The sequence below is a fragment of the Myotis daubentonii genome, chromosome 2 (assembly GCF_963259705.1).
Source record: "Myotis daubentonii chromosome 2, mMyoDau2.1, whole genome shotgun sequence".
In the NCBI taxonomy this organism is placed as follows: domain Eukaryota; kingdom Metazoa; phylum Chordata; class Mammalia; order Chiroptera; family Vespertilionidae; genus Myotis; species Myotis daubentonii.
In genome coordinates, this window is record NC_081841.1 from 68095160 (window position 1) to 68167248 (window position 72089).

Below are 72089 nucleotides of genomic sequence, written 5' to 3' on the forward strand. Positions count from 1 at the left end.
GGGACACCCCTCCCAATTTCCTTTCCTCTTTTCCTCCTACTCCACCCACACTTCCTTCTTCTACTTCCCCCTTTATCATCTTAGACCCAGGATGTCAGACCCAGGCCCCCAGCAAGCCTTGCTCCCATCCTGCAGGCCCCTCCATTCTTGGAACACCATCCTCTAAAGTTTCACATATTCAAGTCCCTCTCTGGTGCTGGGACTGGTGGAGGCTGGCAATGACCTCCTGGCTGTTGATTTGTCGTTGACCCACAGAGTACAGTGACTGCTGCCTGCTGGAAAACACGACAGAAGGGTGCGTCCTGGTCCCCAGCTCATCGTGCAGTAGCATGGTGCCTGCATGACCCCCACTTGCTCTTTTTGATTCCGGGAGGGATGGGACTGTGTGTATCAGTAGTTTCAAGTTCTAGAGGTCGACACCCACTCTGGACAGCTCCGGATCTTAGGAGCTGTGTTTATATCCAAATTTTACTCTGTGTTGGATGGGGTAACAACAGAGTGGTGTTTGCAAAAGCCGTGGGTGGAGGTGGCATTGATCCCCTTGGCCTCAGGTAAAAGAGGCGAGGCAGCTGCAGAGAGCTGCCCTGGTGGCCGGAGGCCAGACCCCACCGATGCTGATGGGACAGCTGAGGAAGAGTGTCATTTCTTTCCTTTAAAAAAAGATTTAGTTTTTAATTCTTTGTTTGTTTATTTGTTTGTTTGTTTTTAGAGAAAGGAAGGGAGAGGGAGAGAAACATTGATCATTGATTGGCTGCCTCTTGCACAACCCCTACCAGGGATCGAGCCTGCAACCAGGGCATGTGCTCTCGCTGGGACTTGAACTGGCGACCCTTCAGTGCACAGGAGGATGCCCAGCCAACTGAGCCACCCTGGCCACGGTGAGTGTCATTTTGGGTCTGATGTTGGGCTCCCTGCTGCTGGTGCTCCCACTCCTCGGGGCTTCTCCCGCAGGCTCTCTGAGTAGCCCTTGAAGCGTAGTCTGAGGAAAGCGACTCGACAGGAGTGTGCTTGCCTCTTGCATTTGGTGTTTCACCTCAGATCGGTCTTTTATCAACTTCTGATCCTTTATGGCTTTCAGAGATTTTGTTTCCCAAGCACTGAACGAGTCTGATGTTCTTCCCAGCCGTCTCTTCCTCACACCAACAGGGTTCACCAACTTAGCTGTTTCTTCTTCCTTTACTTACTGACTTGTCCTTTCGTTAGGAGAATGAAACTAACTTTAAAAATTTATATATTTTGCCCTGGCCAGTGTGGCTCAGTTGGTTGTAGCATTGTCCTGTGTACTGAAAGGTCACAGGTTCGGTCCCTGGTTGGGGCACATGTGGGAGGCAACCAATCGATGTTTCTCTCTCACATCAATGTTTCTCTCTCTCTCTTTCCCTCTCCCTCTAAAATCAATTTAAAAATTACAAATTTATTCATCTCCCCGCTCTGTGCAGCCTCCCTGCTATTCAGTGCTCCATGCCATTTGCTCCAGAGCTGACCTCGGAGTGACTGATGGATCCCGAGGTCGATGCCTGGAAATAGCAGGCTGCGGGCCGCCTGTACTCTTGGCAAGAGACAATCAGCCTCCAGCTACCATGACCAGCGGTGGGGAGGCTCGGGTTACTCCAGTGGGAGTGACACAGACACAAATGCTGTTCCTGGGTCCTCTGGGATCCGACATCCCTGCAAGGCCTGCTGCCAATGGGGCCTGGTCAAGCGCGGTTGATTAGTGCTGGGCGTCCCCTCTCGAGTGAGTTGCCCTGTCATCGAGCCAGGGAGACTACGAAGACTGTACAGTTCCCCCGGAGAGGCAGCTCAGGAGGAGACAGAATCCAGGTTTAGCCTGTCTGAGAGGGGCTCCGACATGCTTACCATATGACTGGCAATGCGCTATGAATTTTGTATGAATGAACTCATTAAATATTCACAATAACAGGTATTACTATTATCTCCATTTCATCTGTGAGGAAACCAAGTCACGGAAAGTCACTTTGCATAGTTTAGGGAACAGAGAGTGGCTGAGGTCTCCATGGAGCTGGTGATGCTTTAGTAAAAGAATTGAGCCCTAGCCGGTTTGGCTCAGCGGATAGAGCGTCGGCTCTAGATCTAATTTGGTTAATTAATTAATTCTTTCTTTCTTTCAAGCATTCCTTCATCTAATTTTTAAAAAAATCCTCACCCAAATATATTTTTCCATTGATTTATAGAGCGTGAAAGTGAGGGAGGAGGGAGAGAGAGAGAGAGAGATAGAAACATCGATGTGAGAGAGACACATCGATTGGTTGACTCCCTCAGGCACCTCAATAGGGGTTGGGAAACCCACAACTGAGGTATGTGCCCTTGACCGAGAATCGAACCATTGAGTAGCCCAGCCAGAGCTCATCTAATGTTTTTTAGACGTGTCAGGCACTGTCCGAAGCACGGAGATACCATGATTGAGCAGGACAGTGAACACAGCTTACATCCCAGCAGAGGGGCATGGCTGCCTCCTGGGACAGGAGAGCACATGCCCACCTCCACTGTTACCTGTGAGAACTGCATTACCTTGCCTGGCCCTCCTCAGCTAGACCTGGACCTTCTTCCTTGACAGAGCAGCAGGGCACACAGCCTCTGAACTGGGGCCAAGAGGAGCAAACTTGCAGAGAGGTGACCCAGTCCTTCAGGAGCTTGCTGTATTCTCACTCTTTCTAGTAACAAAATTAATCAAACCCCATTTTTACTGGGGAAAAATCTGCTTGGTCCTTTGGTTGAAAGTGTTTTCTAATCTCAAAAAGTGTGTTTCCCTTTGGGACTTGGAGGGTCCAAGGATCATGTGGATAAATAATGAATTTATTATTAATGTCAAGGATGCTGCCAATTTCAGAAAGCTTCATTTCTTGAGGAATAAAGAGCAGATGAGATTAAGTTCTCTTCTGAAACCATCTGCAAGTATCCCAGGTGTGGCAGTAAACACCCAACATCCACCCATCTTTGAGCACAGCCTGTTCCAGGAGCGCAAAGACGGAGACAATGGGAAAGTCCCAGAGACACAGGGCAGGTCTCAGCCAGCAAGAACAAGAGATGCTGGCCTCCTGGTGTGCCGCCCCCACCTCTGCTGATCCCGGGCCCTAAATATAGTTCAGTGGTGGGCTCCAGCTGTCTGGATTCCATCCTGCCCTCTTCTGAGTGTTGAAGGGTCCTGCAACATCATCACTGTTCTTTAGCAAGAGCTCCGTATGTACCAGACTTTACTCCTGCAGTTTAGGTTCAGCCTGATCACAGACAGGCCTGTTTTTAGTAGGTTTTTGCATAGAGGAAGGTAACAAGTTTACACACTCCAGGCACCGAAAGGAGGAAAAGCACCAGTTGGAAGACAAGAGAGGAGATGCATTTGGAGAAAGTTTGTATTCAGTGGGGAGGAGGTAGAATTTTATGTGATTAAGTTCAGCTTTCTTTTATTCATTCATTAGAGGCCTGTGCCCGCTCATAATCCAGGACCCCTCAGGGGATGTCGGACTGCTGGTTTCAGCCCAATCTCCGCAGGCAGGCCGAGGGACCCCACGGGTGCACGAATCTGCATACTAGGCCTTTAGTATGCATATAAGATCTTTGGTTAATCTCTTCCTGACCTCCCCTGTCTCTCCTTCTCTCTGAGATTCATCAGTCTGTTCTGTGTTTCCATGCCTGTGCATTGAGCATCTGCCCCCTGGTGGTCAGTGTGCATCATAGCACCAGTCGGTCGAATGGTTGCTTAGGCTTTTATATATATACCACCCTATCTTTTAGTTCTATCAGATGCTCTTTTGTTTCATACCAGCGCATCTGATTTGCAAGAAATACATGGAACTTATAACTGGTCTTTTAATTGGAGGGGTTGTAGGGAAACTAGCTCATTCTATGGAGAAAAAGAAAACTGTTTCTCTACCTAATGTTATAAAGATAATAGAAAAAATTGTAGGAGAATAATCATGACACGGGTGGGGAAAGACTTTCTCCCCCAAAACTTCAAAAGAATAAAACAAACAAAAAAAATTGATGAACTTGATTATACCAAAATTAAGGCTTTCTATTCAACAGTGAACACCAGTGACACTTTTAACAGACACACAAAGGATTGGAAAAAACTGTTGTGATGTCCAAAACCAACAGGGGCCTATTATCACTCTAAAATATAGAAGGAACTCCTGGAAACCAACAGGAGAAATATAGATAAAAGAACTTGAAAAGGCAATTTTTAAAATAGGAGTCCCATGAGGACTAAGGAGTATATGAAGGGATGCTAAATGTCCTTAGTAAATCAGATAACTATCATACTACACAGCAACTAGTGATGTGTAATTGGCAAGTAAGTGCCAATTAAACAGTAGTTACATGTCACTTTACATTTGTTTAACTGAAAACCAGCAGTCTAGGTGATAGGCTTGTTGAACTAATCATTGTTCATTTTTTGGTGCATGGAGGAAAGGGGAGGCCATCACAGATTTTGATGAAATATCAAGGACATTAATTCCCTGCACAAAGGTGCATGAGGGATGGATGGAAGCAGAGATAAACGAACACAAAATGCATGATTCTATTTGTGTGTAATTTATCATTTGCATTTAGGGACAAAAATTAATTATATTTCAAAAGCAGCAAAGTACAAACATTTGCATTTGAGCAATAGATAAAGCCAAAGAGAAGAAAGTAGAGGGACTTCAGTTGAAACATTAAAGAGAAGAGTATTAAGAGAAGGTTAAGGTTCCTGCCTTTAAATTTTTAGTTTATTTTATTTTGTTGGTTAATCCTCACTGGAGGATATTTTCCACATTGATTTTTAGAGAGAGTGGAAAGGAGGGGGAGAGATACAGAGAGAGAAACATCGATGTGAGAGAGACACATCAGTTGGTTGCCTCCTGCATGCACCTACAGCCAAGGTACGTGCCCTTGACTGGAATAGGTCCCAGGACCCTTTAGTCTGGGACCTAATGCTCCAGTCACTGAGCCAAACCAGCTAGGGCAAGGTTTCTACATTTTAAAAGTGTTATATTGGGGCTTGATCCTGTAGTCTGTGTAATGCTTTGGATATCAGTGCCTTCCCAGGTAGTAACACTATCAACCAACATAGAAAACCATCCATGTATAGCATTTCTTCCAATAGCATTTGCTTTTAGTCCTTGAGAAAGGCCAGGTAAGGTAAATGCCATTGCTGTCGTGCAGCTGGGGTGGTCATTGGGATGCTGCAATGCCTTGTGAAAATGTGCTAATGATAGCATTGCATATCAGGAGGAGTTGGGAAGGGGACGGGGGCGGGGGGGGGGGTTGCCAACTTTCTTCTTTCAGGAAAATGAAGAGGACCATGCCTGGGCCTCCAACATGGAGCAATGCCCTCTTGTATGCATGTATTAAAGATGCAGGTAGCCTGGCTGGCTTGGCTCAGTGGTTGAGAGTCGACCTATGAACCAGGAGGTCACGGTTCGATTCTCGGTCAGGGTTTCAGTCTTCAGTGTGGGGAGTGCAGGAGGCAGCCGATCAATGATTCTCTCTCATCACTGATGTTTCTATTTCTCTCTCCCTCCCTCTCTGAAATCAATTAAAAAATATATTAAAAAAAAAAAGATGCAGGTAGACTTCAGCAGGGAGGACCGAAGGAGGCCTCCAAGGCTGGAGAAACACAGGCATGGTTCTCTCAGGGCACCCTCCCTCTGGCATTCTGGGCAAATTGCTGGCAGATTCAGGGCCTTGCAGATGGCACAGCACAGGGAGGGAGCTCACCGGCTAAGGGTATGGGCTCCTGAGTCAGAAACCTGGGTTTGAATCTGAGCCCTGCACTTCCTGGCTGTGTGGTTTTAGTCAAATTATTTTACCTCTCCAAAGCCTCTGGGATCTTCATCTTGAAAATGGAGACGACAGTATATCAGCTCATAAGATTCCTGTGAGGATTAGTGAGGTCATCAGTGAACTTTCCGTGCTGCTGCCTGGAACACTGTGAGCACTCAGTACATGGTGGCTATTAGGGTTATTTTATTTCTTAAACCTTATGTAGTCAAGCTTTATCACATGACAGAAATAGTGAGAGCAGCACTCATAAGACATGGCTTTCCAGACAAAATTGGGAGCCCCCCACTGGCAGCCACCCCAAGAGCTCCTTGGAGTGAGTGAGTCCCAGTCCCATCCCCATGGTGCAGTCCTGGACCCCCTAAACCTCCCAGCTCCAACGTCCTACCTCATCCCAAACAACCTGGCAGACACAGTAACTGGTCCCACGCTGTGACAAGGTTGGGATTTTGGCTTTAAGAGTTCGAGTTAAACACGTTCAAGCTTTGGTATTCTTTGGTTCCATAGCCTGTGGTTATTTAAGTCTCATGCCCATCTTGACTTCAGTTTTGTCCAGTGTTCCAGGCCTCAGAGTGGAGGCCGAGAGAAACGGCCATGGCTGCCCAGGGTGCGGGGTTCCATGGACTCCCACCCTCTCCGCCGAGGGGCTGGAAGTGTGTCAAGTGGATTTGTTGGCATCTTCGGTTATTCTGTGGGAGGCGTTGCCAGTGCCTCACATTTGGAAAATCACGGCAAAAAGTAAGCAACCGAGTTGGCAGGAGCAAATACTATAACCTGCAAGGTGGGTCAGAGTGGAGTGTTAGGGAAGGAGCAAGACTAGGAAGAAGGGGACTAGAGGAAGATGGGAGAATAAAGTGGGAACAGAGAAAAATGAAGCGGTGAAAGGAGAAGAGGAAATGGGAGACGAAGCTGAAGCTTAAGAACATGGAAGCGATGATAATAACAGGTTAGAAGGTGGGAGTGAAGTGTAGGAAAGCCTCAAACAAAAGCTCGTCATTAGAAGGCAGCATTTGAGGCATTTTATGAGCCATCTCCCTGTCTTTATAATTGAAGAAAAGAAGAAGAAAAGGAAACAAATAGGCAGTTCTTTGTCTTCCTATTTGGCAAAGCCAGGGGATTGTGTTATGATCTCTAAGGTGCTTCCCAAAACTGACAATCTATGGGTTTATAAATCATGTATGTATTCAAGGCTCCTTATTTGGTTAAGATACATCACTGCCGTCAGGGTAGCGTCCACGGAAGCCCCGCGGTGGTGGATGATGCAGATGTGCTGGGTTTTCTTAGTTGAAAACGTCCGGATCATAATGCCCTCCAGAGTTTTAAGTAGCTTATACAGTGTGATTGCTGTTTAGAAACTGACCAGTCCTTGACATGTCCTGCAACTCATGCTGAACCTCCGGGAAGGGAAGGATGGAGACGAGCACTAGGTCCTGGCGCTCGCTGGCTTTCCTCCGGGCGACCCGTCCGTGCGCTCGTTGTTAAATTCTACGATGTCCGTTTCCTTGGTGTCCAGAGTTTCCATCAAATACAGCAGGTCGGAGGAGGCTCGCGGGCCAGCCACGAAGTTGATGCCACTGGTCTCGGAGGACGTTTCCGGGTCGAGCAACGGAGGCGGCTCGGGGTTGGCGGGCTCCGGCCCTCGGCCCTCCAGGGAGGTGTGGCTGGACTCCAGGAACCCCGGGAGGCTCCACCTTTTGGGGAACGCGTCGTTCGCAAAAGGGTCTTCCCCGGGGGCGAAGGGGAACAGGTCCTGCTCAGCTGGGGCTAAGACAGTCTGGGGACTGGGGCCTCGGGGAGGCGTCCCCTCCCCTGAGGGGAACACCATCAGCCTCAGGGGGTCCCCGGGCAGCCCGGGGCCCATGGGCGGCACCCCGGTGAACTCGAAGCTCTGGAAGGAGGCGGTGGAGTCCCCCAGGTCCTCGGCCACGGGCCCCGGGGCGGTGATCCGCACCTCGGGGACCTGCGGCATTTTGACGGGGGAGGCCCTCAGGCTGGGCTGCGGGGTCAGGCTCTGCAAGGTGCTGGTGCGGCTGGTCTCCCTGATGGTGGACAGCTCCCCCAGGCTGGAGTGCAGCGCGGGGCTCCCCTCGGGGGCCAGGTGCTGCCGGGCGCGGCGGGCGCCCCGGGAGGGCACGTCCAGCAGGTCCCTGGGGGGGCTGAGGTCGCCGGGCGGGAGGAAGGCGGAGCTCTCGCTGGCCTGGCGGGCATAGCGCCGGCCGCGCGTGCTGCCCGGGTGCTCGTGGGCGCTCAGGAACCGTTTGACCCTCCTGATCATGGAGTGGCGATGGCCGTGCTTCTCGTAGTCCAGCCACTCCTCGCCGGGCAAGTCGGACCCCGACAGCCTGAAAGACAGGAGGGCAGAGGTGGGCAGAGTGCCTCTGGGGCTTGTCCGGGCGCAGAGTCTCAAAGCAGAGGACACGTTGGCATTTTTGCGTGACGGATTTGGAGGTGGTCGGGAGGGTGACTTTGACTTGATATAGTCTAGCGGAGGGTCTCAGTTTTTGGCCACGGGATCTTTTTTAAACTCTTATAAACTGGCCCAGCCCGCGTGGCTCAGTGGTTGAGCGGGGACCTATGAACCAGGAGGTCACGGTTCCATTCCAGGTCAGGGCATGCCCGGCTCGATCTCCAGTGTGGGGCGTGCAGGAGGCAGCCGATCAATGATTCTCTCTCATCACTGATGTTTCTCTCTCCCCCTTTCCCTTCCTTTCTGAAATAAAAAAATAAAAACAAAACAAATGATTGAGCACCCCAAAGGGATTTGTTTATGTGGGTTATAGCTATTGCTATTTACTCCATTAGAAAGAGTTGAGGGATAAAAACAAAACAACAACAACAAAACACACGCAAGAATATACAAGCACACATTCCATTACCTATTAAGTGATTACATCATCACCTAGCATGTAGACTCTGGAAAATTCCACTCCACACTCATGAGAGTGAAAAAGGCAAATAACATTTCAGTATTACAAAGGTGGTTTTGCAACAGCTGGCAGTGCTGTATGATATATAGGGAAGTTGTTAAGAGAGTAAATCCTAAGAGTTCTCATCACAAGGAGAAAAATTTGTCCCTTTTTTTCTTATTTTTTTTCTCTTTATTGTATCTGTATAAATCAAACCATCATACTGTGTGTTTTTTTAGCTTATACAGTGATCTATATCAATTTAAGGACTGGGGTGCTGGGGATCTGCAGGAGTCCCCAGACCACACTTTGAGAATCACTGATGTAGAGATTTGAACATTAAACAAAAAGATACAGTATGTGTTCTTTCTCCCTTATCACAGATGAACAAAGGTCATATTTTCCCAGGACCCATAAAACTCCCCAAACAATGGATTAGCTAAATTCAAGACAGTGCAAATAAGGGCTAACATTTACTGACCTCCCATGAGGTAATTAATTACCACAGGAATCATGTGGGTTGGTGTTGTTATTGCCACTCACACTTTACAGATGAGGGAGCGGGCCCAGAGAGAACCGTTAAGGCGATGTAGTAGTGAGGGTCAGACCCAGAAGTCTGACTCCAAAATCCTTGTCTTTACTCCCCTTGACACAAAGCCTGAGGAGGCAGTGTGGGCCTTGTGGAAGGACTCACACTGAGGTTGGGCTCCTCGTGTGATTAGTTTGACAGATTTGCTATTGTTGAGAATTTTTAACATTGAAGACACAAAAAACCTTACCCTCTTTAATCTTCTCCTCCAAGGCTGCAATAAATTGGATAATTGAGACAACAGTAAGGGCTATAGGGTTGTCAGGCCTCTCCTGCCTCAGATTACATGGCTGTTGGTCTCACGTCTCTGTGGATTTACAGTCTTAATGAGGTTTGAAGAACTACTGAAAGCCGTGCCCTTAAACTGCCAGCGCTTGTGTTGGACCGTCCCAGGCCAGTGTTCACAGTGCCATCCATGGTGACAAGATGTTTTTCTATGCCAGGTGCATTTTATGCGACACAAGGAAAAGGTAAGGACGGCGCAATATTGGTGTAACCTGAAAGGGCAAAAGGGCAGCCAAAAGAAAACTTGGTTTCTCGTGTTGATGAATAACGAATGGGTGATTGAGATGATTAACTGGCTAAATGTCCTGGGATGGCATCCGATTACAGCCTCGCGCTGTTATTCTAAAGCCCCAGCAGTGCCCTTGGCTACCAGATAGCCTCTGGCCCGCTCTCCACTCTGCATGGCTCAGGTTCTGTTACATTGACTTGAGAAATGCAGACTCATGCTTCAGCAGCCCCGGTGACTCTGCTGGTTGGGTTTCATTGGGTCATATCTCCAGTCACACTTCAGGAGCCCATGTCATCAGGGAGTTCTCCAGAGGAGCGACAAGCGCAGTTGTTCACTAAGATTGCCTCGCTGGATGGAGGGGCTCTGGGAATCGAGGTGGACAGGCCTCTATCCTCCATTTGGGACCTGAACTTGTTGTTCAGGATCTGTTTGCCTTAGCGCCTTCTAAACCACACAGCCTTGTAAGAATGACAAAATCTTCTAGGAGGAAAATGTATTATTATTACTTCAAAACTTCAGGAATCCTAAAAACAACAACACCCACACTTTCTTACTCTGCATTGATGTGGTGGATATGTACATTCAACGGAGGCCAAACGATTAAGGCCCTGGGTCACAAAGTGGAGAAAAATACACCGGATGGAAAAAGCAAGCTGCAAAAAGGCCACTGCTCTTGCTAATGATCTACTGATTTACCAGCCGACATTGAGACCCTATTGCACCTTCCTGCCTCGTGAAACAGTGGTGTGGACACGTGAGAGCTAGCCACTTACCCAGCCAAATTTATTGAGCACCTACCAGGAACCAATTTATTGCATTAAGTCCTGTATAACACTATTTAAAAGGAGGGCGAAGACATGTGCAGCTGACCCTTGAACAGCGTGGGGGTTAAGGGCACTGAAAATCTACTTATAACTTTGGACTCTCCAAAAACTTAACTGCTAATGGCCCACTGCTGACCAGAAGCCTTATTGGTAACAAACACCCAATTAACACATGTTTTGTATGTTACATGAATTACATATTATCTTCTAACAATACAGTAAGCTAGAAGAAAGAAAATGTTATTAAGAAAATTATAAAGAACCGAAGGACTTACATGCATGCATATAAGCATAACCAATGGATATAAGAAACTGGGGGCTAGGGGAGGCCAGGGGATTGTCAAGGGCGGGGGGAAAAAAGAAGACATATGTAATACCCTTTGTAATACTTTAAGCAATAAACTAAAAAAAAGAAGAAAGAAAATTATAAGGAAAATAATGTTTACTGAATAAAAGTCCCTATATAAGTGGGCCCATGCAGTTCAAACCTGTGTTGTTCCAGAGCCAATTGCATATAAATAACTGAATTTGGAGCAAAGAAAGTGTTTGAGCTGGACTTTTGATTCTGAGTAGGAATCAGATAGGCAGAGAAAGGACGGAGTACTCCAGGTGAAAGAAGCGACTGGGCAAACAGGGTAGCAGGACAGTTTAGGGCAGTGATGGCGAACCTTTTGAGCTCAGCGTGTCAGCATTTTGAAAAACCCTAACTTAACTCTGGTGCCGTGTCACATATAGAATTTTTTTGATATTTGCAACCATAGTAAAGATTTATATTTTTGACATTTATTTTATATATTTAAATGCCATTTAACAAAGAAAAATCAACCAAAAAATGAGTTCGCGTGTCACCTCTGACACGCGTGTCATAGGTTCGCCATCACTGGCTTGGGGTGTTTGTGAAGAACAGGAAATACTTGAGTTTGTGTGAAGCACACAGGATAGTGTCTGCATAGAGGTAGAAAGGTCGCCTCGGGCTGTGATATGAAGAGTCTTAGATGACAGGGAGAGGGATTTGGAGGAGGCAGTGGAGAGCTTGGATCGTCTTTGAGAATGGACAGCAGAGCTAGAGCTAGAGTGTGCCATTTGGTAGCAGTGTCCAAACGGGAACAGCTACGTGGAAAGCAGCATGAATGAATGTTGTCAAACAGACATGGTTTGAATAAGAAACATGACTTGGGAAATTTCCAAACTGTTAGTCAGAAAATGGGTCTCCAGAAGGACACTTAGTGGTCTGTGATCTGGGGGGCAGTTTTATGAATCTCACGCTGAAGTGATGAGGGCAGCCCTCCAGGCTCTCTGCTACCAAAGAGCAGTGTGACCCCCTCCCCATGATGAATCTAATGAACCTTCTTCTACATGACACCTTCCATGAAGGGTTCACTGCCCACACACTATGCCGCTCTCCTGTGTCTATAGCCAAGGTTCCCAACAGGACAGCAGAAACTGTGGTTTAAGAGCAAAAGAGTTTAAGGCTTAGAGCATAGAGAATAGCATGTAACTTAACACCATCAATAGGTTCTATTACTTTAAGTGAAATGATAAATAAGGAAACCAATTTTACTATAGGCTAATTGATAGAAACAAGAGTTAAGTTCCCACGGGATCTCATAAACTTTATAATAAAATGATGTTGAACGAGATGACATTCTTCAAGGACCTGATGTACTTGAAAATATTTTTATATTTTTTATTTCCCAGTTGGGAGGCTTGGGTGTATTTTTTTTTAGGTCCATTTAGACTTTCTACTTCCCCGTATTTGATTTTTAATGTGTACCCATAGTATACGGTTAGTACAATTCTGAGGCCCAAATACAGTACCACTTAAAATACCCCCAAACAATTATAGCAGAAATATTATATGATAGAATGTCAGAACCCTCATTATATTGCTATATATTAGAGAAGGTCAGCTGAAAAAGCTGGGTCTTAGATTCTGAATTCACTTGGACTGAGGTAGGCAGGTAATTAGAGATAGGGGGACATTCATGGAAAGTACCATGCAGCCATTAGTGCCCAGAGGTGGAATTTGAGAACTGCCTCTGTGGTAAGAAAAATGATTTATTTTGGGACCTTGCAGATCCAGGATTGCTGTTGTCCAGGCTGTGTGACCTTGGGAGGCCCACTGAACCTCTCTGTGACTTTGGTAATCTGATGACAGGTTTACCTTACTCTACCTGCCTTGCAGGTTGTTTGGGAGTCATCTGTATGTGGAAAAGCTTTGAAGAGTAGCACGGGTATAAAAAGAGTTCTTTCAATGACTGGCAAACTTTCAGAGGTGTTTTTTGAATCATCATTGCATCTTGCACGTGATTGGAGGAAATGATAGCGTCTGTTTCAAGGTCACTTCCTTTTCTCCTTCAAGCGTATTCTTTAAAAAATGTTACTACACCTTGGAGCTGCCACCTAACAGTGAACACATTAGAAGGGATGACCATAACAGTCATTTAATAGTAAGACTAAGGCACTGGGTAAATGAAGAGGAAATACAGGATGAGAGGAAGCTGGACCATTTGAGGGAAGGGAGATAGAACCAGTCAGGTGGGACTGCCCTAACTTTGCCACTCAATGTTGTGTTTTGTGCCATTTGCAGCCATTGCCAAACCCTGCAGCACACATTTATTGCACAATATTAATCATCCACACTGAAATATAGAAAAAGTGAGCATGGGAAAAGTTGTGCCATGTATGGTGCTATTTTTAAAAATACGTTTTTATTGATTTTTAGAGAGAGAGGAATGGAGAGGGATAGAGAGATAAAACATCGATGAGAGAGGAACATCATTGATCAGCTGCCTCATCATCGATGAGCTGCCTCCTGCACTGTCCCTATTGGGGATTGAATCCACAACCTGAGCATGTGCCCTGACCGGGAATCGAACCGGCAACCTCTTGGTTCTTGGGTTAATGCTCAACCATTGAGCCACATGGGCCAGCCTGGGCTATTTTTGAAAGGGACAAGAAGGCTAGGTGCAGGAGAAAGAAGAGGTGATGTGAAGCTTGTCAGGCTAGAAGGAAGGAAAGCGTCACATTTCTATAGGTCAGATCATTGTCTGGATTGGTGTCTGCATTCTTTAATTTCAAGTGTCAATAAAACAGCCACCCAATTTAAAAAAAAAATCTCTATTGAGCACCTACAACACCATAAGCCCCACAGTCTTCTTTGCCAATGACAGATCTCTGAGAGCAGCAGCAGCAGCAGTTTAACGAAGGCCTCTCCCAAAGGTGCTTGGGCTGGTGCGGGGTGCAGAACGCTGTGTGCCTCCTGTGGCCACAGCAAAGAGGCAGGAGACAGGCAGCCCCTTTTCAGACTGCCGGGGTGTCTCACATGGGAAGACCAAAAACAGCGCGGATGACACTCACAGAGCGAAGGCATTTTTTTCAAAGCAAGCTTCCTTATAAAGAAATATAAGCTTCAAAAGACGGAGGGATAAAACTGGATGACGCTTAATTTTTCTTCTCTGTGCCACTGTGAAAGTGGTGTTTTGACAATTTAAATTCTAATAATAGGACGTCATTTTAAACGAATCAAAATGAGAAATTTAGGAAAATGATACTTCTCACTTCGGATTTATTATTTGCCAATTGCTAGTGTCCCCAAAGTCAGGCGACTGCGTTGGAGGGAGCCGATCATTTGTCTGAAAACCTGTCCGGACAAAAAGGCACAGCTGCGGAGGAGCGTTTATTCACCGGCAAGGCGAAATGTCCTCTTCAAACCCATTAGAGGCCAATGCTGTTATTTTTAACCTTCTGCACCGCAGAGTCACCTCAAAGCTGTAGTCAAGGATTTGTAAGACGGGCAAGGTAACCCTCACACGGAGCTGGGAGGGGTGGGGCTAAGCATTGTGGGGACAGTCCAGTGGACCGAAGGGTATATCTTCCCAGCCCCCCTCTCCACTCCCCTGCTGGGGACACTTTCAAGCCAGTGTAGCATCGTGAGAGGAGCGCTTAGCTCAGAAAGCTGCCAACAGGGCTCGCAACCCTACCGCTGCCTCTCCGTTACCTCTGCTTCAAGGTCACTTTCTTTTCTCCTTCAAGCGTGTTCTTTAAAAAATGTTATTGCACCTTGGAGCTCGCAAAATGAGGAATTTCGGAAAATGATACTTAATATGAGTTATTCTCACTTCAGATTTATTATTTGCCAATTGCTAGTGTCCCCAGAGTCAGGGGACCAAGCATTATGGCAAATCTGGTTAAAGAATAAACATATCATGCCTGCCCTCCATTACAACTCTGACCTCCACTGGCTGATGCAAAGAGAAATATTGGCCCCAAATTGAGGTTCACCTAATGGCCCCCACCTTTCAATACCATTGTGCTCTATAGTTTTGTTAGAGAAGAAAATTAAGCCATCTGTACCTCTCGTATCATTTAGGAAGTTAGAGCGCCAATGGTGGCCCCCATGTCGGCATATGAGAGAGCCCCCAAGTTATTTATAAAATTATAAGCTTAATGCATGTTCATGTCCTTGGGAGGTTCTGTCTCTCCTTTCTCTCTGGTGCATTAAGTGCAAATCAATGTTCCAAGAATACATTTCTGTTCAAGTTAGTGATTCAGAATTCAAGATATTCTTGGTTGTTTGTGATACACTGATGCAATATTATGTTTTTCCTTGTAAAGTGAAAAATTTTAAAACAGTTGGCTAAGAAAAGATTACCCAATAAAGCATCCATCTGGAAATATACTCAACCATCCTATATAATAAAAGTGTAGTATGCAAATTGTCCCCTCTGACTGGGAGTTGCCCGGGAGTTCGACTAGGGCGTGGGGCCAGCCGGGGGAAGAGAGGGAGGACCCGTCTGGTGGCAGCCACTAGGGACCCTGCCAGTGCAGGAATTTTGTGCACTGGGCCTCTAGTACTTCAATAAAGTGTTTCTTTGCTAAAATACATATTTTGGTATATTTGAACTAATATCATTAAGAATACTTCTGCTCTACTATATAATTCTAAATGCTCTGTACATATTTGTACAATTGCAAAAAAGTAATGTATTATTGCTACATATTCTTAGAACTTTGGAACGAAGATAGAGAAGTAAAAGTCATTATTTCTGGGTAAGTGGTTACAGTTTCACAGTAACACATAAATCTTAAATTCCTCAACTCCCAAATAGGAATAAATTTCTACAAAAATTTGAATATTTTTCCTCTTTACTAAGTGGATCCTTAATTGGCTTCATGGACACATTGCTTAAGATCACTGTAAGTGTGAGATGTTGACATGTTTGAATCATGGCAGAAAGCCGAATAGAACAGACTTCTTTAAACAGGATTGCAATCAGTAATCCAAGGTTCACAGGCAGAGCGAGTGCTTTTAGATTCAGACAGAGTGAGCACAGCCCCTGGTGTACACCTCATACCCTCACGACACCCATGAGCGATCCATTTCATAATCAGCGACCGCCTTCTCCAGGATTTTGAATCCTTTAGTTGCTATGGTTGGGCATTTTATTAGGGTTTACCAATGCCTTTAAGAAATTATTGCTTCTACACTGTTGGTCATTTTGATTTTCAAGACAGGATTAAACGGAGTTATGAGACTTCAGGTTTTTAATTTCCATATATTCCATTCCTCAGAGACTTAACAAGTTGTGCGAATGGATAATCCCAAGCATTTAAAAAATGATAAGAATTTTGGAGCAACTCGTGGCTGTATAATTGAAGACAAGCATTCTACCCCAAGCCAGCTGTGTGGTAGGCTAGGCCTGCACCTTATTTTTTGTTGTTCGTTTTAAACAAATTTATTTTCAGCAATGCTGGCTTGAGTTTAAGCATTCTAAGTTTGTTTTGGTGAAGGGAGGTTTATGAAACAGAGTGTTTGCTTCTGGTATATTTGAACTAATATCATTAAAAATACTTCTGATCTACTATGTACTTTTTTTGTTGTAAAAGAAGAACCATTTTCATTTTAGAACTTGGGCATATTTTATGAACAACTCTTCTTTTGATTGTTTTCAGGCATTTTAAAAATCTTGGTTAATAGTGTCTCCATGGCTGAACTAATGAAAAGATGCCTTAATTAAAACAGCAGATCAGAAAGTGTTTTACATTATGACAAAAGATTATATTAATCAGATTCAAATGATAGCATCGCAGCTGTATAATGGAAAAGAGATCAACCAGAAAGATTTCTTTTCATTGCTCAGTTAAGTTATAACATGGTTTATTAAGTGGACAGTACTGGACAGAGAATAATCAACACTGTTTATTAGATGCTCAAGACAGGTATATTTATGAAAATTAATATTTTTGTAATTATAATTTCTATTTTGGGTGCTCTGTTCAGATTTTCAACTGGCCTTTTTTTCACTGAAAGTGGTCATTCTGAAGTTGACTTTTAATATGCCCCATACCAAGATTGGGAGATAGAAGTTCAGCATTCATATTGTGTTAGAAATTATAAAATATAGTTTTAAAACAAGCTTTTTGGCCTCAGATTAGACAGAGAAAGATGGGCCTTGTTAACACTTCCTTTGGATTAAGACATGATGGAGATCGGCTGTGGTGAGCACACAGGTTCCTGCTTCACTAGCTACACAGGCACCATCTCCCAGCCCCCTCACCACATCCGGCTCCAGCTCCTTCCCTCCCGCTCAGGTGCCCAGGGCCCCCCCGGGACCAGCCCACCCCTGCCTTCCTGTGTTTTCTCTAGGACCTTGCTCTGTCAACCTCTGGCTCCTGTGTCTTCCTTATTCTCCAGTGGACTCCTTTTGCTCAGCCTTTTTTCCTTCTTTTTCCAGAGCAAGAATATTTATCATTTTGTTTCTTTATTACATCTTGCTTCATCTTATAAAGGACTTGAGGTGGCTTATAAAAACACATACAATGCAATAATGTATGAAGTTAGGCTACGATAGGAGACCTAGAATAAGGAACAATGGCAAGATGAGACACAGCACCTAGGAAAGCAGCCCCCAAGCATCACAGACTTTCTAAAGGTGGGCTACAAATTTGACTTTCAGCTGTCAGCAGCCAAACGAAAAGGAGACCATCATCAACGATAAAACTCGTAGTCTGAACAAACAGTGGAAGGTTGCCCAGAAGAGGCAAAGGTCTCTTCTTGCCCCTGATGTCTGAGATACTTTTTCCCCGATGGAAGGTCTGCTAAGTTATAAAGTGGACAGTCCTACAGTAAATAGCATAAGGAGTCTTTATGGATCTGTTCAAACAAGGCATAAGGCAATTGTAAGGAACAATGGCAGCGTGGGGGAGGCAGCTTCCCCTTTCCCACCCTGAAGTGTTATAAAACCACTAAAAACACACCACCGCCCCTGACTTCATGAGACCAAAAAAAATCTTTTTAACTGTCAGGCAAAAACAACTAAGTAGACACTCGAACTGGAGCACTGGTAGCACCTGCAGGCTAACTAGAGGCCCCCCAATAGCCCCCTGCCCGCCAGTGGGGCTGGGTTCTCTTCTTTTACACGTTAGCTCTTCAAATACTTTGCGTTAATCAATGATGGGAGTGGAGGGGAAGGTTAAAGCATATTTAATGACCTAAAAACAAACTCACAGAAGAGCATCTATTAATTTTCAAAATTGCAAAGGTTGCCAGACATCCATGAAACTGCCACTGCAGAATGCATTAAAAATGCTGAGTAGTGCAAAGAACAGGACATTTCTATCCCAGGAGACTGAGCAACTGGCTGGGGTGGGGACGAGCTCTCTGGCCTGGAAGGAGCTCTGGACAGCAGAGTCCAGGCTCAGCAGTCTCTCTGGAGGCAGGAGCTAGTCTAGCGTAGGCATCTTTCTCTAAGGTGTTCTTGAGGAAAGGGCAAATCTCCTGGCTCCTGAAGGGTCTTATTATACATATACCACAGCGCCTGGCTTTCCGCTTCGTCATCCTTTCCTCTGGGTCTCGAAGGGCTTTCAGCCTCAGAGGCTCCTTGGGAGGAGCATACAAGTCACAGCTTATGGGGTCAGGAGACACTCGGCTAAGAGGAAAGCCTTACAGAAAGAGGACTGAAGCTAGGTATCCTGATACAGTGTTAAAAACAAGACAAAGGGGTGGTGGTGGAGGAGGTAGAAGAGAGTATGGGGGATCAATGGTGATGGCAGGAGACTTGAGTTGGGGTAGTAAACCCGCAATACAGTATACAGATGATATATTATAGACTTGTGCATCAGAAACCTATATAATTTTATCAACCAATGTCACCTCAATAAATTTAATAAAAAAGAAATAAAAGAAATAAAAACAAGACAACAAGCTTCAAGTTACTTATGCTAAGCCCCACATCACCAAATGGAGCCTTAATATAGTTCTAGCTCTCGCAGAGATGGGATCTTCAACCAGCCCATCTGGACTCACCAGGAGAGCACTCGTTAGATAATCTGCCTGCTAGGCCCCTGCTACCCCCTGAAGGAAACGTCACAATAACCAACCTGCTCAGCTGCCTAGAGCAAGGACTTCCTTGGTCCTGCTCCCTCTGTTTATAAAGTCAGCTCCTCAGGGCTCCTTTCTACCTGTTAGATTGACTGCTCAGCTGCCTAGAGCAAGGACTTCCTTGGTCCTGCTCCCTCTGTTTATAAAGTCAGCTCCTCAGGGCTCCTTTCTACCTGTTAGATTGAACGTTGCCTAATTCACGAATCACTGAGTAAAGCCAATAGGATCTTCAAAATGTGCTCAGTTGAATTTTGCTTTTTAAATGATAGGGAAAGAGGAGGGCTGAAAACTGCGGGGAGGGGAATGAAGGTCACAAGTGGCAACTACAAAATGCAAACCCAAGTCTGTTCCCTCGGGGAACAACCAGCCACTCTTTGTCCAAAAGTTACAAGAAAAATTCCACAAGTTTTTTTCCTTTTTCTGTAATGTTTGGGAAGGCTCCTTACTTTTCTAAATTTGTCCATATTCTTTTTAAGTTACTTGGAAACTGTGGCATCTGCCTTCAGCAAAAATACTTAAACTTCCCCCCTATTCACACATTTCTTAAAAATCAAATACATTATCAGATTTAATAAAATTATTCAAGAACTGTGCATGATTTACTTCAGGCCTCAGCCCATTTATTTAAAGCTTGTATATACGGACAGATTGTTATGTTAAAACCAGGGAACAGAGATTGATTTACTATATACTAAACACAGTTGGGTTGAATTATAATCTTTTTAAAAAAATCCTTACCCAAGGATATGTTTATAGATTTTAGAGAGAGGAAGAGAAAAAGAGAGAGGGAGAAACATGGATGTGAGAAAGAAACATCCATTGGTTACCTACTGCATGTGCCCCCACCAGGGATCAAACCCAAAACCTAGGTATGTGCCCTGACCGGGAATCGAACTGGAAACCTTTTGGTGTACGGGATGATGCTCCAAACAACTAAGCTAGCTGACCAGGGTAGTTGAATTATAATCTTAGGGAAAACTTCTGATAAAACTCATTTAATTCTTTAAGATTTACTTGTCTCCAAGTAGTCTAACACAGTGCCTGCACATGGTACATGCTCAATAAACATTTATTAAAAAATGCATTTAATTATGATAGAGTTAAGTAATAAAAGACTACATAATTAAACTATCTTCAAATTGCATGGGGGAAAAAAAAGGATAGTTTCACAACTATTGGAAAAGTTTGCTGTGGTACAAAAGCAATGTAAAAATGCAAATTGCCCCAAAACACACACACACACACACACACACACACACACACACACACACACACACCATATTTAAACCAGAAACTACATCTCTTTACTGTTTAACTCCCTTGGGTATATTAATTATATATAAAAATTATAAGATACTGTTAACTGAAAGTTGTAATGAAAGTAACGTCAAGAACATGGCAAAAAAATTATCACTTATTTTCTAAACAATGATGATTTTTTTAAAAATGCACTTACGCCATTTGGACTGTTGACCCCAGAAATGAGGGTATGCAGTAGTCAGCAGCTGCCAGTGTATATGGGGGGCGAGCAGCAGAGTCGTCCCAGTAGATGTCTTTCTTCATCTTGGGTAAGCTCATGTGCATTTCATCCACAGCTAAAAGAGAGACCTGAAAGCATTGTTGCAGTGTTAGAATCATCCAGATGTGAACCGTAGAAAGAAAGAGAAGACGTTTCGGAGGGTGGATGGGAGTTGGAGTGGGATGGAGAACAGCCCGAAGAGTGAAAATACAAATGTCTGTGGTTCGTATTTGCTGCAACCAGGGCCGCTGCATAGAGTGGGGCTGTGAAACTGCCCAGACGGGGCTCATCAAGACACATGCCTCCGAGTGGAGCTGCTTCTAACCTAGAGGAATGAGAGGCACCGTCTTCTTTGCTCAGAGTTACCACACTGCCCATCCTGACAGCACCCACCAATCCCAGATATCGCAGGAAGCCGAAGATCCTCAATATCCCACTCTGGGGATTTCATAAACACCTTTATACTTGACTAGAGGCCCGGTGCATGAAATTCGTGCACTTGGGGGAGGGAGGGGTTCCCCAGCCTGGCCTGTGCCCTCTCACAGTGCGGGAGCCCCACGATCCATCCCCCCAAAGAGGTAGGCCCCACCCACCCATCCGGGGCTCCTTGATGGATGGCCCCAAAGAGGTCGGCCGGAGCCGGGGGTCTTGCCTCTGCACTGCGCGAAGCTGCCGGGACCCGCACGCAGCCTCCTGGTGATGGACTGTTACGGCATGGGGGCATCACAGCGTGAGGGTGTGATGACCACATAGGCTTTTATTAGTATAGATATCATTTCTTATATGCCTTGAACTTTTGTTTGTTTGTTTGGAAAAGTGTATCAATACCTTATCCTGCTTGGGGCTATAGTGGTCTCTCCTCTTTGACAATCTGATGCATGAGTGACTTATTAACCCTCTGGGAATCCAAGTTTTACAGAGTGAGTGGCTTAGGCTTCCTTCCTAGCAGACTGACAGTGTGATATTTGAGGGAGGCGAGGGAGGCGATGTGACCGCCAGGTGACCCAGGAGCTGGACCTGGGCAGTTGGAGGCTCCTCACCCAACTGTCCTGTCCTTGGAATGAATGTCCTGGTCACAGTGGAGCTGCTCTTAGGGATGCAGGCTGGAGAGAGCAATGTGTTGTTGAGACCATCAGAACAATATACCTGACGGCACCCAGCCAGTTACGGCCTCTGGATAAACTTTGAAGCTTCTGCCAGGTGGGTGAGGACATATGCTGATCTGGTGATCACCCAAGGCAAGCCTCGTATGTATGTAAGTGTCCCATTGCTTATTAAACCTGCTGCCTGCCAATCTGGAGTGGCCTGCCTCTTCCTCCAGTCTCTCCTTGCCCTCCCTGTACGGGGGTCAGTTTGTGAGCCAACAGTGACCGATGGTGAAATGTTTGAACCTGGTTCAGAGCTGAGTAAGGGCTCAAAACAAATAGATGAGCTGAAGGCCTTCCACAGGCTGTGGTTCTCAGGGGAGAGAATGGTCTGAGGAGACCATTCTCCTTATCTTATGCTGGCTCCTCATGGAAAACCTCTGTGGGATAATGCTTCAGGGAAGGGGCCGAGGTCCCCTTGGTGCGATACAGGCGGATCTGAGATACGGGCCAGTGTGGTCCAGGCTCCCAGTGTCCAGCTGATGGACATCCAATGGCAGGGACCTACGTGATGTGAGTTTGGGAACTCACATCAGATTGCATCTGGCTGCCATTATGTCACTGTTAACTTCTCTGGGTGGCAATGGAAAACAGATTAAAGAATGCATTAATATATTGTTTTGTTCTGAGGTGGAAGAGGCTGTATAACATCTATATATATAAAAGCCTAATATGCAAAGTGTCCCCTTAGGAGTTAACTGACCGGGGAGTTCAATTGCTTGCTATGATATGTGCTGACCACCAGGGGGCAGTGCAGAATGAAGGAAGGCTCCAGCAGGCGGCCAGCAGCCGGCAGCCGCTAGGGACCCTACCCATGCACGAATTTTGTGCACTGGGCCTCTAGTTAATAATAAAACTTAAAAAAGAAAACTGGCTTGAAATTCTACTTAAAAGGGACTACATTTCTCTGGAACTGATATTCAGGAGCTGTGAGGTTTCAGAAGGTCCTCGGCAACATACCAAAGGGCCAAACCCCTTTTATTTGTGGCTAATGGTTGGGCCAAAGTTCAAGGGCCTACATTCAGGATCTGTTTGGATTTAAAATGGTACAAGTAATTTATTATTAACTAAAGGCCAGGTGCATGGATTCGTGCACTGGTGGGGGTTCCCTCAGCCTGGCCTGTGCCTTCTTGCAATCCAGGACCCCTCAGGGGATGTTGGACTGCCGGTTTCAGCCCGATCCCTGCAGGCTGGGCCGAAACTGGCAGTCTGACATCCCCCAAGGGATGTAGCAGTGCGTGAAGCAACAGGCAACCAGGGAAGAGCCCGAGCCAGGGCTGGGTGCTACTCCCGCTCATCCCGGCCCCTGCTACACCTGCCGCTGCCGCTACTCGGTAGTGTGCCACAGAGGTGGGAGAGGCTTGCGCCACTGCAGCAGCAGCGCTCTGCAGTGAGCCTGGTGTCTGGTGCCTGTAGGTCAGCTGAACATCACTCCTGCTGTGGAGCACACTGACCACCAGAGGGCAGTTCCTGCATTGAGTATCTGCCTTCTGGTGGTCAGTGCTTGTCATAGCTACTGGTCGGATGGTCACTTAGCCTTTTATATATAGAGATGATTATCCTATATAATAAAAGCCTAGGTGGCATCACATGTGAGGTCATCACAAGATGGCTGTCACAAGTTGGCCTCCACAAGATGGCTGGCAGGGGAGGGCAGTTGGGGGTGACCAGGCCGGCAGGGGAGGGCAGTTGGGGGTGAATAGGCCAGTAGGTGAGGGCAGTTGGGGGGCGATCAGGCCAGCAGGGGAGGGCAGTTGGGGGTGAACAGGCTGGCAGGGGAGGGCAGTTGGGGGCGAGATCAGGTCAGCAGGGGAGGGCAGTTAGGGGTCATCGGGCCGTCAGGGGAACATTTAGGTGTCAATCAGGTTGGCAGGGGAGTGGTTAGGGGACAATCAGGCAGGCAGGCAGGTGAGCAGTTAGGAGCTAGCAGTCCCGGATTGTGAGAGGGATGTCTGGCAGTCGAACATCTGCCGAGGGGTCCCAGATTGGAGAGGGTGCAGGCTGGGCTGAGGGACAACCCCCATGCACAAATTTTGTGCACCGGGCCTCTAATATATATATATATATATGGTAAGGAAAGGAAAGGACAGGAAAGCTCATCTCACCTGCAAATTTCTGTCAATGCACCAGTTCGTTTCAAAGTCATCATCATCTTCTCCAAAAGGGTTGATGAGCTGCTCAGCCACCTGCAGTAAGAACACAGACCAAGTCAGCCACGATGCTGTGAGGACTCAGAGTGAAGTTGAAGAGGATGCCTGTTTTACACTCTGCTTTCTGTTGTCCCTTCCATCAGATGAAGCCTAGAGGGGACTGGGTTGCTGTATAGATGCAGATATTTACCAACAAACGAGACCGACTCTCAGACCCGGAATGACGCACCTGCATGGGCAGGTCCTCAGCGGATCTATTTACCCGGTGGCACTGCAGGCCTGTGCAGAGAAGCCACGGGCTGTTAGAAGGCCGATAATCGATTTTCAGGTACAAATCAAACCACTGACTACAGAAGGAGCCCTGACAGTGTGCGAGGCACTGCACCAGGCACTTTGAGGGGTGCACAGCCTGTGCTCTTAAGGAATTTATGAAGGACCAGGTGTCGAGACAAAATGTAAACATGGGGAAGGTTCAAACAGCAGAGAAAGACAAATCACAATGAATGAAAATAGTACAAGGAGCTTTATAATTATTGGACATAACTGTTAAATGAATGAGTCCAAGAGCTAGTAAGTCATAAAGCTGGAATTTGTCTTACTTAGTTTTACCCTAAAGGATTTAGTGAGTTAGTTTTCCCACTGGGAACAGTTTAGGAGCTTCTTATATATCTTACAATAGTTGGTCAATATTATACGTTCTTACCATGCTCCTGAATTGAATAGCCTTCTTGATGAGAGATTTAGATGGCAAAAATGATTCACCTGTTAGTCTCATTTTTGAGTAATTCCCTTTGATTTTTATTATCTGGGTGTGTGAGTGATTTTTCATTGGGCCTAAATGGGAAAAATTTACAAGTGTATAAAATAAAGGCACCATTGATTAGTAGTTTCTAGATTCTGAGACTATTTGGTAGAAAATCTACCTACTTATTTTTTTAGGATTTAAGTCTAACCACTTAGAGCAGTTGTTGTCAGCCTTGGCTGAACATCAAAATCACCTGGGGAGCTTTTAAATGAGTGATGCCTGGGTCCCCTCCCCCCAAAATTCTCATTTAATGGGTGAGAGGTTGAACCCAGGCCTCAGTGTTGGGTAAAGCCCCCAAGGCTCCATTTCCAGCAAATAACTGAATAATATCTGTTCATAAGGTTAGATGAATTTTCTACACTGTGAAAACAGTGATAAGTATTAGAATGGTGTAGATAAAACAGCTGTTTAGAAATTGAGATAAAATCTGTGGTGAGAAAACTCACTTCTCTTAGGGCTGCCTCTCTCTTAATGGAGCTAAGATTGGCTTTTCATATGTATATATATTTTAAAATAAAGAATCAATCCTTTATTTAAAAATATATTTTCATTGATTTCAGAGAGGAGGGGAGAGGGAGAGAGAGATAGAAACATCAGTGATGAGAGAGAATCATTGATCGACTGCTTCATGCACACCCCACACTAGGGATCAAGCCTACAACCCAGGCATGTGCTCTGACTGGGAATTGAACTGTCACCTCCTGGTTCCTAGGTTGATGCTCAACCACTGAGCCATGCCGGCCTGGCTCATATTTTTCTTTAAAAATATTTTATAAAAGAGCCCAGCTGGTGTGGCTCAGTGGTTGAGCATTGACTTATTAACCCAGGAGGTCACAGTTTGATCCCTGGTCAGGGCACATGCCCGGGTTGCAGGGTTGATTCCCAGTAGGGGGCGTGCAGGAGGCAGTTGATCAATGATTCTCTCTCATCATTGATGTTTCTTTTTCTCTCTCCTCATTTCCTCTCTGAAATCAATAAAAATATATTGAAAAAAATTGTAAAAGAAAAAAACATTAATATTTTAGAGAGACTGTCAGAAGGCAGGAACTAACTGTTTCTTGTAGGCTGGCCAAACACCTCGCATGGACACAAAGCAAGACTACAAATCTCAGCACTACTCAGGGGAAAGAACAGAATGATTAAACATTTGGGCCAATTTTGGTGATTTTTCTGTTTATAAAAATAGAGTCTAGCCCTGGCCGGATAGCTCAGTTGGTTGGAGCATCATCTGTACACCAAAAGGTTGGGGGTTCAATTCCCAGTCAGGGCACATACCTAGATCCTGGGTTCATTCCCCAGTTGGGGCCAGTATAAGAGGCAACTGACAGATGTTTCTCTCTCACATCTCTATCTATCTATCTATCTATCTATCTATCTATCTATCTATCTATCTATCTATCATCTATCTATATTTATATATGTATGGAGACTTTTGAATATATCAAAGCTCCCAATGGGATAAAATTCATCATTTTGGCAATTTTTGTATTTTGAAGAAAATTTGAGAAATACATGTAAGTCAACTAGTACTTTCTAAGCATCTTGTCAGGAGGGTAACATGTGTTAGCCCTGCAGTGTAATAAAATGTGTACAAGTTTCAAAAGAAAGGAATCTGTCATCTGGTAAAAATGTTTTTGCCATTTGTAAAGAATATGCCTTTACTCTTCGGAGTATAATTTGAAATGCCAACATAATTGATTGTTTTTCTGGTTAAGATTTGAACCGATGAAAGTAAAGGCACCTGCGGGGAAAAGCCGCCAAGCCTGGAAGACCTCGCGACGCCCGCCGACACGCGGCCGTTTGGAAAGTCGGACGCCTGGAAAGTCTACGTTATTGACGCCATCTTCAAACTGTCGTTAGATTTCCATTAACCTAATGCAGCCAGAGACTCCAATTTCTTTTTTCATCACATACTGTACTTCTGTTTTGGACGTTCCCCAAAGAGATGGAAGGATCAGAACTCTGATATCTACACATACCTCCAGGAGGAGTGGGGGGAGGTGCTGGTGGGAACAGTGAAAACTTGACACTGATGACTGGACAAGTCGTCCTCACTGTCCTAACCTGTTTTCAATTCACTGGCAAACCAGATGTTGTCCTGAGTTCTTGTGTTTCTGGTTTTGATTTCGATGAATTCTTCTCTGAGCCTCAATTCTGGTTTTGAAAATGGGGTGCACTTAATATTGTGAGACAGCTAGTGGGATTTCAGGGAATCACAGCGAACTATTTGCAGAGTCGAGCAGAGCCAAGATAGAAAGCTTCTCATTTACTCTCTTCTACTGTGTAGTTGCTTATCACAGTACAATGAAGATACAGTGGCTGCTTTACTTACATTATTGTAATCCTAGTGGGAGCACACAAAGACTTAAAAAATCAATAGCCATAAAGAGTCCTCTTGTAGGCTCTTTGCATAAAGGAGCTGCTTCAGTTGCTGCCATAGGTACTCACCACATCCCTGACACTTTAATCCCTGGATGAAAGGGAATAACATCTCTGAGCCATTAAATGTTAAATCTATCTTGGACTCACGCAGGAATGACTGGCTAGAGACTCAGTGAAGGATCGGCATGCAGAGTCTGGCACATGAGAGAGATTACAGAGTGGGTCTCACGACTCTGAGACCGTTGACTACCTTGAGCCATCCGGCATAGAAGAAGAATTGTAGGAGAGTAAAGATTGGAATGTAGAGATCTAAGTCATGCCCAGCGTAGCCTTCGGTGGGATCCAAAAACTGGCGTCCAATCAGGCATGCAAAAAAGAAGGTGTAGACAGCCAGAGTGACAACCTGGAATAGAGAGAAACCCAAGTGAGAGCACAGCGCTGGTGGCCCACAGCCAGTGCCAGAGGGAGCAAGCAGAAATAAAAGTCACGTGCACGGCATTTGATACCTGGGTGTAAACCAGCGGGATCCCAACCCAGTCATAACCGAATAAGAGGCTGCACCACGAGCGGTATCGGTTCATTTCCTAAGTCAGAAACAGATGAAACATGATTTACTAAAATGACGGGTGTGGTAATCAATATTTAGTAGGATTAGGAATGTGGCCATGTCTTTTATGACTATATCTGTGAAACAAGGGGACTTTGCAAAGCTAATAAGCTGGTCCTGAACACCACCCCAAAAGGAAAATTCCAAAAATAACAAGCCATGAACATCATTCAACAATGTACAAAAAGAAGTACATTTGAATATATATATTAAATATTCAGATAAATTAGGACTTTATAGAAGTATCTCCTACTCTATTGAATCCATAATTTCCAAAATGATGTTGGTCCAAAGTGGTGATGGGAAGGCAGTGGTTAATATTTTAAAATAGAGGCCCAATGCATGAATTCGTGCACCAGTGGGGTCCCTCGTCCTGGCCTGTGGGATCCGGCTGAAACTGGCTCTCTGACATCCCCCATGGGGTCCCCGATTGTGAGAGGGTGAAGGCCAGGCCGAGGGACCCCACCAGTGTGCAATTGGGGCCGGGGAGGGATGCAGGAGGTTGGCCAGCTGGGGAGGGACTGCAGGAGGCCTCCAGGGCATGTTCAGTCTGTCTTGCTCAGTCTCGACTGGCGGGACCCCAGGAGCAAGCTAACGTACCGGTTGGAGCATCTGCCCCCTGGTGATCAGTTCACGTCATAGCAACTGGTTGACTGGTTGCCCCCTGGTGGTCAGTGCATGTCATAGTTAGCAGTTGAGTGGCCTTAGCATATCATTAGCATATTACGCTTTGATTGGTTGAACAGCCGACTGGTTGACTGGACACTTAGCATATTAGGCTTTTATTATATAGGATAAGTCATTTCTAGCCATTTTGGTATATTATGTGGAGACATTTTTGTTTGTTTTTCTGTTTTTAAAAGATGCTTACCATAGATCTTAGAAAAAAGAAATAAATCTATCCTAACCCTCCATCCCTGCCAAATAAGGTTGCTTATATTGACAGAAAATCTATCTTTCTTTGAAGCAGGAAGGACTGGGATCCATTGACTCCCTCCCCACCCCCCCCACCCCCAACCCCCAATTGCACATAAATTATTATCTGAGACTGGAAATAAGAGTTCACTTTCATTCAGAAGCTATTTTTAAATCATTCACTCCTCTTAGCCTAATCCAGGCAGGAGACTGTCATGGCACAAATCTATCTAGCTCTTACATTAATTTGTTCCTCAGGTGAATTCAGGGTTATTTTGTTGAATAAAAACACAATTTTGTTTCCTGGAGCATCTGAAAAGTTGGCTTAACCTTGAACTATTCCAATTTGGGGAACTGACTGGGGTGGTCCTGGAGCCAGGGATGCAAATATGCTGTGTGGGCACCAGGTCCTGCAGAACCCTTGGCAGACATTGCCAATCAATCAAGGGACACTTTCCTACAGAGCACAATGCAAGCCCAATACTGTTAGCACAGAGTTTCCAAGCAACCAAATGCCAATCAACCTGAGTTAGAGCCTGTGTGCTGTCCTGTCCTGCATGCTGAGGGTTCTGAATTAAGCAAAGCAGATTCGCCCTGGTCCAACCTGTCACATCCAGCTCCCTCCTGGTCTCTGATTAGCATCATGTGTGTGTGTGTGTGTGTGTGTGTGTGTGTGACAAGTTATGATGTACTTACAGTCATCAATGATTGCAGATCAACACTGTCTCTGATTCTACCTTCCTTCCGGGCTTTCGCTGCCAGATTTCCAAACCAGATGAATGGAACCCAATATTTCAAATGAGGAGACTTGAGGTGGTCAAATAATTTTCTTTCATCTGTTGTCATAAAACCTTTGTACAAAATAAAGATAGCTGGATTATACAGACTTAGTTTAGCACTAATACATTGCCATAAGTATTTCAGTGTCTATTATGTGAGTGTATAATGGAGGACTATTTTTTAAAAATATATATATATTTTATTGATTTCAGAGAGGAAGGGAGAGGGAGAGAGAGAGAGAAACATCAATGATGAGAGAATCATTGATCAGCTGCCTCCTGCATGCCCCCTACTGGGGATCAAGCCTGCAACCCAGGCATGTGCCCTTGACAGGAATTGAACCCGGGACTCCTCAGTCCACAGGCTGATGCTCTATCCACTGAGCCAAAGCAGCCCGGGCTAATGGAGGAATATTAAAGAAATATTGAGGTTCCTGTCACAAGTACTTTATACTTGTGTTAGAGATAAGGAATGTGTATGCATAAGCACACACACACACACACACACACACACACACACACACACACACGGTGCATGAACACACAACTTATGCTTCACTACATGAGGCAATGCATGTTGGCAATCCTTGACAGAGATGGCCAGTAGGGAGTGAGGCCATATTGAGTGTGGCCCGAGCATCTGGGGAAGGTTTCTTCTTTAGGTTTTGATTTACTCATCCAAAATTGGGAACGAGAATACTTAGAATTGCTAGGATTAAAAGAATAAAAGGTGATGATGTATACAAAGCATTTAGTGTAGTGCGGAAACATGGCCACATGACTCTTCTCCTGGCCACTCCCTTCCCAGTCTTAATTAATCAGGTCCTCATCTGTGAAGCCTCCCCCCCTGACTTTCTCCGCTTCAACGCTCCCACCACCGGCTCTCTCTTGCTGTGCATTATGGCATGTTACACAGAAATGTTTCCCCTGCAGAGTTCCTTGGGAAGGACAAGAGCATATTATTTTCATCATTCTCACAACATTTTGCATCTACTTGAAAGATGCTTCTTTAAGTGTGTGTGTGTAACACAATTTGCTTGAGTTTGCAGAGAGCTCTCTAAGCCTCGGTTTTCTTATGTGTAAAAGAGCGATGATAATATGTACTTCACTGAGATGTAGAATTACCTGAGATGATGAACACATGTCAAGAGGCTGACAATGCTTAGCACACACTTAGCACTCAGTAAGGGCTGAAGCATAATGTACTATGTGAAACTTTAGCTACTCACCCCCTCCCATCTACACACCAAGGAAAGGAGAGATTTGAATAGTAGGAGGAATAACGTAGCAGGTTTATTTGATAAACAAACATTTATTGAATGTCTACTATGGACCAGGGTTTGTTCATACAAAGATTCACACTAAAAGCTTACAGTTTACACTTAACCTTTTATTTTTTAAAAAAGGAATAATTCAAATGGTGCAAAAACCCCAAAGGGCCAAAGGAATATTAATGGGGAAAGTGAGTCTCATTTTCCCAGCCACATAGTTTCCAGAAAAATATCATGAATTTCACATCGCCCTAATTTTTAAAAACACAAATGGATTTATATGACACACATATCTATTGTTTGCTTCTATTTTCAGCTATATCTTGAAGATGTTATTTATTAATATATAGAGAGCACTGTCCTTATTTTTAATGGCTGCATCCTAGTTAATTGTATACAATACTTATTTAATGAGTCCTCTTTTGAATAGACTTGAAGTAGTTTTAAAATTGTTGTTATTAAAGTTAATGCTGCCATGACTATCCTTGTACTTAACCCTTTGACTTTTAAAAATATATATTTGTATTGATATCAGAAAAGAAAGGGGAGGGAGAAAGAGATAGAAACGTTAATGATGAGAGAGAATCATCCATCAGCTGCTTCCTGCACACCCCCAACTGGGGATGGAATCCACAACCCAGGCATGTGCCCTGACGGGGAATCAAACCTTGACCTCCTGGTTCATAGGTCAAGGCTCAACCACTGAGTCACGCTGGCCAGGCACCCATTTGGTTTTTTAAGTGGACTTTTAAATGTTCATTATGATTTAGTATAAATAATATTTTCTGAATTAAAGTTTATTTCAAAAACTGATTATTTGTGAAATAATAATTTTCCAGTTACTTTTGTCTCAGTGATGCAACCATTTACTTATGAAATTCTGATAACACATTTAGATAAAAATTTACTTTTGCCCCAATGTAACACAGTTTTAATCTTGAGCATCTCAATCAGTGTATGAATCTGGCCATCCTGTTTAAAGTAATCCTCCCTCCCAAACACGAAGGCTGAATTTTACTTGAGGTGTTGCTGTAGCACATAGAAGTCAAGGGTGCCGGAAGCCAGTCCATCCTTGCTGCTTGACACAGTCGCTGCAGGAAAGAAACATCTGCACAGCATATGTTTCAAGGGACCTGGCGTATATAGCATACTGTTCTTAATATGTTTGCTCCCCTTAGCACTATGTGTTTTAACCAAGGTCACCTCTCTGAGAAAGGTTGTTTCCCCAGGTAGGGATTTTTCCCTGAAGTTAGGGAGGGGATAAAACCCCTTAACTAAGTGCCAGGCGGGTAGTTAATCACTTTAACTACAAACAATCATGCTTAAGCTACATAATCTTTACTCCCTGGAATGGAGATAAGAAATGCCCTAACCTTTGGAATAGAGATTGATAGGATTGGAATCAACTGGTATAAATACAGATGTAACAAGACAACAGGACACATAACCTAGACACAGAACCTACACAGAACCTAGAGACAGAAGAACTTCGCTGGAGAGAACATGGCAAAAGATCCTGGACAGAAACTGGCCACAGAACCTAGAGACAGAACCTAGCGAGAGAACCTGGCTGAAGATCCTAGAGACAGAACCTGGCTACAGAACCTGGATAGAACATGGCAAGAGAACCTGACTAGAACCTGTTGACTGAACCTGGCTGGAGAACCTAGTGAGGGAACATGTCTACAGAACCTGGCTGGAGAACCTGGAGAACCTGGCTGGAGAACCTAGCAAGAGAACATGGACACAGAACCTGGCTGGAGATCCTAACCAGAACTTCGCTGGAGATCCTGACCAGAACTTGGCTAGAGATCCTGGCTAGGCTGCTGATCAACTGAACGCTGTCTCTGTGTCATTCCTTCTTCGCCGACTCCGTCCACACCTTCGGGGACCCCTGGACCTGCTGGGGTTGGACCCCAGCACAAGGGAAAAGTGAGACTTGGTCATTTTGAGAGTCACTAATTCATTGAGCTTTGGAGTTACCTAGATTTTTGATATGATCTAGGCCAGTGTGTTTGAGAATAAGATCCAGGGATTAAGGGTATCGAAATCACCTGTGATACCTGTACTTGGAGGGAGCTGGGCCCCAGCCTCGCCCACCAAAGCACTCCATAGCGCAGAGTCTCACATGGATACTTTTAGAAAATACCAATGCATTGGCCTTACCCCCAGAGCCTGATTCTAGAGCCTGATTCTCGAGTGAGGTCCAGGCATCGGCATGCTTTTCAGTCTTCCTGGGTGATTTCATGGAACTGGGCTCAGGAAGTTGCATGTTTGCCAAGCTCTACAGGAAAATCTGACACTGACCTATAGCAGTGTTTGAAAAATCACTGCCCCACTGACAGAAGATTCTGTTTATTCATATTTGAAACAAACAGAGTAACAACTACAAAGCCAATATTTACTAACAGGAGACTAGTTTTAGATAATAGATTATTTATATTAGCTTAGAAGGGTTCTGCTCATGCCTGGGAAATTGGACTCTCTTCGGAGTTCAGAAATCAAAATGAGCCTGATAGTTCTGTTCTCATTTCTCAGTGCATCTCAAAGCCGTTGCACGAGCCAGATAACTATGCTTTCCTCCCCACCCCGCCCAGAACTTGCATTGAGCATTGTCCCGTGCAATAGGAGGTCAAGGTTCAATTCCTGGTCAGGGCACATGCCTGGATTTCAGGCTCAAATCCCAGTACGGGGCATGCAGGAGGCACTCAATCAATGTTTCTATCTCTCCCTTCTTCTCTCCCTAAAAAAACCCCCCCAAAACCATTTTTTTAAAAGAAAGAATTTAATAGATGAACTTGACCTGTCTTGGTTCTATGCATCATCCTTTACCTGGAAACCTATTCTCAGACATTTCATATCAATTAATTCTCAGTTATATTCTTGGGATTACAGTGCAATTTTCAAAAATATCCCCATTTGTATACTGGCTGCAATCTTTGTCATTTGACCAAGAAATAACTTTACTTTTAGTTATTTTTTATTCAGGAATATGGACCAAATTCTGCTGGCAAGTCCTTTCTTGGCTTCTTAGCCGAAAGCAAATATGAAGAGTGAGGGTTTAGCACTGACCAGTGTCTCAGTGGTTAGAGCACCAGCCCTCTCACTGAAGGGTTGAGGGTTCGATTCCTGGTCAAGGGTACAGACATGGTTTGCAGGTTCAGTCCTGAGCCTCAGTCAGGGCTCGTGTGGAAGGCAACCAATTGATGTGTTCTCTCACATCTATGCTTCTCTATCTCCCTCCCTCCACTTTCTCTAAAAATAAATGAAAAAAATATCCTCAGATGAGGATTCACAACAGCATTAAAAAAAGAGTGAGGGTTTATTTAGTGCAAACGCCAAAGCTGAAGTCAGGCCTCCCCCACCTCCCCACCATGTAGCACACTTACCACTGACAGGAAGCGGTCATGCAAAGCAAGGAAAGCTGGTGGTTTTTAATTTTAGCCCAAATATATTGAAAGATGATTAACCAGACATTAATATGTCCGCCAAGAGTGTAGAGGCAGAATAATTTTTGTTATTCCCTGCGGAGTCACACATCTTAGCCAAAGTAACCCTGTCTTTGGAAATCAAGTTTTCGATCAATTGAAAGAAAATCTCTAGATTGCTGATCAAATCAATTCAAAGAGCATTTGCTATCAAAGGACGTGTTATCCTCGTCAGTACTTCAGGCCATTTTAACCAGAAACCGGTGATCTTGTTCAGAATGTGGTCTTTATCCGCATCTCTAAGGCTAAGTTAACCACAGGTATTGATTTCCTACCGTTTGGCAGCAGTATCAGTTGGCTGGTCCTTACAATCTTTGTCTCCTTCACACGTCAGTCTTCACGCCATGCTCCCGGGGCCCTATCCATACTCCTGACATTGCTATTTTATCTCGCCATTGCACCTGCCTGGAGTTTCTCTTGTTATATCTTTCCTTATGGCTTTCTGGCTGGTATAGCTCTGCTCAGCAATTTTCCTACTGCTTATCCCAAAGAACCCTCCTTAGTATTTCATGTCAATGTAAATAAAAATCTACACACACACACACACACACACGCACGCACGCACACACATACACACACGCACGCGCACGCACACACGCACATATGTTTGTATTTGCTTGCAACTTGAATTGTGGTTTGATGGAGTAAGTTCTGCTACTTCAAGGCACATTTTATTGCCCTCAAGTCAAAGGACTAATTAAGTCCATTGACAAACAGTATTCCAGTTGTCATAGACTTTGTCTGTACAATTGATCTATTTTTCCTCGGTAGCAGCTGAGGCAGATGTCTTGCCTTTAAAGCAGAGTGTGCAAATGAGGCTCTATTACCAGAAGAGCTACAAGCTCTGCATCTGAGAACCTGAAGGCAGGATGGGTTTGTTGCCAGTTCTTTCTAAAAGAGAAAGTTGTGATTCAGCAACTGAGCCCTTCTCAGAGAGATGACTTTTTCAGGAACATTGCAAAGTGCCTGGCTCATTTTCATCTTTGTATTTCCCATATGAATGGCAGGAAGCCACCAGATTCAACTACAGCTGTCCTCTAAATTCAGTGGTGGAGGTTCAGAAATCCCTGCCAAGTGGGAAAATCAAGGGGCGGCGAAATGAGATTGAGATGGAGTCACATTGTGAAGGCATTGTGTGGGGCTGTCTGTCAGACATTTTATACAACGAACCACAGTAACGTATGTGTGGCTCACAAAACAATGACTGGCTCTTCTACCCGATGTTTTCCATCCCATTCCATTCCATTTAAAATGCTGGTTGTAAGCCATGCCATTAAAATGACTTAAGCCCTAGCCGGTTTGGCTCGGTGGATAGAGTGTCGGCCTGCGGACTGAAGGGTCCCAGGTTTGATTGCGGTCAAGGGCACATCCCCAGTGGGGGGTGTGCAGGAGGCAGCTGATCGATGTTTCTCTCTCATCGATGTTTCTGACTCTCTATCCCTCTCCCTTTCTCTCTGTAAAAAATCAATAAAATATATTTTTTTAAAAATGACTTAAGAACCCAATACTAAGTTACAACTCACAGCTTAAGCAGCTCAAAATAGGAAATGGTTGAGTAAAATCAGTTTCTGGAACAGCTATGCTGAATAAAGACAGAGAAACTCCTCTGTGTTCCCGATATGAGTCAGCCATCTCCCCACCCCTCAATCAGTACCCTATGTGAATCAGTAATTCACTGCCTTGCACACATGACACACAGGAACTATCACACACAAGTCAGTGCTCTTACCTCCTCACCTGCCCAGGTAGCCAAGAATTTCATTAGCCCTCTGTGAATAGATTTGAGACGATTTGCAGATAAAGTTGAGGAGTTAATAGATGTGCCTAGTCTAGTGCAATGGTTCCTAAAGTTTGCTACACATTAGAATGGTTTGGGAGCTTTAAAAACCACTGATGCACCCTATTCCTATTGAACCTAATTCCTGGGAGGGAGAGTCAGACACCAGTATTTTTAGAAGATCTCTAGTGATTCCAACTAGCACAAGGACCCTGAGCATGGCAAGCTGGCCATGTCAGCATTTTTGTCCGGGTCAGATCCTGCAGTGCTGCTGGGGAGCTTGTTAAAAATGCGGATTCCTAGCTCATAAACCCCAGAGATTCTGATTCCGTCCATTGCCTGGGAACCTGCCATTGAAATAAGTACCCCTGATAATTCAATGAGCATGGTCACACTGACAGTTTGAGAAACACTGAATGGGTAGCCTTGCTTTAACTCCTGAAAGAGAGCTGTGGGGAGCCTTCAGACAGTGACCAGCCGAGACTGCCCGTGCGTGGCACTGACTCAAGGAGGGCTAGCTCTCCTGTGCACTCTCTCCCCTGGGTAATGCCAGTGCACACGGGTGCGTCAGGTTTCACTCGCAGGATGACATTCTGTCTGTCTGGGCTCATCATGTGAGGCTGTAGGGAAACTGACTCAGCCTGTAAAAGTTCAGCCAATAGAGGGAAAACTGGCACAGCTGTGAATACCACTGTCCCTTGATCATCTCTCCTGTAACGCAGAGCAGTTGGAGATTTCAGAGACCAAGGAGCCCCAGAGCCATGCAATGCGCCAGGGAAAACGTGAACAGCAGACCACAGGGCAGAAAGTCAATATAACACAAAGTCCATTTGGTTTTACTTAGTGAGAGAAGATCACAGATTAAATTATCTAAATAACGCCAGCAACTCCAATGGGGCTCGCCTTCCAGCCAGTGCATCTAAAGTTAGAATCTTTATCTCACTGGCCACTTGACAATTGGGAGCTTGCTTAGTTGTATTAATGTCTTTTAACGATCAGCATTGAACGAAATTCCCTAGGGCTCTCATTAAGCTCTTTCTAGTCGTAGAAGAAGCTCAAGAAACTTCATATAAAGATTCCAGGGCTTTAAGAAAAGTAGAGTGCCCTTTCCTCAAATTTTACTCTCTTCTCACCATTCTTATGGGCACAGAAGGAAATTACTTTAGAGAAATACATCATAGAGATATGAAATTTAGCTGTACTTGTGATTGTCTCTGAAAAAGATTCATGTAAGAAAAGATTTGTAATAATTTTTACTGATCTTTGAGGACATGGGCCATATCTGATCTTGCTTACAGCTGCACTCCAACCAACTGAGCAACCCGGCAGAGGTACAACTCAGCCTTCTTGAGCTCAGGTCTGCCCAGAGGCCCCCAAACCTCTCCATCCCCAGTCATCCTGGCTTCCTCCTGATTTGCTTTTAATATGGAGATGACGCTGAGAGGAGGAGATTTGCTTTGAGAATTGCGCCTGGTGTCTGGTTCCTGTCAGAGTGCATTCTCTTCATTTCAGGGATGCATCAGGAGTAGAGAAAGATCACCTTTATCCATCTGAGTCAACTTTAGCTCTCACTCATCAGTGTGGAATGGGTCAAACCTTTCTCATTTATTTTTAGGTCTTTCTTCAGATGTGGTAATTCTTACTGCACTTGATCCTATAGATCAGTGGTTCTCAACCTTGGCTGCACATTAGAATCACCTGGGAATCTTTTTAAAATCCTGATTTCTGGGCCTCATCATCCGGAAATTCTGTTTCTTTGTTATGGGATGGGGCCACAACATTAGCAACAAAGAAACAGGATTTCTGGACAATGAGGCCCAGAAATCAGGATTTTAAAAAGATTCCCAAGTGATTCTAATGTGCAGCCAAGGTTGAGAACCACTGCTATAGATGTTGGGGTAAGAAAATTAAGTTATCAAGTAGCGTTTGCAACTTGATCATTCTGAAGCACTATTCGCCTTTTGCATTTGGAGCCGGTGTGGCAGTTAATTTTTAAAAGTTTCTACTGGTTTTACATCTTAATATATCTGTCCATTTGCTAGGCCATTGTAACTTTCTCACATCTGTAACCCCAACAACATCCTCTGCACCCCTCCTTATTGATTTCTGCCTTGACTTTCTCAACCACCTGGTCAAGAAGACTGAGGATTTCACATCAAACAAGTTTTCTAAAGTGGCCAAAGAGCCATGTTATGCTGTTGTACGAGGTGATTTCATTATTACTAGCAAGAACATCTACCATGTGCCAGATAGTGCTGTAGACACTTTGCAAATGTTAACTTGATTAATCCTCACAAGAAGCCAATGAGGTATATGAGATAGGTGGTATTATAAATTACCATAAACTCATTTTATGGGTGAGGAAACTGAAGCATAGAAAGGTTAAGAAATGCACACAAAGTCATGTAGCTAGTAAGGGGTGGAGGAAGAATTTGAACTCTTAGTCTGTGTTTTTAGTCACTATCTATATTGCCCATCTAACAAGGCAAAGCCAAACCAAACCAAAGCCCCCCCCCCCCAAAAAAAAACCCTCCAAAAACAAACCAAAAATAGTATCCTTTAAAAAAATGTATTTTCAAGGACATTTTCGAGAAGGAGAATAGACACAGCAACCTAATTTGAGCGCATACTCAATATAAAAATGGAATCATCTCATGATTCTTTTGTCTGGTACACATTCGTTAATCCATTCCAACAAACACTTCCATCTATTAACAAGAATCCAGCACAACAACCAATATGTATTCAGCATATGCCAACCATCATCTCATTTAATCCTCACCCCACTGAAGGCTGGTTTAACTCACAGCTTCTTCTCTAAATATTAACACACCAAAGAGAACCATCTTCCAACATAAGTTTTACTCAGCGTAGTGTACCTAGGAGCCCAGGTAGGATAATTGCATCTGCTTTGAGAAATAGCGAGACAATAGACCCACACTGAAGTGGTCTTTTACTGCAGCTCTCTGGGTCAGCCTAGATAAAACCCACACTGCTGGTTCCTACCAGAATCTCCTAATGTTTTGGGAAAAAGTATTAATTTAGGAGTTCTGAGCCTGGATTACAACTGTGCGCTGTGTGATCCAGGGCAGGTCATAACCTCTCTGAGACTGTTTCCTACTTTCTCGTTTTTTTTAAAAGTCCAAGGGAAATAATATTTATGAAAATGGATTAATTGTCAAGTGGTAGAAAATGTAAGGTAATATTATAGATGGTTTATATATTTTTATTGATTTCAGAGAGAAAGGAAGAGGGAAAGAGAGACAGAAACATCAATGATGAGAAGGATGATGATCATCCAATGATCATCCATCAACTGCCTCCTGCACACCCACTACTGGGGATTGAGCCTGCAACCTGGGCCTGTGCCCTTGACCAGAATCGAACCTGGGACTCTTCATTCCCCAGGCAAACGCTCTATCCACTGAGCCAAACCAACTGGGGCTGCATGGTTTAATCAGTGGTTCTCAACCTTCCTAATGCCGCGACCCTTTAATACAGTTCCTCATGTTGTTGTGACCTCCAATTTCATTGTTACAAATTGAACATAATTAAAGCATAGTGATTAATCACAAGAACAATATGTAATTATATATGTGTTTTCCGATGGTCTTAGGCGACCCCTGTGAAAGGGTCGTTCGACCCCCAAAGGGGTCGCGATCCACAGGTTGAGAACCGCTGGTTTAAATAAAGATGATAATAATGATCATATTTACCTAAAGGCCATGTGACTGCTGCTTCTTCTCCTCCAAACCCTCGAGTAAACTTTTTGAGGGCAGGAGCCATGTCTTATCATTTTCCCCTCTGAAGACTGTTTCTAGCACATAGTAGTTAATCAATAAATATTTCGTGAATGAATGAATGAATAAAACGGATTTTCAAAGGAATTTTGAAGGTTCCCATCTAGATTGAGAGGAGCCCATGGGAGGAAAAGCCATTCACAATACCTGCTTCCACCACGTGGTCCATCGTTGGAAACCTTTTGTACACAGCGGTGCTCACCGAGCGGAAGATGAGCAGGGACGTGAGGTTGACGTAGCGCATCAGTGTCCTCCGGAGCAGGCGCCCGCGCTCGTCCCTGCCGTGCACGCTGCTGGAGATGAGGAACATCAGCCTGTCTGGCCAGGGCAGGTTCACGAACTGGTTCCACCATCGGTTCACAACCAGAGTAACATAAAACCCTGTGGAATAGCAGGAAAACGATAAAGCACTTTCTTGGAGCAGACACGTCAACACTGATGCGTTTAGCAGAATTTTAGCCTTTTTACGGATTGGGGTATAAAAATACGTTGTTATCCAGACCTTATGATGTTGCCCTCCAGAAAAAAAAAACATCATTTGTGCCTGGCAATGCCATAGCACCCAGTAAGTGGGTATTAGAACTCAAAAATTGACAGCAAAAATGGAGGGTTAGTGAAGAGAAAGCTTCATTGTCCAATAGCAGATCATTACCTCACACTTGTTTGGGATTAATGTAGCGGAAGCGGCCCTGAGGGTGAACCTTACGGATGATTCTGGTTCTATTGCAAGCGGTGGCTTTTCAGGCATGCCTTGCAGCTCAGAAACACTCCCATGCAGTCATCGGTGTCATCCTAACGGAGACAGTTGTGTGGCTGCATTCTGCGTGTGACCTATACTTACCAAGCACAAAGGTTACTGGAATTTGTTCAGCATATCTGTCACAGTAAATTGATAATTTTTCAAAGTAACGTTTTTGGGCTCCTGTAAGTAACAATCTGGAGCAAAAATAAAATGCACAGCCCTTTATATTATACTTCCGCACCTGCTTTGCAAGTGATATTCAGTGCAAACAATTAAGCACAAATAATCTTAAAATTTTTTTTTCAAGGAGCAATAACTTTTTCTTTTCCACCTAAGCTGATGTATCTCAAAAGCTGAATCTTTCAAGTACTAATGTTTTTAGTACATAAATGTTATTGGCCATTAGATTTATTGAACATTTTATTTTTAAAGACTTTATATTTTAAACTTTTATATGATTAATGCATTGGATTTGGAGCACAATACCTCATAAAATAGTTTCTATTTTCAATCATTCATCAGGTGTACTCAAAGAGAAAAAAATCTTGATTAAGAGGATTACAGTTATTAAGTTATTATTGAATAATCACCCTCATTTTAACATCTTGATCTTGCTTTCTCCTGAATATGCTACTCAGCACATTCTTGATTTTCTGTGTTGTATTTCAAGGGATATTATAACTTTATTTTAAAGCCTGCAATTATTTAAAATATAAAATAACAGATTTAACAATTAGAAGTGGAAATTTTTATTATTACATTTGGTGGGTTTATATTAACATAATATAAATATGTTATATTTATATTATAGATCCGACCCAAATTCACTTCATGATACTATTAGACATAAATTCATTTAATGGAATTATTATTAATATTTGTGCTGCAGGGAGGAGATGCAGAGTCAGAAGGAATGTCTCCAGGTTAATAATGATCAAAATCTGGAAAGAGAAGCAACAGAGATGGTTTGCCTCAGGGAATGAGTGTAGCTGTTCCAAAGGAGAAGGGAAGCCCTTGGAGAGGCCCATGTTAACATGCTTCAGAGGCCTGTTTGGGTCAGTAGAACTTTGATAAAGGAAGTAGAGGGATAATGAGGGAACAGTGAGCCAGCAATCAGATCACAGATGAAGAAATGGGAGCGGCACTGACAAAGCAGGGGTGCGGGGTATGGGGCATGGGGTGGGCTTGGAGTTCTGGCCTCAGCTTTGGAAGAGGTGTCAGAAATTCTGGAGTCAGGAGAAGCTGACAAGAGAGGCATCACCTCTCTGCAGAGCCCATCAGGTCATGCTGATGGAAATTTACAGCCAGAATGGTTTCGGATACTCCAATAGAAATGGTCAAAGAGGATTTAATTGTGGAAAGCACAGGCCATAGGGTCAGGGGAAGCTGGGTTTGAATTCCAGATCTGCCACTTACAGATTTGAACTTTGAGCATATTTTAAAATCTCTCTGAGCCTCTATTTTCTCATGTTTACTAGTAAATGGGGATAATAATAACTATGCATCAGGGATGTTATGAGGATTAAATAATATATTAAACAATGTAACACATGGTGTTGTACTTAATAACAAAATGATTGTTATCCTATATAATAAAAGGCTAATATGCAAATCAACCTAACAGAGGAACGACAGGTCGCTATGATGCACACTGACCACCAGGGGGCAGACGATCAATGCAGGAGCTGCCCCTTGGTGGTCAGTGCACTCCCACAGGAGGAGCACCGCTCAGCCAGAAGCCCTGAGCTGGGCTCACCCTCAAGGGCTCCCAGACTGCGAGAGGCACAGGCTGGACTGAGGGACCACCTTCCCCCAAGTGCACGAATGTCATGCACCGGGCCTCTAGTTATTAATAATTGGCCAAAGGAAAAAATATTTAACTAATAGACACATATAGAAATTTTACTAGTTAGAAAGCACTACAGTGATGATTTTGTCAAGTCCGTACAAAATTAGGAAGAGATGTAATCAAATTAATGAATTCTGGCACTGTCTTATGACTTTTGCTAAGTATATTTATTTGCTTTTAATAGGATAAAAAAAACTTAGGGTCATTAGTAGACATGGGAAGAAAACTATGTCTATATCTTTCTACATGTATACTTGACATTCTTGACAAATTCAGCCTATAGTTCTTGGTGTACCTTTGATTAAGATATAAGGATCTATTTTAACAAGCTTTTACAATTGGACTGCAAAGAATGAAGAATGACTTGAACTAATGGTTATTGTTATAAGTGTAAGCACTCTTTGGTTTTTAGAAAAAATATATGCATATAATTTTGTGGGGTGTAAATAAGATATTGGAGCAAGAGTTAAAGCTCCATGGAGCATTTCTGGCTACAATGCAACCATTCTAAGGGCTATTCTATTCTAAGCAGCAGTAGCAGCAATAAATTCACATTAGTAAAAATAAACTGAGACAATCCATGTCATGTGTCTTTCATCATCTCATATTCTGAAGGATTAGGTAAGACATAAATAAGTTGTCAAAATACTATTACAAGAGATACCTGAAGAATTATTAGAGGTTTTTAATACAACATTCCATTTAAAGACATTTGGCCAAAATGTATACCAATATATACGTTTATTGAAATAGTGATTTTGATATTTAGCTACATAGGTCTTCCTATTTTACTTTTGAAAATTATCAGCCAACCAATATCCCTCTTGTTCAAGTGGGGTCCTATTGCTGCAAGGAAGAATGTAGGTGAGAGCAATGCTATACAAATGTGTTCATTTGTATGCAGAAGAAAAATAACAAACGGATGTACATAGAAAAGGTGGAAATACAGCCTCAAAAACCTTTAGCTTTTCTATTTTGTTTTAATTCCCCCCAGAGAAGAAATGTACACAACCAATTTTAATTTTAAAAAGCTAACAAAGAGTCTATTTTATAATACTGGTAACATTGCATTAAGACTAATTTTTAGTCATAAACGTATTTTTTGGACATAATATTGCTCACATTTCCTGTTCATCTGACAGGCACAGGTTGTGAAATGATAAGGAAGAAACACCCCCTTTTGTAAACATAGCACGGCCTGAGCTCAGAAGATATAAAGACAATCAGTGAGTTTTCTGGCCTTTTCTTTAGTTGAAATATTGGGGAGCTTGCTGGGCTCCAGGCAAAAGGAAGGGAATTTCCTAGATTAGGTCTATATGCCTGATAGACACCAGCCACAAACACGTTCATTACCATGGCAGTTGCTATAGGCCCTCAAATCACAAATTCAAACTATGAGCGGCATAGTTGAGAGAGGCACCAGAAATTATTCATTTGTGGACTTTGCCATTCAAAATCATTACGTAGTGAGGATCTACTGGTAAGTATAACTCTTCCATTCTGTGCCTCTAGCAACATTCTTGACACGCAACTAATGCCTCGTCACGATCACTTCATGTGGGGCTGGAGTGAGAACCAGCGGAACATGACAGTGTGAGTCTATTTACCATCCTAAAAACGGTCGGTGTGGATTAAAATACCCTGTCCCGGGAGAAGGCAACAGAGAGAATCATGCGAAGGAGAATCATTACATACGCCAAAGTCAGCAGCCACGGCAGGGCTCAGGTTTTTGAGACTGTATTCGCACGTGATACCTGATGGCCACCGAGGGAGACATGCAAAGGAAAGTACCTGTACACCAAACTTATCGCTGTGTAAAAAACAGCAAAAACAATAAACTCCCTGTACAGTAGTTTGTAGATGCTGCCTCTCCACTTGAGGAGTAGCCTGTGAAATCCAAAAAAGGTCGCGTTGGCTACTTTACTGGAGTAAGTGACAGTCATCTTGGATAGTTTTTTCTAGAAGAGCAAGAAGACAAAATACAAGTAAGAAGCACATTGAAGACCAAGCGAAAGGCTGCATCTCAAAGGAAACCCACACCCTCACCCAGTCGGTCACCTCACCCCTCTTTTTGCCTTTCTCAGTTGGCCCAATTTGGAATTTGGACATAACCACCATCTTGGTGCTAAAGTGCTTAGTAGAAAAAGGAGGGAAATCACCTCTGGAAAGAATAACATCAGCAATTGTAAGCTTGCCTTAATTTCTAAGTATTATTTTTAGATTACATAGCCATTCCCCCCTAAATATCTGAATAAATAAATGAGATATATGAGATAGGTTGTCATGTTACCTATCATATACTTTCTTAACCCACAGGAAGATTTGGGGTATTCATATGTTATCTTGATTGACATTTTCAAAAGCAGTGACCAAACTTATTCTTTCGGCCTTCATTTGCCAAAGTATGTACAGAGGTATTCATTTATTTCACCCTTAAACCTCCAAAGGGGAAGCATGGCTCTCTTTTTAGAAATCAGGAGACATTGTTAGAAAGAAGCAAGCCCCACACCACCAGTGTGGCTCAGTGGTTGAGCTTCGACCTATGAACTGAGAGGTCACGGTTCAATTCCCAATCAGGGCACATGCCCGGGTTGAGGGCTTGATCCAGTGTGAAGTGTGCAGGAGGCAGCTGACCAATGATTCTCTCTCATCACTGATGCTTCTGTCTCTCTCTCCCTCTCCCTTCCTCTCTGAAATCAATAAAAATATTTTTTTAAAAAAGAAACAAAAAAAGAAGCAAGCCCTTGTGGGAAGTTGATTACTGGATTACTTGTGCTGGTTTTAATTGGATGTGGGTGTCTCTCTAATAGAGCTCCAAGTGCATAGCTGGCACTCTAGGTACTTTAAAAGATAGACAAAATGTTGGGCCGCAGTGATACTAACAAAGGTGCACTTCCCCGTTGAAAAATGTAGCACAAATCGCGTAGGGATGGCTCGCTTTCTGTTTGGAGCTAAAAAATTGAGGCCATTATTCAGGACTCTTTCCACTTGGAGCTGTTCCAGGGGTGTGGGTAGGATGAGAACTGGGCCCCCAAACTCAGTTTTCAGTGAGTTCTTTGGAATTCTATGGCGTTTCACCAAGAGACTAAACATTCAGGTTTTGGGAAGATGGCCCAAAGCCAATCTATGAAATTCCTGCTCAACTACTCTCTAATATTGAACGCAGATAAAATGAGATTTCTTTGAAACCTTTTGATTTTGTCAAAGGGATCCATGAGGAAAGTCTTAGGGAGCCACTTAGACTGAAACTATAGATCTTTTAGGCAGAATTGTGCAAGACACAAGAAATAAATCCTATAGCCAATTTCTTGTATAAAGTAGCCTATAGCACACATCTTACTATAAACAAGAAAAAGTTCTGCTTTTATTTAGAGCTGGGAAAAGACTCCAATTCTACTTTGCCTGTTTCCCTGAGGAAATAAAACTCTGGGACTCTCTTCACGGTATTACTTTTTTGTTTTGGTAATCACAAACTTAAGCCTTCAATATTCCCGATTTCAATTAAAACAACAACCCGGGGCCTTTTGGCATGAGCGAGCGGCATTACGAAAGGATGGGACTCATGCCACAACGCCGGTTTCATATTTCCACCTTTACCTTGTCTATTTGTCTGCTGTGAATACAGCCAAAATTGGGAGAGGACCGTAATAAATTCAGCCCATTTCAAAATGATTACAGTCCTTTTGAAAGAACAGTCCTAGATAACTCTCTTTCATGGAACAGTTCAGCCTTGTCGTTAAGCTCTGTCAGAAAAACAAAGACCAGATAGAGGAGAGGTCAGAATGAAAACACAGAGGTGTACTCCCCCGGCACTAACCTATTTATGTGATTTGGAGTCTCCGACAGGAAAGAAAATCTTCAGGCGCCCCCTGACCAGGGCCCTCCCGGTCGGCGAGGCACTCTCCGTTTCACCCTTTGCTGGTGCACAGTCAGGTTTTCTTTCTGTTTTGTGGCCACTGAGAGCACCCAGACAAGCTCAGGGGTTAAATGATTTTCCACTTGTGGAGGCCTGTTTATGCCAATTTGCCCAATGATGACAGTTATAGCCGGGAACAAACAGAAGCAGCAGCTGCTGAGGTGGCTTTTTTCTCATCTATAATTATAACTCCACCTGCCGCCCCAAGTACCCCTTTGAATGAGAAGTCGGAGGTGACGTGAAGGAGGACGGGCCGGTTAGGTCTGTTATTTTCATTTTGACTTTGCCCTGGGATCAAGGAAGAAAGAGCCATTTTCCCCCTAAAGAGCTCTGAGGAGGCTCCCCCGGCCAAAAAAGGGAATTAGGACAGGCTGCGTGTGCTCAAAACACAGAATGAATTCTCCTGAAGCCATAAACCGGGGCAGACAAGAATATAAACAGGATTTACACTCACTGAAGAGGTACGGAGAGTGCTCTTGCTCTTCCGTTAAAAGCAGCAAGCATGCATGCTTGAGAAAGACTGTCTTTTAGAAGAGCAGAGAGAATCATTGCGTGCGATGGCCCAGGGTAGTGGAAAGAGATTACGCACGGATTTGCTACCTTTGTTATCTTTCCATGGCTGGCTAGGAAGATTTTCTAGTTATTAACAATGTTTTCTCTTAGATTATGCCACATATTTTTCTTCTCAAAAGAGAGAGTTCGAGAGAGCCTTCTTTAAATAATGACATCAATAATTTCAGGACCAATTCTTACAATTTTTCCAAACCTTCTAAAGCATGTGCACCAAGCACCTTAAACTTAAATAAAACAACTACAAAAACATGTATTTTTTGTGGAGAAAGATGTGGGAAAATATGCTTCTAAAATTGGGAAGACACACATTTAGAAGGGTTTCTACAGTATTCTTAAGTTCCGGATGCATTAGACTGGTGTCTTTATCAAACTGTGAGCACCTTCGAGCCAAGACGGGTATAGGTGTCTGATTTCTTGCCGCATCCCTGTTCATGGTTCCAGCATGGAGGCCCGTGTGTAATGAATATTCCATAGGAACTTTTTGTCTGCTTATCATCTTATCTTCACTAAGGTACTTCTATTAGTACATTTGGGAAAATTTGTGAACATTTTAAAAACAAATACACAATTGTGTACATTTTATATTTGGGTTGCTGTCAAAAGTGGTAGGATAGACCTGGTGTTGCATGTATGAAGGTTTTCAAGACAGATAGAGGCTATGAAATTTTAGTAAGTCTGAAGTCAAGTGCTTATGGAATGGAAACATTGGAAGTATTATTATTTTTTTTAAATTTTCACTCTTGCATCTTTTATTGGAAGTGTGGTAGCCCTGAAACCTGGCCTGATTCCTGGCGGTCCTGACTGTGTAACTGGAGACCTGACTTCCCCGTGCACTGTGGCTGCTTTCGCCGACACGGCGATCATGTTCATCTCTCCCGTCAGGTGCTTTGACGAGTGACTAATCAAGGTTCAGATAATATTCTAAATTCAAATTAGTCAACAATGATTAGATTGAATGAGCAAACTCCCATGATTGAGCTCTGAGTCTGGTGGCTATTCCTAACTGGTATAGAAAGATGTCATTTAGAAATGAACTCATTAGAGGGGACAAGCCATGATAGCCTTTTCCAAAATAACAAACACCAAATCAGCAAAGTTAACTGTTCATATGACTTTTTGAAGAAAACTTTAAAGTTCATTGTTTCAAATAGACATTTTTCTAGATTCTAAAAGTGTCACATGTTTATTAAACAATAAAGAATAAAACGGCAGATGAAGAAGGGAGTGGTACTCTGTCGTACTATTCTAGAGGGGTGATAATCTATGGCATAAAGTTCATCTTATAGACTTTTGTAGAACATATTTTAACTCATAATAACTACAAACATTCTGACAGGCACTTAGGCAATTTCAGGGCTCTGTGAAGTAACACCACCAGTCATATTTCCTTTCTTTTTTCTTTTTTAAAGAATAGTTTATTGATTTTCAGAGAGAGAGAGGAAGGGAGAAGAGAGAAATGAGAGCGTAACATCGATCAGGCTTTTTCCTGCACAACCCAGGCAAGTGTCCTGACCAGGAATCGAACCAGCTGCCTTTGGGTGCACTGGCCGATGCCCAACCAACTAAACCACACCGGCCAGGCACATTTTCTTTTGACAGCAAGCATCAAGTTATGTGATGCCGACCACTTTGACTTTCAACAGTCCTGATAAACACATCTGATGCTGATTCCACTAAACCTTCAGTGACTGGACAATTCATTAAAAAGAGAAACTGATCATTTCTAAGTGATGGGAATACTGACATTCAATCCATAGGTGTCAAGATAAACCACCTTTTGTTCCTTAAGGAAACAGAAAACAAGTTTAAGTAGCCACTAACCACCACTTCCTAAAGGAGAACCTGTTATTTTATAAGCCCACATTCATTTTAAACTGATCTACTTATGCCAAGCGGTTCTCAACCTTCTGGCCCTTTAAATACAGTTCCTCATGTTGTGACCCAACCATAAAATTATTTTTGTTGCTAATTCATAACTGTAACGCTGCTACTGTTATGAATAGTAATGTAAATATCTGATATGCAGGATGGTCTTAGGTGACCCCTGTGAAAGGGTCATTCGACCGCCAAAGGAGTCGCGACCCACAGGTTGAGAACCACTGACTTATGCCATTGATGTGAGAAATCTTTTTTCAAATTTCGTTTGAGTACATGGTTGTATGTACATAGTCATGTGTATGTGAAACTTTGCATTCAAATATTAATCGAACACCAGGAATTGTTGTATTTTGGGGGATTTGATTCTGACTTTTGGACACTATTAGATGGGGAATAAGGAATCAGTAAACATTTCGAAGAGGAAAAGGGCTTGAGGAAGATCTGTGTTGCAGAAAGTTGAGTCTGTGAGAAGGGTGACTGATGGGCTTCAATGGGCAGGAACTATAGGAGGGAATCAGTTTGAAGACGATTAGGGTTGTTCCTGTATGAACGAGGGTTGTGGGTGAGTGGAAGCAGAGGAAGGATGGTGAGAGAGAGCCCAGCGGAAAACTACCACTGGAGGGTGGAAGACAAGATGGAGGTAGGGGAGGAAGGGGAGGAGGAAAGAGTATTCAGATATAACCTTTGCTTTGCTTTTTGAGCCCATTTGCTCATGAAAAACGAGAAGAGAATAAGATTTCAAATTTGTTCAGGTTACACAGCTCTTTGCAGGGTGTCGTGTAATGTTGATATTCTTTATTTGACCCTGCGCATAGAAACATTTTATCAGCAAAATTAAATCACAAGTAGGAGCTCATGTGCCCCCGACATGAAGTTATTGAACTAAGTATGATAAGCTGATCCTCAGTTTTTCTGAGACTTACTAATTTTGCTATGTGCTGGATCTCTCTAGAAAAAAGACAGTAGTCAGTGTCAACATATCAAGAAAAATTCATAGAGTAAACTTCGAGAACATTCACTCATTAAGGTGGTCTGCTGTTTTTTTGTTTTTCCACAGCAAAATGCCTTGGTTCAGTTGGCTTGCGAAGCCTTCACAGTGATATTTTCTTTCCTACGGGTGAGTTTTTATTGGCTCAGTGGGACGGTAAGTTTCTTAGGAATGCATGCCTTACTCTTCTTGTATTTTCCTATGTACTGGTTGCCTTGATGGATCAGCAGCTGCATAACCAGCAGCTGATTGGGATAAGTCATGTGTCCATCCAGATGTGTGGGGTTTCCTGATAAATGTTGCAGACAGAACTCTGCCAAAAACAAACAAACAAACAAAAAAACCAAAAAAAACAACAGTGGGAAACCCCCTCAATTAATCTTTCCTCTTTGATTTCAGGGAAGAAAGAGCGAACTCCTAGGAAAGACTATTGAGTTTCATTATAGCTGAAGCTCTAAACTCATAAGAAACTGGATATTTGAGGAGTCATCATTACTTTCCTTACATAGAGTAATTGTCAACTCAGCAAAACAGAAATGCATTAGTTCAAATTCTGAAGGTTATCTTTTTCTAGTGGAAGGTACAGAAACTTTGTGCTATTTTAGCATAAATGCTTAAAGTCTAGAGAATTATTACTATGGTGCTTAAAGGTACCCTGCACTTTACAATCAATGATCTTTCTTTAATAGACAGTACTGCTTAGCTCAGATACATTACAGATTGTTAAAAAAGGCAACATGGGACCAACTAAAAAATCAGGTTAGTCCAGCCGGTGTGGTTCAGTGGTTGAGTGTCGACCTATGAACCAGGAGGTCGAGGTTCAATTCCCGGTTGGGGCACATGCCCGGGTTGTGGGCTCGATCCTCAGTGTGGGGCATGCAGGAGGCAGCTGATCAATGATTCTCTCTCATCAATGTTTCTAACTCTCTATCCCTCTCCCTTCCTCTCTGTATAAAATCAATAAAATATATATTTTTAAAAGTTTTTAAAAAAAGAAAAGCATTTCTCTCACCCATCTTAAATACAGTAGTGCATTACTCCAGGATGCAAACACTTGGGTGCAGAAGCGCAGGGACATTTTGAAAATGCATAGCTTTGGGGGCGATTTTCATGAAGAACTATTGAAAGGGGCAGCACCTACTCATGGTGAATGTGCATCCGCACATACCCTTTCTGAGAAGGGATGAACCTTTCAGCCCTGAGGTTGAAAGTGGGTCTCTGCCCACTTAGGAGGGAAGTAGCTTCTAAACTGATTCAGAGGATGAGCAGCTGGAGCTCTTCCAGGAACTGGTTAGGCCACATTCCAGGCCGACCGGAGCAACCACTCCGGATGGTGTGTAATTATCTCTACCTCTGACACACGTGTGATGATAGGCAATTATTTCTACCTCTGACACACGGGCTTTAATTCTTGTATGGAGCGCTTGTGTCTTCACAGAAAAACCAGCTCATTCCCAAGGCCAGTTGTTGCCTCCTCTGATATAGGATTTGTCACTCTGGGTCAGCCTTATGATAACCTTATGGTTGATAAGGTTATCATCATAATAAGCTATTTATTAATATTAATAAAGGGGAGAGAGCCAAAGGGAGGCCAGACATTATAAGCATGGTCATCTGGGCAGCTTCACCAGGAAGCTACAGCTTCATGCTCCCCAGGGAACCACAGGTCCATTCCCTGCGATCACTGGGGGAAGAGATTAAACAAAGGCGAAGTTATGGTGATGTAGGGAAGGTGCTTCCTTGTCAGTCTAGCCTGCTAAACAATGGATTGGCTAGGGGAAATGGAGCCCTGCAGAAGCACGCAAAATCTTGGAAAGTTAAGATCCCCAGACAAAGAGTTTCTTCTCTCTGGCTGTCTTCCTCCCTCCTGCGATGTGACCCGCGTGCACCTGCCCAGACGTTCGTGTATTCTCTCTCCGTGGCCATGTGGCCTGAGGCCCATGGCCGTGCGGACTCCACATGCAGGGTGTTGGACTAGAATGGACTTTAATATGGAGCAGGAAACATGGGCAATGGCCTTCATTCTGGCCCTGCTGAAGGCAAGAGTGGACTTCTTCCACGGGGAGATGGACAGAGAAGGGACCTTGGAGGGAAACCCCCTTAGTTTTACATCACTAATAAAGCTTTCCATGAAATCCCCGCCTCCTTTGGGGGCCTCAGGAAATTCTTTTCCTCTCGGCACCCCAAGAACTCCACTTCTGCCAATCACTATCTCATTCTGTTTCTACTTGTAGAGCAGCAGGGAGGGAGCTCTTTGAAGCCAACTTTAAGGTTAATAATTTCCAAGTTTCTCTTAGTTGCCAATTGTGTTTCTGCCTTTCTTACATTTCTCTAACCCTCCCAATTCTTAAAAAAATAGTATTATAGCTTTGTTAAAATGACAGCAGGTTCACTGTAAAAATTCAAACGATTCAGAATGTGTAAAAATGAAAAACAAAAACATTCTAAATTCCACCCATCAACAACTGTTACCATCTGGTGACAGATACAGTCTATGCCGAGATACACATGTATCATTTTCCACAAGTGAGCCCATATTATACATGCTGTGTGGTAATCTGCTCTTCCCCTGAACAATATGCTGTGAAATGTATGCTGCACATCACCCTTTATGTATGTGCTTGACACACCCTGAATTGAAGTCCATTTAGATGGTTTCCAGTTTATTATTTTCAAACAATGCTGTGATGAACACCCTGGTGTTCATTCTTTTCATGTTTCTGCCAGTGTTTCCGTGCATTAATGGATTGTATTAATTTTGGATCATAGACATCTTTGAGAATCTAACGAGAGCTATGGATCACCTCCTTGCCAAATGCACATATGTATTCTTACACCTCATTTTGACTTTGATTTTTTTTACTGTAGTTTACAAATATGCACCCTAAAGTCCATCCTTGGACTTGCTAAGTATCTATGTATCCTGGATTAAGACTACTGACTTTAGGGTTAATTCCAAGATATGCATTTTTCATAGCTTTTACATTTATTTATATTAATTTATCACTTGTGTGATATAGCCACATGCCTCTCTGTCTCTTTTAATTGGGTCAACCCTTTAGTCTGTGTCCAGCTCTGGAGGTTTGGTGACCTGAGAAATAATTGGGCTCCATAAATTTCCACTGACTGCCAACTGGGGCTGAAAGGATTGGAGCACAAAAACGTGCATTTGGCCCTGGCCGGTGTGGCTCAGTGGGTTGGGTGTGATCCTGTGCATTGGGAGGTTGCCAGTTTGATTCCCAGTCAGGGCATATGCCTGGGTTCCAGGCTTGGTGCTCGGTGGGGGGTGCAGGAGGAAGCCAATCAATGTTGCGCTCTCACATCAGGGTCTTTCTCTTACTTTATATACTTAATAAAGTTTCGTAAACAAAAAATTTCATAGGTTATAAAAATGTAAATAGGCATTTTGTTCCTTCATTCAACAAATAGATACTGATTAAGGACCATGTGCCAGGCTTGGTGGTAGGAGCTAGGGATACAAGATGGATAAGACCCCCACCCTTCCTTCGAAGAATTCACTGTCTGGAAGGGGACATAGACATATAAACAAATCCTTGTTGCCCTAGCTGGTTTTGCTCAGTGGATAGAGCGTCAGCCTGCGGACTGAAGGGTTCTGGGTTTGATTCCTATCAAGGGCACGTGCCCGGGATGCGGGCTCGGTCCCCACCAGGCAGCCAATCAATGATTCTCTCTCCTCGTTGATGTTTCTAGCTCTCTTTCCCTCTCCCTTCCTCTCTGAAATCAATAAAAATATATTTAAACACACACACACACACACACACACACACACACACACACCCCACAACAAATCCTGGTTAGTCAGGGAGAGATTACAGTCTGCTACACATTTCACACTTTTGTGAAATAGCAGAGCACTTGGGCACCTCAGGGGTGAGTGTCACTGAAGGGTCTCACCGGGGAGCGAGTCTGCCTCTCTGAGGTGTATTAGAACCCTGCCCCCTTCACATGCTCGGTGCTTCCTCCATACCCATCAAATCTTCTTCCCTTCTCGTCAATATTTATTTCACTTGTCAGGGAGACTTAATACGGACTTGGAATCCAACACTCCCTAAGGCGGCTGACGCGAACTTAGGAAGGGAAACGGTTTTCTAGACATACTCGGGTCGCTTGCAGCCCTGCAGCTAGGCTGTTTGATGACAACATTCTCCTCTGCAGAATGCAGCTGCAGATGTTGTAGCTATTAAGTCATTCCTGTAGATAAGAAGCAGGAGAGCCCTAGCCGGTTTGGCTCAGTGGATAGAATGCTGGCCTGCGGACTGAAGGGTCCCAGGTTTGATTCTGGTCAAGGGCATGTACCTCAGTTGCAGATTTGATCCCTGGCCCTGGTCAGGGCTCGTGCAGGAGGCAACCAATCAATGTGTTTCTCTTACATCGATGTTTCTCTCTGTCTTTCACTCTCTCTACCACTCTCTCTAGAAATCAATGGAAAAATATCCTCAGGTGAGGATTAATAAAAAAAGAAGAAGAAGCAGGAGAAACCATAGGTCAAGTTCACATATATGGATAAGTGGATTGCTTGCTTTCCAATGTAGTGTGTAATTACTGTAAACACAAAGCAATCAGCTAAGAAGCTCATTTTTGTATTTTTTGCCACATTCTGTTCCTCTTGTCTCAGACTTAATAGTTCAGTGTCCTTAGAAATAAGCCATTTCATTCGTCTCCACCGTAGCCCAGGGATCGTCAGTAGCTTGATTTCCTTTTGAAATAAGTAAACCTTTACCTGTCTGCTGTGGCTTGCATGCACTTCAGTCCTCTATATCCATCCCTCTCACCCCGCCCGCCCCCCACGTCTGTATGTTTCCTCTTCCCTCATTGACCACCATCTCCTCTTCCTCTAGGCATCTTGCGAATGGGTTGCCATTCATCGGTAAGTTCTAGTTCTCCACATTTGCAACAGTCTTTAGCCCCCACTTACTTACCTTCCCGCATCAGGCCTGCGGTTCCTAGGACACGGCAGGACCATTGCTCAGCTAAGGTCTTCCCTTATATCGGGGAAGGAGGAGGAAGAAGAGTGTAACTGTGTCCCCCAATGTCGTATTTCTTAAGGACATCACTCATAAAAAATATTTTAGTTATATTGACTTCCCTTAGAATTTTGATGTATGGTTGTTCTCAGGATAAAGATGTTTTTTAGTTGATGTATGTGCACTTTTCATTCAAAATGAAAGTATACATTGTTGCATAAAATGTTTTTAATATACTTATTCTTACCAAAATGAGTCACAGGTATCTGAGATCAAGCGTTCAAGCCTACTGAGAATAGAGATGAATGGTATTTAAATAGCACAAAGGAGGGTGAGTGCAACATCTGTCAGCGGCCCTGCCACCCCTCTGGGTCAGCGACAGGCTTTCCTCTAAGACTTCATGACACACAGAAAGCCATTGAAAGATCTCTACAATGTTTCTTGCACATTCAATGTTGACAAAAGCTTTATGCGAATGTCTAATGTTACTTATTTTGCTTTCCATATAAAATCTTATTTCCATTGACTTTTTTATATTTCACGGATGTGGAAACACACTGCATTATGTTTTTTTCAAATCTGATTCACACCTATAACCAGGGATCCTTTTCCTTCTTTTTAGGTTTGAACAGTATCATGTTATGTTTTTATAATTAGTGTAGCGTCTCTGTTTTTTCATCATAAAAGGGGACTCACAGCAGGGCTGTCACCGGGTCACAGGGTTGTCAAGAGTTTAAACAAATTAAAACATATAATGACAGCAACAACTAGCATTACTTGAATATTTTCCACATGCCAAGAGCACGTTAAGTGCTTTACCGGTATTACCTCATTTATTCCGCCCTATGACTCTGTGTGGTAAGTACTATTATTATCACATCCCCACCCTTTTTTAAGCAAATGAGGAAACTGAGGGCACTGAGCGTTGATAATGACACTAGGTTGCGAGGAGGCAAACAGCAGAGCTGGGATGAAAGCTCAGGCAGGTGGATTCCGGAGCTGCACTCCTAACCACTGTGCCAGACGGCCTTCCAGGGAAAGCAGCAGCTAGAAGAGCCAGGCTGTGGGCCGGTGGGAATTTTTATAAAAGGTGAAAAGTATACTTTAGTGCATATGAAACGGATGTTTCCATGTTACTGACGCTCAGTCCAGTCTGGCTAAGGCATCTCCAGTGCTTAACGGCTGCTATTTTGGTACATTTTTTCAGGACCCTTGCTTCCTTCTTTTCCTGAATGCTTTCAAGCATCTGACTTCAACTAAAAGCAAGTTAATGGAAAGAACACGAGGTTTCGAATCTGAGAAGGGCTCGATTCCTTACCAGATGTGTGATCTTGAGCAAGTTACATGTCTCACCGAACCCATTTTCTTATCTGTAAAAATGGCAATAATAACTGCTTCAGCCCCTACAACAGGAGGCATACAGTGATCCAGCGTTCAGACACTGAGGAAGACATTTAGGAAGCTAAATGGTGAATGCAGGATTCGGCACACTGCCGAGGACTGAGAGCATAATCTCAGCCGCCTCCCTCGCTCAGTTTTGCCAATTCTTGATGAGGATGGAAGTTCATATTAGGATCTCACTGACTATTATTTTGTGGCTTATACACGTTTTAAATTCTCTCTATAGATAATTGTATATTGTTCTCATTCCACAATTCATGTAATAATTCTTAGTGTATCTTTTTGTTATTTTGACCAAGTCTGAACATAAAGAACATTTTAAGGGATGCCACACATATATCTAACTTGTGTTGTTAGTAAAAATTGTGGTGCACAAATGATATGAACAAATGATTCATGGAATAGAAAATACAATTACAATTGTATTTGTTCGCCAGTATATGAGAAGCAACCATGCTCTCTAGAAAACAAAGGCATGCCACATGACAGCACATGAGAACACTCTGTCTCATGGCTCACGGCTCACGGGTATATGAGCCGGATGAAAACCTGGGGGGAGGCATTTTGTAATATTTAACAAGAATCTTAAAATGTTAATATATTTTAAGATAGTTTCCAGCTTCAAGGAATAACACAAGGTACCATGAAGGCTCTCAGTATAACGTGTTCATTGTTGCATTATTTATAATAAGAAGTTGGAAACAACCTAAATGCCCTACAGGTTGGTAATAATTAAATAAACAATACGTTCTCCATGTAATAGATTACTGTGTAGTTACTTAAAATGCTTAAATAATGTATAACAACATAAGGAAATACATGTCATATAAAGTAAGCGGAAAGCAAGATATATTTTATTACAGTATGATCACAAGTCAAAAAAGCTGTAGAAGTACAAATAATTTTCAAGTACATATACCAGAATGCAGTAATAATTCCTCGTGAAGTGACGATGATGGGTGTCTTGTTTTCCTGCTTTTAACTTTTCTATATTTGTTCACTTTTTGCGCAATGAGTACAAGTTACTTTATATTAAACCCAAAGCAAACCCTGTATGAGGAAGGATGTGGTGGCCTGGTGAGCAGCATCTGTTGAGCGCGATGCCGTAACAAGGCAGAGCCCGGCCAGTGTGCTCTGTATTGCTCTGCTCCACCCAGGGACTCTGGGAGAATTAAAGACTCCAGCACGTGGAACTAGGACCAGTGTAGGTTACTATTTAGTAAGAAACTATTATAGAAACTTTAAATTTTACCATCTTACATTAGGGATGGGAAGGTACATTGTGAAAGGCTTTTTTTTTTTTTTTTTTTTTTTTTGCATTTCCAAAGAATTCCGTTTCCTTCATGAGCAAACTTTCCTGTGCATTCTATTGCATGCACCCTCTCAGGAATCGCTCTTTTTGGTGTGACGTAAGGAGAAGTTTGTGTGCACTGGAACCTTTATCAGAAGCAGACCAAGGGAGGAAGACAAACGTTAGTTCGGTCAGTTGTTTCCTTGAAAGCTCTCACCCCTTGTCTGGTGGTGATGAGCAGGGGCCTGGCTTACCCAGGGCAATCCTGGCTCGCACCTGTTGTCCAGCCGTAATTATTCAGAGTGCCCTCTGATTCTCCTAAATTGCTCTGGTTTGGACAATAAGTTACATGGCCACACTAGGGACTTCAGATGTGGGGAGAGGGGAGGGAAGAGCGGTACCATCTGGATGCTGACTCCTGAGTGGAGGGAATGTGTGTGGCTCCCCACAGCCAGAACGTAAGGGGGACAAGCCAGCAGCAGCAGCAGCACGGGGAGGGACAGAAACTAGCCCAGTTGCCAACAAACACGGCCCACAGACTGTATTCGAGAGTCTAAATTAGTCATCTATGACTTGATAGTGAGCCTGACAGCTCTGGCTCTACCTGAAGGTGGAACAGAAAACCTACCCAGTTGATTTAAGATACTGAAGACACACCTGGCACAGGGTTCTTTTCTGTCGGCCCACTCTGGCGCCTGGCATTTCCACCATTAGAGTTATAAGGAAATGTTATCGAAATAATTCAAATTCTTATCTGGACAGGAGAGCACACAAGGACAGGGGAAACAGCACAGCTCAGGAGCTGGGAGGATCCGCATGCGGACTCTGCTCTCACCAGCTGCCTGGCCCTGGGCAAAGGACTCGGCTTCCCCAGCGTTCGGTGTCTTCAGGAGAACAAAAAGGAAAATGAGACCACCCTCACGGTCCCTTGGGGCAGCAATGGCCACTGCACATGAAAATGCTCTGCTCATACATCCGACACCTCAATACAAAAGCACTCCGCAATATCAGAGAGTGTTAGTCTGATGCAGTCATTACAATAAGGCCACACATGAGTAGTGAGCATGTCCCGGGGGAAAAGCACAAATTAGGGAAATTGTGATGGGTGGTAACAAGGAAGAGAGAGAGGGCTGGAGCAGGCTGGCTGATCATCTGAACCATCTGGGAGCTGTTGAGAAAACAACAGGGAAAACAGTTGGTGGGCTCCATCCCACCAGCCTGAGGTTCAGTTGACCAGACATACAGCCCAGAGTAAGTAGTTTGGGGGGGTTGAGGGTGGGGAAGCTGCTAAGCATGATGCAAAGAGGACCAGGCAGGACTAGAAAGAGAGTGTTGGGAGAAGGAAATAACAGCACTTTGTTGCTTTGACAAGTTTTTTGTTGTTGTTGTTTGTTTTTGTTTTAAATCAGAGCTAGCCTTGATAGAAAACTAAAGGCTAAAACGAAGTTTTGAAATTTTTGGTAAACGCCCCTCCCAACCCACTTCCCCCAACACGAGCACATAAACCGCATGTGGGTGGAGATTTTTATCCCTTTGCTTCACTGCTGAACTCCAAGCACTTAGAACATAGCCTGGCACATAGACGGGCATATCAAAAATTGCACAAATGAATGTTATTTGCCCGTGTCACTGTTTCCCCCACTCATGCCTGTAATGTACAGTTGGCTACGTATTGTTGTTGCCGTTCTGGAGCTGCTAAAGGGGAAGGCTGTCAGCCAGGTTTAGGACGCGAGCCTTGATCCAGGTCAGGGCTCTCAGGTGGTAATTGCTACTTCCACCACCAACCTTGATCTTTGTTGGCGACTTGTCAGGTTCAGTTGTTGTGATATCTGACTTACACTCTTCAAACACTAGGATTACCCTACAAGGACAGAACTTTTTAAAAACTTGTGTTTCATTGGTTATTTCTGCAAATAATACGGAAACAGGAGTCTGATCTTTCATTTCTCATTGAAATTTGTTGCTATCCTTTAGAATATCCAGTGCAATACAAGGATTTAAATAATGCAATTTGGTGATTATTTTTATCGTAACTTTACTGATAGCCTTAAGCTTTGGAATAGGAAGTAATTGAGATTTTATTTTGGGTACCCTCCCTTCTCAGCTATTTCTTTAATCTACTGCCAGATGTGTAATATACAAACTGTAGATTGAGATGAGTGGATCTCATCAGTTCAATTCTAGAAATGTTTGTTGAGTGCCTACTATGTTCTGTCACGTCAGGGGCTGAAAATATGAAGATCAATAAGATAGCTATTACCTCAGTCTCTAGTGAGATACATGACACCAGAATATACGTATATACGTATGTATGCATATGTTATTATGCATAAAACCAGATACACACATCTATACATATACATACAGTCAGCCCAGGATGCTTTTGAAGACATTTAATGAAATATTCAATTTAAAAATCTCAAACAGGGAGCCCATTTATTATTCACAAATCAAGAATTTTGAGGGAGTCTCTTGGTTGCCTAATACACTGCCCTGATGACATCATGGCTCTGCCCTGCTTCTCTGCACTTTTTAGAGTACAGAGAGGGCTGTTCCTCATTCTTCCAAGATGACCAGGGGAACAACTGGAAGGGTAGGTGCAAACATAACTGGAGTCTGCCGGCAAGGAAGAAGTGTGTGTGCGGGGGTGGCGGTGACTGGGTCTGCGTGTGTGATTAGGGGGAGTAGTCGGTCAACTGCCACACCCAGATTTTAAAGTTTAGTAATCTTATAGGCTAATTTTGCCTGAGAAATGCAATGATTTATTAATACACTAAAGCCTGCTAAAGAGCAAAACAGGAAAGCATATGCTAGGCTTGTTAACATGTGGCATGATTTTATGGTATTATTTAGTTTAATAGACAAAATTATACATGTTCATTAAAAAATATAAGCAGCAAAAGCAGACCATGGTTTAAGGTCTGATGTGTGTCATTTTCACATTTACATTTCTATGCATTTCCAAACAAAGGCACAGGTGTATGCATACGTGTGTGTATACACTCACCAAAAATGTAGATGCAGCCTCAGTATCCAGTATGCTTGTGTTCTTGGCCTGGATCCTCTAGACAGGAGACGCAGACACAAGGATTAATTAAGGTGAGTGCCCTGGCCAGTGTGGCCAGCTGGTTGGAGCATCTTCCTGTGCACTGGAAGGTCGTAGTTCAATTCCTGGTCAGTGCACGCACCTAGGTTGTAGGTTCCATCCCCTGTTGGGAAGCATGTGGGAGGCAACCGATGGATATGTCTCTCGGACTTTGATGTTTCTCTCTCTCTCTCTCTCTCTCTCTCTCTCTCTCTCTCTCTCTCTCTCCTCCCTTTCTAGAGTCAATTAAAAAAAAAAAAAAGGCAAAATGCTTTAAAAAAAAACACACCACAAGACAAAAAAAAGGATTAAAGTGCAGCCACAGATGGTGGTGAGGAGGAAACAGTGGATGGAAGGTAATAAAGAGGCAAAGCAACTTGGTGTGACGTGGATTGGCAACGACACAGCAGGTGCTTGGCAGGTGTGTCCACTTGGCACGCTGGGCTCCCCTGGAGAGGCTGCAAGGAGCCACACTCGGGGCAGTCCACTGCAGGAAGCGGGGAAGCGGGTTTTCTGCTCAGATCCCTCCTGCCTCTCATTTCCCATCAGCCAAGTTTCACCCAGAGGAAGGAACTCCTTACATTTTCGGCCCTTGGCAGCCATTCAGTAAGCCAGCTCCCATGCTCCATAGTGTGGCATTTCATCCAAATCTAGGATGACGATGTAATGCCAAACAGGGCCCATCGTGGAGGAAGTAAAGGCTATGCAGGCCCAGGGTACCAACTTGAACTTCAGCCACCTCAGGGAGCTCAGCGAAGGCCGTGGTCACGGTCTGAGAAGGTGCTCAATGATTGCATCCAACTCACTGGCTTTGCAAAATGGGATAGTATACACATTGTTCTGATATTTGTTTTGTTAACAAAAAATCATAGCCATTACCCCCCGTCAGCATTTTGAGATCAAACTCATTCTTTTTAACAGATGCCTACGATTCTAGAGAATGGATCTGCCATAATTTATTTTGCCATTTCCTTACGGATGGACATGCAGGCTGTTCCCAGTTTTCCATATTATAGAAATTACCCGTCAACAATATACTAGTATACAAGTCTTCCTGGAGGTCAAATTTAAAGCGCGGAGGGTAATCTGAAAGGGAAGATCTGACTTAAAATCAGTCTCCGTGCCGGTCTGGAGCGTTGCTAATCTGACCCTGTGACTGCATTAATGATGCCCTGTTGCACTTGGCCCGGGTCTGGCGGTTCTGAGCGTGTGCCCCTGACGGGGAGCTGCTGGCTTTGCAGATGAAGGTCTGCAACATTGCTAAGGCACGCTACTCTCTGCGAGGCTCCCAACGAGGAGAGATTACTTTCCATTTTTGCATATGCCCCAAAGCCTTTCCATTTGAGTGATCTTGTCAGTGTATCAAATAAAGAAAGAAAGGAAATTCTGTGCATTTGACTCTGCCCAGCCTGCCTTTACGGAGCCCTCTCCTGAGCAGATGTCATTAATCGGGTCTTGGCCTCCAGGTGGGAACTTGAGGAGGGCACTGTGCATTCCCTGGCAGGGGGTCTGAAGTGTTCAATGATAAGACGACCACCGCCACCTGGGAAATGTTACACATTTCTACATCTCAGGCATGTTTTAGAGGAAAGCTCTTTTATTTTGTATTTTTGTCTTGTTAATGCTTTGACATCTTGACAGTTTCGAAGGTAATGACCCCTTATGGGAAGCAGCAGGGACTCGGTCTGCTTTCCCTCTTTTCTAGGCAATGTCCCCTCTGTCTCCAGGAGACTGCACAGCCTCTAAAGACCACTCTGGTACCCTTCCTTCCTCCTCTTCCCCGAAACTGTTTAACTATGGAGTTTCTCAAACCTGCAACTTTAATGACTCTACTAAATCCAACACTTTAAGCATCAACTAACCTCTCAGACAGTAGATTTTATTATTATAGAATACAAATATTCTTTATTCTACTGCCCTGTTGATTTCTTTCTCAGAGAAGCTTAATAACATAGACCTGCAATAAAATAAAAATCAAATTCTGCATGAAACTATGTAAAATATTGATCAGACCAAATAGGAATGACAAAATTATTAATGTAACTTAGCCCTTAAAGTGCTTGACTAGCAATGCAGAGAGAAAGAATGCTTCTAGAATTTAGTAAGTGCATCTGACCACTGAATTTAGAATCAGAATAATATATTATGTCTTTATTTTACATGATACTATTTAATATATTTAATGCAAATATATTATGCCACTTTATTATCATACTAGAGGCATGGTGCATGGATTCGTGCACCAGTGGGGTCCCTCAGGCTGGCCTGCACCTTCTCGCAATCTGGGACCCCTTGGGGGATGTCGGATAGCCAGTTTCAGCCAGATCCCCACAGGCCCGATCCAGACAGGAGGGAGCCCAATCCTGTGCATTGAACGTCTGTTCCCTGGTGGTCAGTGCGCATCGAGCGACCAGTTGACAGGTCATTCGGTCACTTAGGCTTTTATATATATACTAGAGGCCCAGTGCACAAAAATTTGTGCACTCGGGGGGGTGTCCCTCAGCCCAGCCTATGCCCTCACATAGTCTGGGACCCCTAGGGGGATGACCATCTGCTGGCTGAGGGCTGTTCCCCAGGGGATTGGGCCTAAGCTGGCAATCAGACATTCCTCTGGCAGCCCTTGAGGGATGTCCACTTGCCAGCGGGGAGCAGACCTAAGCTGCAGTCGGACATCCTTAGCGCTGCTGAGGAGGCAGGAGAGGCTCCCACCACCACCGCTATACTGGTAGCCATCAGCCTGGCTTGTGGCTGAGCAGAGCTCCTCCATGTGGGAGCGCACTGACCACCAGGGGGCAACTCCTGCATTGAGCGTCTGCCCCCTGGTGGTCGGTGTGTGTCATAGTGACCAGTCACTCCCAGTCTTTCTGCTGTTAGGGTCAGTTTGCATATTACCCTTTTACTATATAGGATAGAGGCCTGGTGCATGGGTGGGGGCCGGCTGATTTGCCCTGAAGGGTGTCCCGGATCAGGGTGGGAGTCCCGCTTGGGTGCCTCAAAAGGGCTGAGGGCTGTTTTCAGGCTGCCTGCACCCCCTTTAGGGTGGGGGTCCCCACTGGGGTGCCTGGCCAGCCTGGATGAGGGGCTGATGGCTGTTTTCAGGCGGGCCAAGCCTGCAACTGAAGCTCCCAGTCTCTCCTTTTTTTTCTTTTTCTTTTCATTCTGGGACTTATTTACCTTCTGTAATTGAAACTTTGTTGCAGCTCCAGTTCCACCGGGCTGTCTGAAAGCAGGTCTCTGGGGTTTGTTTCGCTTCTATAATTGAAACATAGTTGCATTTCAGAGCTGTTGCTTTCAGGCTCAGAGCTGGGCGCAGCAGGTGGGGATCCTTGGCTTCCTCCATTGCTGGGGCAACCAAGCCTCATGTTCGCTTCAGCTGCATGGCTGCTGGCCGCCATCTTGGTTGGCAGTTAATTTGCATATCACCCTGATTAGCCAATGGGAAGCGGAGCAGAGGTATGGTTAATTACCATGTTTGTCTATTATTAGATAGGATAGATTAAGCCTGAAAAATTAGTTAATAATTCTAGATGAAAAAGTTACATTTATATCTTAGTTATTATAGTTTAATAATGGACTACATTTTGTGATTTTTAAGGGTAAAATAATTTCATAAATTATAGACTATACCTTTTAGATTCAGTAACTCTAAAATCAGGAAAGGCCCTAGAACAGGGGTGGGCAAACTTTTTGACTCTAGGGCCACAATGGGTTCTTTTTTTTTTTTTTATTGCTTAAAGTATTACAAAGGGTATTACATATGTGTCCTTTTTTCCCCCCGCCCTTGACAGTCCCCTAGCCTCCCCTACCCCCCAGTGTCTTATGTCCATTGGTTATGCTTATATCACAATGGGTTCTTAAACTGGACCGGAGGGCTGGAACAAAAGCATGGATGGAGTGTTTGTGTGAACTAATATAAATTCAAAGTAAACATCATTACATAAAAGGGTATGGTCTTTTTTTTTTTTTTAGTTTTATTCATTTCAAACGGGCCAGATCCAGCCTGCGGGCTGTAGTTTGCCCATGGCTGCCCTAGAACTTCCCTGTTTTGGAATCTGCACTTGTGGCCTTTGTGTCTTTAAAAATGCTTCTCCTTTCTTTATTAATCAACATTGTATAAAACCACTTATTACACTGCTGATCAGTATGAATTCATACCATACCAGCTCAGAGCTGGAAATACATTTCTGTCAGCTTCCACAGTCTTATCAAGGATAAATGTACAATTTCTATGTGATATATTTTTTGAAATGTTGAAAATAGTTCTTTGAGCCCCTAATTACCTTTGAGGATCCTCAAGAATCCAGTGGCTCTCAGATTGGGAGCCATCTCCCTAGGCAAAGTCTGACACCGATTCTTAGATGAAACATGTACCCTGCCTAATAATAGCCATGGTTGGATACCTATGTCTTCTCAAAGTGGCCTAAATAAAAAGGCAATTTAATAGTTACTCAATTTCTGAGTCACTGTCAGAAAACAGGAGACAGTGAAAAGAGAGGTTTGGTACTTATTTCCATGGTTCCTTCGTTGCTGAGTCATCAGAGGTGGGTGGCATCCCTATCTGACAGCCCTCTTAACACAGTCCCATTTCCTTCAAGTAACTGCCCGCTTCCTTAAGTTGTTGGACCGTGCCTTTAAGGATGTACATTTGATTTGTTTCCAATATTCTTCTGTTGAGAACAGTGCGGAAATGAATAACTTTTTTTCCCCTTGACTAGGGATGAAAGGATTGTTGGGGTTGGGCCACTGAAGGGAGTAAATTGGAAATATAGACATTGAGATATCAGAAAATAGAATGATGAAACTGAGATTTTGAAGTCATGGGGCCCTAAAGTACAGCATAGGGACTATAGTCAATAATACTGTAATCACTATGTATGAGTCAATTTTTGCTCCAGTAGATAGATACTAAAGTTATTGGGGTGATCAGTTTGTAAGGTATGTAAATGTATAATCACTATGTCACACACCTGAAACTAATATAATGTTGTATGTCAACTGTAATTAAAAATAAATAAAAATTAAAAAATTAAATGAAATTAATAATAATTAACAAAAATTAACACATGACAGGCAAAGAGAGAGAGAGAGAGAGAGAGAGAGAGAGAGAGAGAGAGAGAGAGAGAGAACAGGAGAGCATGACCCAAAGGCCAACAGATGAGAGCAAAAGTAAATATTATTGGGTGAACTAATCTGATAACATGAGATTTAAAGTTGAAGAATTTCAGGGAGGGGAGTGAGAAGGGTCTGAAAGTGACAGTGAGAGCAAAGAGGTGACCTACCCATCCGTAGGCCCAGGTATGAGGACTGGGAGAAGAGCAGCCACTGTGCAAGACGTTGCCGGGGAAGCAGTAGCCTCGGGGAAGAGCCAGGTTTCTAGAACAAGGAGGGGAACAAAATGCTCAGGTTGAGGACAGAGGGAATTTAGCTGATGACGGATGAATTCCAGAGGGCTCAATGGAAGGGCTCCATTTAACTATACAATGTTCACAAGCAGTGCTTTTGCAGTAGTTTTGCCAATTATCTTTTTTTTTTTTTTTTTTTTTTTTTTTTTAGTCTATAGTTCATCTTTTAGTAGTTTTCTGAAGAAAAGCTAATAGTAACAATGTTAGCTGGGGTTTTGCATATTAAAAACTGTCTATAGTCTTTATGATTGAAAGACAGTTTGGCTAGATATAGTCTTTGTGTTCACTTTTTGTACTTAAGTATCTTGTATATGTTACTCCAGTGTCTTCTTGTTATGAATGTTGCTGTGCAGAAATCTAAGGACATCCTATTTCCCCGTTATAAGTGACTTGATAACGTGTAATGTTCCAAAAAGGATTATTTTCTCCTCTTTGTAGTTATTAGCTATACCAGGTAAAATGTTCCTGGAATGCAATACATTCTTTCAATAAAGAGAATTAAGTTTTCTTTTAATTGAGCAAAGCTTTCTTCAATTATATTTTAAAATATTTGTTTTGTATTATTATTTTGTTTTTTTCCCTTGGGGGCACCAATTATAATTTTTTAAAAACAATCTCTTTTGCCTATTTTCTATATTTGTTATTTTGTTTCTAATCTCTCTTACTTGATTTTTCATTTTATTTTGCTTGTTTTTCTCGTTATTAATTACTATCTTTTTGTTGTTTTATTTTTTTAATCTTTATTGTTGAGAGTATTACAGATGTCCTTAATTACTATCTTTTAAGTTTCCTTCTCGCTTTCCTTTGAATTTTGTATTCATTTCTGTGACGGCTTTGTGTTTTCTACTGCTTCTCTTCTGAGTTCTTCTATTTCTCATTTCACCACCTCCTGTTATTTCACTATATCTTCCTTGAAATATTGCATTTATGCTTTATGATTTTTTTTTTATAGAGGTGATTGCCGCATTCCCCCTGACCCCCAAATTCAGGGGAATATATTTTTAAAAAAATGTATCTGCCATAGCAACATTCCACTGGTAAAGTGTCCTTTATATGTTAGGTTTTGCCAACATTTCTGTTACAGATCTTTATATTGGTGCTGTGCTACTTTCTTTCTTAAATCTCACCACTGAATGAAGTGTTTTACTGGCCCTGCTATTTGCAGGAGTTGCTAGCACAGTGGGAAGGAGCTGGTTTTCACTGAGCACAGGTCTGTGCCGCGCGTGCACAGATTGCTTCTTGCAAATATGGGCTATTTGTGTGACTCTTTGTGTGGCCTCAATTGCACTGTCTTTTTGAATCCAGCTGGGTGCAGGGTCTTTTGTTGCCAGCATGGTTTGCTTGCCCCAGTTTTCACACCCCCTTTTGCAAACAAAGGATAACGTTTCCGTAACTCAGAGTGTGTTCCTTACCTTTGGGAGTTAGACTTTCGCTTAGCAAGGTCTAGGCTGGGCCTTCTTGCTGCTGAGTTCGTCTCTGCTTCTTCTCTCTCCTTTCTCCCACACAATGTGTCTTCAATCTGAGCTGCTTTTGGCAACCTTTGTACATGTTTTAGGATCTGAGCAGTATACTTCTGTCCTAGTTTACCAAAAAAAAAGGGGGGTGGTTGTGGATTTGGGGGAATGGAAATGTAGGTTGTGTTTTTATCCTTGTAGCTCTTAAATAATTTTTAAATACAAAGAGAAAATACTAATATAGCTAGTCATGTTCACACTAGAAGCCGTCTCTAATTCTTTAGAATAGTGATGTCTATATTTCATAGATAATTGGAAACTCATATGTGTGTGGCCTGAATTCTCTCTCCTAGTGATATTCAAAACTATGAATTTTTTTAGGGTAATATATAAAGAGTTCTTCAAAATTATTTAGTCAACTATTAATAAAAATGCACATATAGCCTACCAAACCTAGGGATTCCTCATTTCTTTTGGTTAAGCCTTAGGTGAAGCCTCATAATTACAATATACTAGAAATGGCAAGACCCTAAGAGACAGACTAATTAAGAGTTTACATTGTTCCTTTACTCCTTATAAAATATCATGCTAAGCAATTTTTAGATGTTTCCCACACTACTTCCAGTTCTTTGCCTCAAGGCCAGACTCTACATTATCTGAATCATCTGGGCCTTGAGCTGGCATTGCCAGCATTGAATTGGGGACAGATACCCATTCCTTGCAGCCAAAGTGTCTGCCTATGTGGCAGGATTTTTTGCCCATGGGGATGATGTCAGAGTATTTCTGATCCTGAAAGATACCTATCTAAAGCAAAAACTCATTGATTAATTTTGATTATGTCAATGACAATACGGTTACGTATTTGAGCAGTTCTTGAGACATCTGGACTGCATTCAAGCAGTTTATAGCTGAATTTTTGCTCCAAATTTTTGTTATTGACTTGCTATCAGCTTGGATTTCAGCAGTTTCATGAAAGAGAGGCATGTAGACAGAAATTCAGGGCAATTTTGCGATTAATATGCCACTTCTCAAATTCTAGTTAGATTGTGTCTTTTTCAATAGCATATTTTCCTTTCAGGTCTGTGAAATGAAATTCCTCGTTAACCAAGCTGCACAGATAGGAGAGATACTTGGTAACTCAAACACATCTTGAGGTTTGCACACCAAAAACAGCTGCAGAAACTTAAAGTATATTTCATATTCATCAAAATATGTCGTCCAAAATTTGGACTTCATTTTTACCAAAGCAGTACAGCAACTCCTCAAAGCCTTTAATTACATCAAGCTTAGAAAAGTTGCCATGAGCTCACTTCATTTGCCTGACTTGAGCCTGAGATCTTCACTTCCTGAAATAAAAGGTCTTCTTTCCCCCCGGGATTTCAAGCTCAGTATATTCAGATGTTTCATCAGACCAGCAAGAAAGGACAATCTCTTGGACCACTGTATGTTAAGTTGGGTCTCTGAGAGCCTTTTCATCCCCAAAGTCCTTGACCTCAAACCATCTCTTACAAACAAGCAAACAATCTCTTAAACAAGTGCCCATAATCTAGACTTCTGATTACATTAAAAGAAACCCAAACTGAACACACTGCTTTGTCTTTGTCCAATCTGGTGAGGGTCAAGGGCACAGGCTCAGAAAATGCTGACAACCACAGTAACTTCCATTCTTACACCAGGAAAAAAATCTTTCTTACACAGCTCAAATCACAAACTGGCCTGATGCTAGGAGCATCCAACTTCTCTTTTGTCTTGAAATAGTATTGAAGTATTTCCCGCTTTTTGATTGCAGTACCCCACCTATGGTAAACATATGCATGTATCCCTAACTTCTCAAATTCCTTACAAGCAGAGGTACCCCTTGAAACGTTTCCAGCTAGCCAAGGTCACTTAGGTGGATACTGCTGCTTTATAGCATTTCATTCCATACATTTGACACATGGGCTTATATCTTAAATTTAAAATGAAATAAATATTACTAGTAAGTTATGTTTTTGTTATTATGCTTTTAGTTTATATTGCTCATTTAACTTTTTTCACTATACAGCCTGGATATTCTTTTTTTAAAAAATATGTTTTTATTGATTTCAGAGAGAGGAAGGGAGAGGGAGAGAGTTAAACACAGCAACGATGAGAGAGAATCACAGGCTGCCTCCTGCACGCTCCCGGTCACGTGCCCTGACTGGTTCATGGGTCGACACTCAACCACTGAGGCACACTGGTGGAAGCCTGGATATTCTTTATGTATGCATGTTTTATTTATTTTTTAACATGAAAGACATGTATCTTTCTAACATTATAACTATTTTTTAAACATTATTTAAAGCAGTGAGCAGTATATTTCCGGTTCCTTCCCTCCTTATTCTCTAAAAATACCATTTTCTATAATACTTACTTCTTTTCTTTCTCAACTTCTATTGGTTGTTTCATTATTATATTGCCAGGATTTTATAACATTTATCCTCTGTTCTATGACCACAATGCTTACATTTGTCTTAGCCTTAATTTTACACATAAGTGGAATCAATGATCACAGTAAATATTTTTTTTCTAAGTATCTTGGTTGGGTGGGTGAAATTCATCCTCAACTAATGTCCTATAACAAGTACATGAAACCACATTCTTGCACATTAAAAAATATTGTCTATCACATTTGTACTTTAACAGGTTTCTCTGGTATAACATTTTTAGGTATAAATTTTTGGGGTCAGAAATTTTGATATTTTTTCCTCCTACAGATATCTTGATCATTTTAATCTAGAGAATACCCAAAAGATTTCTATTTGCTTTGAAAAGTCAGTAGCTGTACTAGAATAGGTCGTAGTTTGATTTTTATGTGCCAGTTTTGTTTTCCTTTGGGATATGATGTGTCCTTTCTATCTATAGATTTAGATCTTTTATTTCTGGAAAATCTCTCAAAATATATATGTAAGCTCTACCCTTTCCCTCCCCCCCCTCCCCCAATATATAGATTCTTTTCTTGGTTATCTGTCTTGATTGTGCATATATTGGATTTCTTTTGTCTCTCATTTACATAATTTTCTCTCATCTTTTTAAACAGTTTGTTCATTTTTATTTCATTTTACATGTTTTTCTTGAGTATTTCATAACGCTTTAAAAATATTTTTTGTTCTTAGTTTTTTTCTTAACAGTGGTTTTATTCTCTTTATGGTATTTCCAAATCTGTCTTTATTTTTAAAATAGTTTTTCCCCTCCCACTTCTCTTAATTCATGTTTGAGCTCCTTTTGTAGTTTTGCTTCATTTAAAAAAAATTCAAATGAATACAAGTAGAGTTAAGAAAGTTGAGGCTCGCAGGCTCACTCAGCTCGCAGGCTCATTAATTCGTTGCCTCCAGCATGCCCCACACTGGGGATCAAGCTTACAACCTGGGCATGTGCCCTGACCAGGAATCGAACCATGACCTCTTGGTTCATAGGTTGATGCTCAACCACTGAGCCATACCAGCTGGGCAATACCCTTACCTTAAAGCTTATGGCTATATGTATAGTTAAAGATTTCTTTTTTTTAATGGCAACAATTTTTTGATGAGAATTCAATTTGCCACTTTTTCCTCTTCCCTCCTTCCTTTTATCTTATCTTTGTATGCTGGTTCCTTTTTGATTGATTACCCATCTTTGAAGGAGGAGAGATTTTCAAAGATCTCCTATTTGCTGAAGGTTTGTGCTGAGGAGGGGCCTGGACCTTGCTCCAGCCTAACAGGAATTCCCCTCATGACACAAAGGCTGTGTGGATGAGTTCCTCCAGCTTCTGTTTCTAAGACTGACTGGCTGTTGCAGGGCTGCCCACATTGCAGTCTATTAGAGCCATGTGTTCCACGAGCTTCTGCACAAATGGCTTGGCTAACATTCCTCTTTCAACGCTCTTTTATAATACACTAGAGGCCCAGTGCATGAAATTCATGCACGGGTAGCGTCCCTAGCGGCTGCAGGCTGTCAGCCAGGGCCTCTCTTCCCCGGATGCCGGCTTGGACCTTCCTTCATTCTGCGCCAACCCCTGGTGGTCAGCACACATCATAGCGAGCGATCAAGCTTCCGAGGGGACACTTTGCACATTAGGCTTTTATATATAGAGATATTATAATAAATCAGGTTGCCTCATCTCTTATAATAAATCAGGTTGAGGGGAGGCATTGCTTCCAATCCAGTACTTGAGTCCCTTGATTCAAATGAATAATTGTTGATTTTGCCCCCAAGGTAAGTCACTAATTGTGTCATGTTTTCTGAGTTCTGTAGCTACCTACATCTTTTATCAGAGTCTTCCTGCTCTTCACTGTACTTTGGGATATACTTTAGTTCGGGGGTTTTAGCTTTTGTTTTCAGTGAAAATGGATTTTTGTTTGTCATTATCCTTACTGCAAGGTAATTTATGACAGGAGGTGGAGTAGAGGATGCTGCATTTATTTTACTATTTTAATTCTGAAAGTTTCTCTGGAGTATATTTTAAAAAATCACAGTTTTATGTATACATTATGGTATCCCATCTAGATTGTAATTTGGGGACTTTTCTGAATCCTTTAACTTTCCTTATATTCTTTACTATTGATTCTTAAAGTTTAGTATCTTAAGAATTGCTTCCGCCGAAACCGGTTTGGCTCAGTGGATAGAGCGTCGGCCTGCGGACTGAAAGGTCCCGGGTTCGATTCCGGTCAAGGGCATGTACCTGGGTTGCGGGCATGTCCCCAGTGGGAGATGTGCAGGAGGCAGCTGATCGATGTTTCTCTCACATCGATGTTTCTGACTCTCTATCTCTCTCCCTTCCTCTCTGTAAAAAATCAATAAAATATATTAAAAAAAAAAAAAACCATCCCTGGACAGTGTGCTAAATGGTTAGAGCATTGGCCTGTGCACTAAATGTTCATGGGTATGATTCCA

At 43.1% G+C, this 72089-nt stretch overlaps 1 protein-coding gene across 3 annotated transcripts; it reads right to left on the bottom strand.

The window, feature by feature from the left end:
* Window positions 1-2903: 2903 nt before the first annotated feature.
* Window positions 2904-46332, bottom strand: BEST3 (bestrophin 3). Of its 3 annotated transcripts, XM_059683593.1 has the most exons (10): window positions 46044-46332; window positions 44018-44184; window positions 40477-40571; window positions 39783-40016; window positions 29217-29371; window positions 27505-27582; window positions 27249-27401; window positions 23767-23847; window positions 20454-20605; window positions 2904-8123 (listed from the first exon to the last, which is right to left on the bottom strand). In XM_059683593.1, exons 2-10 carry the CDS (start codon window positions 44167-44169, stop codon window positions 7205-7207), a joined length of 2019 nt encoding a protein of 672 aa, XP_059539576.1. In that variant the 5' UTR covers window positions 44170-44184; window positions 46044-46332; the 3' UTR covers window positions 2904-7204. The 3 variants fall into 3 exon arrangements, with proteins under 3 accessions (XP_059539576.1, XP_059539577.1, XP_059539578.1); XM_059683594.1 differs by lacking the exons at window positions 40477-40571; window positions 44018-44184 and having other exon boundaries at window positions 46044-46329; XM_059683595.1 differs by lacking the exons at window positions 40477-40571; window positions 46044-46332 and having other exon boundaries at window positions 44018-44135.
* Between the last annotated feature and the right edge of the window lie 25757 nt (window positions 46333-72089).

What these genes read in the sequence shown, in the direction of transcription:
- BEST3 (XM_059683593.1), bottom strand. Translation starts at nt 44,169, where the DNA reads ATGACTGTCACTTACTCCAGTAAAGTAGCCAACGCGACCTTTTTTGGA. An exon ending in TCCAGTAACCTTTGTGCTTG is followed by an intron (nt 40,017 to 40,476) that starts GTAAGTATAGGT and finishes GCTATTCCACAG; the next exon opens with GGTTTTATGTTACTCTGGTT. An exon ending in ATCTGCAATCATTGATGACT is followed by an intron (nt 27,583 to 29,216) that starts GTAAGTACATCA and finishes TTTCTGACTTAG; the next exon opens with GAAATGAACCGATACCGCTC.